The following is a 66,934-nucleotide window of genomic DNA, read 5'->3' on the forward strand; positions in this document are numbered from 1 at the left end:
CTTTTCCTTTTTGCTAGATATTTTCAAAACTAATTTGTAAGTTTTAGAAATGTTTGAAGCTTCAAGCGTTTTGTCTCTGGCAGCATCCCTTGCTTTTCAGAGTGAGCAAGCTGTCCTGCCTAGTTTTACCTGCATAGTACTTGAAACTCCTTGGTGGCACAGGTCGGCAGCTCGAGCCCACTCTGACATGCCCGCTTCTCTCCCCACTAGTATCTAAAGTTTTAAATTCCTGCCAAACTCCAGCACTCTATCATACATTAAGCAATTCACGGAGCACAGAACAAATTAACAACACACAACAATCAGAACTCCTCACTCGCTTCGCAGGGATGCTGCGTCTCAAACACACAGCCATTCGTTTCAGGGCCAGCCCAACTCACATAGTGTTAGTTACGACCAGTCAAAATGGATCCACAATTTACGACGTCATGGATATCCAAACCACACACGGTACCGGGCACATACAACATTTAAAATACAATGATAGCTATCCCCAGCCTCAGACGCCTTCCAAGGTCTTGGCAAGCTATAGGACCCCTCACAGCTCACCTCACTACGCGTCCCGTTGGACCCAACAATTCCAGGGGCGAGCAATCTAGCTCCTCGCCATCGTGTGTCCCATACACAACTTACAGACTCATCCCCTACCTCCCCTGCAGGCATCCGTATCCGCAAGTCACATACCTTGTCTGCCCACTGATGGGCCGTCTCTCTCCCCACGGCAACCGGATGGGGATGGGAGATTCTCCAGAGAAATAGTCCGGTGGTGCCTAGAACATCCCGCTCCCCACCGGTCCTGCAGCCGGATAGAGAGGGTGTCCCACCTGGGTCGCCAAATTGTTTTGAGGAATCCAACTCTATAACTCCATTAAGGGTTATAAAGTAGGTATGTGTTTACTCGCCAGCAGGTGCGAGGGGGTAATCCTCCTAACTCGCACACAGTATGGTCTAACAAGCAGATAGTTATAGTATAAAGACATGCCTATTCATAAACGCCTATTACATATTCATGACCTTTCCCTGTTTCTTATTATAATTAGATTCGAGAAGCTTCTCCCATACTCGTGCAGGCGCGGTGTCGTGGTCGGGGGCTCAGGGCTGAAGTAGCCTTCATCTTCCTCATGAATTGTCCCTGAACCCGATCTGTGCACAGGCGCAGACTGCAGAGACGGATGCAGTCAGCTTTCTGCTGTTGTCCACATTCCAGCTTTCCCTTATCAGTGAACGTCTGCGAATGAGCTCCTCCCTTATCAACATCCAGTGTCTTCAAGACCTTTTCTAGCAGACAGTGCATATTTCAGTGAGCTAAGCCTTCTAAGTTTTTCTAACTTTTTCCCCTATATCATATGCCTGCACATCACAGCTTCTATTCTACTATTCTTTAAATGTCAGTTGCTTCAGCTAAATTATTACTATTCTGTTTACCCTTAAGTGTTAGTCCTTTCTTTGTGTTTATCTTGAGCTGCTAAACAATGGTTATCCTGTTAGTACTTCACATAGCCCAGTATCAATCCCCCCTTTTCTAGAAAGTTAGTAAATTCTTTTACTTCTTAACATGAAGATTCCTTTTCTAACATCTTCTCAAAATATTTATTTGATTCCAACTTCTGGCAAAGTTGATGTTTCTTCCAAGTACTATGTGTCTCCAGTACTTGGAAGACAGCACATAAAATTCATCCCCAGATGTAAAACGATGTACAGATTGATCTAAACCTCTAGCCCATGCAGCTTGGTTTTGGTTTATTTTGGTTTGGTTTTTCGTTTTGTTTGTTTGTTTTCCTTTTTTTTTTTTGTTGGGTTTTTCTGGTTTTGTTAGCCAATTAGACAAATTCACCCAATTCTGTGAGATCTTCTCCTGTATACTGCAATTATATATACAGGGCTAATGCTTTCCTTGGACCTTGGGTTGATTCCTAAACAAGGCCAAAGGAAGTGCTTGATACCAATATAAATCGGCTTCTTGCATTTTCTCCCCCTGGCCACTAGCCTGTGGTCAGTATGGAGGATGTAACTGCCAATCAGTTCTTAAAATTGTTACCACTTTAGCACAAATATGTACCCCTACCTGATGACATTACTGCAGGCACTCCAAAACAAGGTATAATTTCATTCAATAATACAATTGTGACTTCTGCTTTATTTGTCCTGCAAGGAAAAGCTTCTGGCCAACCTGAGAAAGTATCTGTTAATACTAATAAATACCAATACCCCCCCCTTTTCTATTGGGAGTTCAGAGGGATATATTTGCATTCCTATTTTTTATACAGAACATCTGTGCCCCAATGTGTTTGTTTTGGTATTCTCTGAGTTTTTTGTTGCTTCATTTTTAGCTCCTCTAAGCCCAATTTCCATAGCACTCCTGATGGCATTATTTGTCCATCTGGAACATAAAACCACCCATTAACTACTTACCTTCCTGCCATATTGATAATCAAGTTTCTATCTTCCCTTGAATATTTCTCCAATTTTAAATGTGAATCAGGGATTTGAAGGTTACCGTCTGGAATCAAAGCAGATATTACTTCTGCCTTTTTCTGCAGCCCTTCTGGCCTCAGAATTTCCTTCCAATTTGTTACCAGTTTTCCAGTCAGTATTACCTCTCTGGTGACCTTTGTAGTCCACTCCAATACTCCAGTTAGGATGATCATCACTGCTTTCTGGGCTGATGTTCCTGGGGGCAATGGTTTTGCCTTGATCACTTCCCTAGTGGTGGTCACAGCATACCCAGTCCTGTGATGTCCTTATTTCACAAAGCTGCTTCCATCTGTGTACCAGGAATCTTCCGCATCCATAAGTAGGTCTTCTTTTAAATCTGGACCGCTGGAGTATCATGTATTACTGGTTCCAAAGTGACTCCGCTAAGGAAAGATGCTGGATTCACAATATTACACCAACCTGTCATTCCCAGAAAGATTCTGAGCTCTTTTACCATTCCTGGCATGAGTGTGCAGCAAATAGCTTCCTTCCGGGCTGTTCCGAACTCTCTATGTCCTCTGGAGATCTCGAATCTAAGGTAAGTAACTTGTCTTTGCATAGATTGAGCCTTCTGTTGAGAGACCTGATACCCACTCAATCCAAAAGTTCAATAGACTTACGGTCCATTGCTCACAGTCCTCCAGTCCCATGTTTCCAGTACTGAGGGGATTAATCACACAGACTTCAATCTGATGGATCGTAGACATTTTATTGAGCTTAAGTGTTTCTTTATAAACCCTTTTTAGTTACATAACTGGGTGCCTATGAGGGTACCTACAGTGTATTATTGGCTAAAGGTAACTGTCCATAAAGCTATTACTAACATATTATTGGCTAAACTACCGTGCATGTTAAAAAAACAAGTTACACTAAAATTAACTATGTTGATAGTTCTCTTTAATTGTTTTTCTTTCAGTTGGTACTCGTTCCCACCAAACTAGCTCTTGTATTCCTTTCAGCTGGCCTTTGCTTATCAGAAAGCTGTCTTTTCTCCTCACCGAAGTGGCCCTTGTTTATCTTTCAGTTCTCTGTTTCAAGGCCTTGTTAGAATTGCTCAGTATTAATCAGTCCCACAGCATCCAGGCCTTCTTCTCTGTAAAATGTCTCCACACAGTACGGTAAACCACAACTGATCTTTTAATTGGTCGGCAAAGTATAGGGATTTGCCACCACTGGATGTAGTTCTTCTTACAATTTTATTCTTGGCCCTTAAATCTTACACCAACCTATAACCTTTTATCTAGTTTCTTTACAGGCAATATTGGAGTATTATATTCTGATTTACATTCTTTTAGTAATCTCAGTTGTAAAAATCGCCAATAATCATTTCTATCCCCTTGCAATCTTCTAATCGCAGAGGGTATTACCTGACATTCACAAGGGCCAATTTTACATTCACATGCTCCACATTTCTGGCCTTGCCAGATATCTCAGAAGCCGACATGCCTGGATAAACCTGTTCCAAAATCTCTGCTCTTACTGGTGTTTCTTTTCCACCTGTTTTAAAGACAAACTCAATACTTGGATTAGTTGATGATCTCTCACTTTAAATTTTCTACCTCCTGCTCCAAATATTATTTCTGTCTCTAACTGCTTTAATAAGTCTCCTCTCAATAATGGTCTAGGGGGTCCTGACAAAAATCATATATAGCTACTTGTTTTCCCAATTCATATTTAGCAGACAGCATAGAGGATGCTTTTTCAGTTTGGCCAGTAGCTCCTATTACAATCACAATATTTTATTTTTATCTGCAGGAATCAATTGCTAGTTTACACAGAGGCTCCTGTATCTATCAAAATATAACCTCTTTACCTGTATTCCCCAGCTTTATTTTAACCACTGGATCCTCTAGGGTAATTTCCCCAGGTCCCTGCCATTCAAGCTCAGCTGCAACACCCAGTCCTGATTCCTCTACAGTATGCGCATTGATTATTTCTTAATCCTGGAACCCATTCTCTTGCCGCGTTCTCTTGCCACTCCAGGTGATTTTGCAAACTGGAAAACATATCTGCACACATTACTTCTCCCAATTCTCCTCACACCTCAAGAACAACATTATTTACAACAAGGTGTTATGGCCACTTTTCCCCATAATCGAGCTTATACACCAGCCACCACTGATTACCAAAAGTTTTTGTCAGGGTTTTTCTGTTTGTCCACCATTCAGTGGACTACCGATCCCCTTATAATCTGAGATCTTAATGATCTAAAATATATCCCAGCTGGCTTTTCTTTAAAGTGCAGCCACTCTGCCAGCCTCCCATCTCATGGGTTCTGTATTCTGTCTCCCAGCCGCAAATCACTTGCACTGCATAGGTGGATCTTTCCTTGTTGTCCTGGATCTTACATTCAGGACAACTCAAACCCAACAATTCCCCCGTTTTCTTTTTGAGCGACCCAAGCACCATTAAAAGCATCAAAACACTTAAAACTACAATAATGGCAATCAAGATAAACAATCCTTGCTTTAAGACTCCAACAAGCCATTTTCTTGACTTGTGACACAGCTTCAAGAGTTGCAACTCCTGGGGCTAATAAACTGGCAAAAAAATTTTCCTCAAAACTCCAAAAACGTATTGTATACTTGGTGTAAACAACGTTAACTTTCCCAAATAACAAGGTCCACCAACTGGATTGCTGGGTATTCTGCCCCATGCTCTGTCACCACAGATTAGAAAATATCCGGGTGGAAGAGCCTTTTCAGAACCGTTATTCCAAATTCCCTTTTCTGTCAAAAGACCACCCCAGTTTCTTCTTCCGATGTGAGGTCCTCTTGCTCCGTCGTCTTCCTTTCTTTCCAGGGCTTGATCCACTTTTGTGGCACCCAGCGAGGTCCAGTATCTGTTAGGACACAAGCATAACCTCTTCCTGTCATTTTTAGTTCAACAGGTCCTTTCCATTCACCTGAGTCCCAGTCTTTCTATTGTACCTTGATACCTTGCTGGTCCTGGTTATTCAATCCTGATTCCAGTGATCGATGATGAATTACGATTGGAGGGCTATTCCTAGTTCCAGTGAGGCGCAAAAAATTTAACACACAAGTCGCTTTTGCAATTCTTTCACTAGGGGGTAATACATCTCCTCCCCCTTTTTGTTTTTGCAAAAGGGACTTCAAGGTTGCATGAGAATGCTCATTGATTGCCTGACCCGTTGGAGAATGTGGGATACCCGTATTATGACGGATTCCCCATTGAACACAAAAATGTTAAAATTTTTGAGAGACATAAGCTGGCCCATTATCTGTTTTTATCATTTGAGGTATCCCTAATGCCATTATAGCAGCATACATGTGTTTAATTACGTGTTTTGCAGATTCCCCGGTCTGTGCCGTGGCCCATATGGCCATAGAAAAAGTATCTACTGAGACATGCACATATTTCAATCGCCCAAACTCTGGAATATGGGTCACATCCATTTGCCATAATTGTAAGGCTTGAAGCCCTCTGGGGTTTATTCCAAATCCTAATCCCATACCTTGGTTTTGACAATATGGACAAGAATTGATTATACCTTGTGCATCAAACAGAGGAATATTAAATTGTCGTTTAAGTACTTTAGCACTTTGGTGAGGCTTTGGCTTGTAAAAAGAGATTTGTTCGAGGATCATTCCAAACTGCAGCAACAAGGCGATTGGCACGATTATTCCCAATTGCCAGGCCAAAATCAGGTTGATGGCTTCGTATATGAGTAATAAAATACTTATGCTCTCGTTGCTCCAACAGGTACAGCAATTGTAACAATAAGGCATACAAAACTGCATTTTTAACTTCTTTTATCATAGCCCGTTCTATTCTACAAACAGTACCTACAACATATAATGAATCAGAAACTATATTAATAGGCTGTGATGTATATTGTTGAAATACCCAAACCACTGCTCGTAGCTCCATAGTTTGTAATGAATCACCTGGCTGTGTAAATATTAACTTCTGGTTCCATTGTCCTCGCTTTTGCCAGGTAATAGCAGCCCTACCAGATTTCTTTCCTGCATCTGTAAAAAATGTAATGCCTTTCACTGGCGTTTCAGATCGCATCGGTATCTGTTCAAAGGTTTGGTTTTGTATCAAAGGAATCAATTTGCTAATCGGATACGTGTTGCTAATTTCTCCCATAAAATCTGCTAATGCAATCCCAATAGGTTCTGAATGTTCCATAAGCCAATCCAAATATCCCTTATTAATTGGCAGGTAAATTCGTGAAGGTTCAGTCCCAGATAATTCCAAACATCTTTTCCTGCCTTTCATTATTAATTGACCAAAAAGTTCCAGTCTAGTGGCCTCAGTATTTTTCGGCTGATACGGTAAAAATATCCATTCTATGATTCGAAATTTCTTAAGTGTCTGTCCTAAAAGACCTAATGGGTGTTTCCGTTCCTGGCCAGAATTGATCAAAATTAATTCTAAAGGTTTATCTGCTATATAACAGACAACATTAGCTGTTAAGATTTTTTCCACTATTTTATCCAATGCTATTTTCTGATTACTATTTAAATGCCGTTTATCATTTGTTGAACAAGTGGTTCCCAATAAATCCATTAATGGTTGAAGATCATCATTTGCAATCTCTGTCAGCGATCGAACCCACTGGATATCTCCCATTAATTTTTGGACATCAGTTAATGTTTTTATGTTAGTATGTATAGTCACTTTCTGGGGTCTCACTACATTATTGGTTATCTGCCACATAATGAGTTACATTAGCTTCTAAAATTTTTTTCCTATGATTTTGTCCAGCTGCCCATCAGTGGTCACTCCCCAAAATTTGATACCAATCGTGCCCCCATTTGAGACAACACGTCTTGTCCTAATAATGCTACCAATCCACCGTGTATTTATTTTGTAGTCCTTTTCATGGGCATCGGTGGCTACCCATGCATATAGATTAAGTGGGGTTTGTTTTTTTATGTTGGTTTGTTTTTTGTTGTTTTTTTTTTTAAAGTAAGGGATGCCTCTCTGAATTTGGGAGGGTCCCCTGGACAGGCTGTCCTGGGCAGTATCTTGATTTGCTGAGGGAGAAAGTAGCCAATAAATCCCCTCGTTTGTTTTTTTTGTGAGCAGCGCAAAGTAAGCCCAGTGGCTGCTTTTTGGCTAGGCTAACGATAGCTCCACTGGTTTTCTCAGCCTGGGGGGGCTGGTCCTCTTTCCAACAGGGGCTATAGTAGTGGCTATTAGTTCCTTTGTCAAAGCAGCTGCTTTTGTCTGGGGGCTGCCGATTTTGCCAACCAACGTAGGTCAGATAGGGGCAGGTCAGGCATTAAATATTGGAGAAACCCCTCTCCTATTCCAGGAATAGGGATTTCAATCTCATCATTCTGCTCCCTATTTCCTCTACCCCAGCAGAATCCTGCTTTAATCACAAAGCACAGTGCTCCCTCAAGCTCCTGCAATCCAGCCAGCTCCCTTAGGGCACATGCATTTGCTTTCCCTACAGCAGAGGTTTCAGACTTCTCCCCCTTATCAATAACAATTGGGGGTTGGAGTTTGAAATCAGGATCTGCATCAAGAGCAAGATCAGATTCTGCCACCCCATCATTAATAATGATCAGGGGTTGGAGTTCGGGATCAGAATCGGGAATAGGATCCGATTTCATCACCCCCTCCTCCCAAAAACAATGAGCCTCATGCTGCGAACTAGAAAAACCCATCTGACAACACCCCCCACTGCCGTTCAAAAGCAGTGATGTGATGCCTTCTGTTTCACCAATAGGACCTGCTCGAGCCACCCGCTCGGACTCTGGGGCTGCATCCGATGAACTGTAAGTTCCCTCAAGTTCTTGCTGAGAAACTCTAATCCTGTCCTCTCCCTCATAAGCAACTTCTGTTTCAAACAGGGGTCGGAGCTCAGAGGCACGATGAGGCCGCACCCTCTCATCCCAACAATAAGTGGCCGCTTCCTGATCACACAAATGTTCCCAAGCTTGATAAAAGGCAAGGCGCTGAGATGGGGATAATATTAACATAACTAATTGCCGAATATCTGCAGGACAAAGGGTATGACCCGTAAATATAAAATCTAATAAACCCTGTGTAAATGGTGATTGCAAACCATATTGTGTACAAGCAGCCTTGACTTCTTTTAGTAATTTCCAATCGAATGGTTCCCATTCACTTGCCCCGTCTGTGTATTTAACAATACAGGATACTCTTCCACAGTTACCCCTTCTAAAACCGTGTCCCTAATTACCCCCTGCCAACGCGCTCCCGGTCCCCGCCACCTGGTCCCCCCAGTCCCGGTGTCAAACCCCATCGATGGTCGTGACTGCATTCCTGGGTAATCGGGCAGAGGTGGTTCAGGTGGACGGCTCTCCTTTTCCTGGCGAATTCGAATTTCTTCTAGCTTTGCCAGCAGTTTATCAAATTCTTGTCTGAAATTGAAACACTCAGGAGAGGGCGACACAGGACGTTCAGAGTCCTCACTAAACGAATCCTCTAAGGAATTAATTGAAGGACTTTCTGGAGGAGGAGGACAAGGAGGACCTTTATGTCCTTCACCTTTGGTAGCGTGAACCTCCTCATGTTCTTCCACTGGGGGAAATGGGGGAGAAGGCCAGTCTTTGGAAGGTGGTGGTGGTGGTGCTTGCCTGGGTAAATTACTTTCACTGAATGATAATGCAGATGCAAATGAACCACCACTGTTCTCTTGATTCCTATGCACAGCAGCATAAGCCGATGCCGCAACTTCTTGCTGGACTTTCATATCACACAATGTCTCTTTAACTAATCGCCAAAGAGTAAGATACTGCCAAAGGCTCTTATTTCCTTTCGAGCATTCATCAAACAGTCTTTGTCCCATTTTCTCCCAAGTTTCTTCCTCGAATAGGGCAGTGGTCGTTGTAACAACGCCGCTTTGATAAGCCCATGTTAACATAGACTGCAACGCAGCTTTTTCGTAAGTAATTCCTCTCACTGAGAGCATATGTTGGAGGAGCTTCTGCGCAGATTCTATCCGAGCCTTATCCTCGGAAGAAAGCGCCTGCCCCATCTCCTCCCCGACCGCTCGCCTGGCCAGTGGCGAGTTTCCTCAATTCTTTAAGCTGCGCAGCCCTTGAAAATTTTTTCCCGAGTGCCGGGGACCGCACTCACCTACGGTCGGCTTTTCCGTACCCTCTGCCGCGTCTTCAGTCGTTCAAGGCAACTTCGGCACGCAATCTGAGGGTCCCTCATTGGGTGCCATTTGACGGAAGAAACGGGACAACACGCAATGACCAATGTGATCCAAGTGAAGCCGTTTTATTTTGGATTCATTCTGCTTTTATAGAATTGTTTAACTTTAGCCCACCTTCAACAGTTAGCTTCCTAATTTGCATAACACAACAGAGTCGTTATAACCTTTTATAACCTTGAGGACCCTGGCTATGGCTTCCCAACTCCTCCCAGCCACAGTGCTTGGGCTGCTCATTGTATGCTGCCACCCAACAATTCTCCTCTTACAATTAAGACCTAAACGACTTCAGTGTATGCCTATAAGACACTAGCAGTCTGTCAAATGCTCACCCTGCCTTATACAGTAATGACTTATGAAGAGCCAAACCAAACAGACTGGTCCTCAAACTGAAAAAAAAAAAATTAAAGCATACCTTTTTATCTGATGGTCCTTGTCTGCCCCTGCAGAGATCCAGTTGAGGAGTCTCTCTGGAGAAATCCCCAGGGGTACCCAAGAGAGTCCTGTTCTCAATGGGTCCTGCAGCCGGGCAGAGAGGGTCCCATCTGGGTCACCAAATCGGAAACAAAGAAACTTACGCTCAACTGTTCAATTTAACCATTAAAGCAGGTACACTTTATTCAGCGCTGGAGAAGATTCAGGATTTGTCCTCAGAGTGCTTCTGCCGATCAGTGATTTCAGAGAACTTTATATATACAGAATCGTTTCCATATCCGTATTTTCCCTGAAATGACAAGTACACTTCATTCCTGGAACCTCATTGCATATCCAGGGTGAGATGAGATCAAACCCACCCAAAGTCATTAAGGTGTGGACATATCCAAGTGGTCAATCTCAGCGACTCTATCTGACAAGACCATAAGGGTCGTCGTCAGTATCCTAGCTGTTAATCTTGTTTCTAATACATTGCAGTTGACATTCCATCCCACCATTTACAAATCATCATTTCATATTTCTACAATATTTAATAAGGGTCTTCTTATTCTCTGTGCCCCCAGTTCCAGCAATATCCCTTCAATGCGCCAGTATGCAACCAAGGGGACTCTTCCTTAAAATTTCTTTATTCTGAGTGTTACCCATTTTTGACTCCTTAAGTTGTTTCTTACTCTTTATTGCTCTCTTTCTTAGCTTCTACTCAAATCTCCTCTTACACTGTTTTAAGACTCACTCCCAATCTTCCTCCCAAATGTCACCAAATATCCCTTTCCGCAGATAAACTTTACTATTTCACATTTTCAAATTGTCCTTTTTACTGCACCAATGCCAATACTGTCTCTTTAACCCTTTTTTTCTCCACACATCAACTACAGAACTGTAATCCCCCTTCTCTCTATCCCAGTCCCGGATCCTTATCTCAGGCAAACACTTGCTGAAAGCTTTTAACACTTAACTCCTGCAGACCAAAAGGCGAAAATCTCACAATGAAGGAGGAGAAGCCAGTGGAAGGGCTACCAACAGCTGCAGGCTTGGAGTTTTTCCCATTTTTTTGGGGGGGTGGGGGGTTTTTTTTTGTCCCTAGGATGTCCGCTCCACAGTCGGTCCCGCAGCAGGCAGAAAAGTCTCCTGCCTGGCTCGCCAAAACTGACACGTGGAATCAAGACTCTATAACTTATAAAGTTATAAAGTAGGTATGTTTATTCAGTGCTGAGACACACGGGAGAATTATTTCTCCAAAACAACATGCATGCCCATTGTGGCAACTTGTCTTGGCTTTATACAGTAAACTGTTACATATGCAAAAAACGCCTATACATATTCATAACCTTTCCCTGCTTCTTATTATAATGAGTTTGAGAAGAGTCTTCTTCCTGTTTGTGCCTGTGCAGTGTCTTCTCAGGGATGAAGTCGATTGTCTTAACTCCCTTTAACTTCAACCTGTGCACGTGTTCTCTGGATCCTTGCCATCCTTATCAGTGTTGCTTTCCACTCTTATCACAGGTCCAGATCACTTGTCCTGCTTATCAGAAATCTTCTAGCAACAGGCCCCCTTCCTACATAAAGGCTTATAGAAATATGTTCCTTTAGCTAAACAACTGTCATCCTGTGTATTCTTTAAGGGTGAGCAGCTTCTATTCCGCTATTCTTTAAGTGTCAGTTGCTTTGGCTAAATTATTACTATTCTGTTTTCCCCTAAGGGGTTAGTCCTTTCTTTGTGTTTATCCTGAGCTGCTAAACAATGGTTATCCTGTAAGTACTTCACCTAGCCCAGTATCAGTATTTATTTCTGGCTCTGGCAAACATAAGCACACCAAGATACTGGGGCACATAGCTGAGGCATGGGGGTGCAACTACCAAAAGTTACAGAAACAAATTTCTGAACACAACCCAGGTCCCTCGGATCTGATCCAACATGCACACCATAAGGTAACAGGAGGGAGACAGAGAAAAAGAGAGTGAAGAGGAAGGAAAGAAATCACCACATCGACGGCAGCAGCAGATCTTGGGAACACGTGGTGACAGGCTGCGTGGTCCAGGCTGGTCCAATCAAAGTGTGGGAGTGAAAGTGAGCATGGGAGTGAGAGAGAGCGACCGATCGAACGCCCCACCTGGTTCCTTGTGAGTCCTTTTATAAGGCCCGTCTGACCCCCATCTGCACGTGTCTTTTTGGCGGGTCAGGCCGGGCCATCTGGCCGGTTGAGGAAGGGGGAGAGTGGGGTGGGGGGCAGCAACCGTCGCTGCATCACCTCCCCCCACTGCAGCCAGCCCTGGGTCCCAAGCTCAGCAAAGCAAGGGAGTGTGGGGGCCACTCCTGCACTGCCCTTCTGCTGAACCTGGCACACAAGCAAGCAGTCTTCAGACAAAATGTTTAAGGCAAAGAGAGAAACAGTCTGACTTAACACCAGACCACTATGAAAGGGATGTGAGCTCATTGCACTTTTATTGACAGTATGTGATTTTTACTTAGTATCAAGATTTATATTTCTAAAATAGTAAACCTTACTACAAATGAAAAGCTTAAGTATATTGTTATAAGTTGTGGCGTATTAACAGGCACGGACTCAGCTTTCATTTCAAGCTAAGACAAAGTTTATTGTTACAAGCTCATATTTATACCTTACTGAAAATGTCAACAACGGTCCCACAAGTCCTTCATAAAAATTTCCACAGCATGTTTTCCTCCTTCCAAGCTCCTCATGACCACTGTTATTGTTTTCATGCCTTCTTGGTTTTGCCACTGATATTGATTCTTCTCAGGCCAGCAGCTCGCTGTATATCAAACATTCTGTACTTCTGCTCCAGAGGCCCAACAACACTCGTGGTCATTTCTTGCTCACCATCTCTTCTGACATCTCCCCCTCTTTTGTTTTCGTGAACTACTAATATTTGCCTTAACACTCTATCAATCAAGCTTTGCGGTAATTTGATTAAGCAGGGCACACAAATCAATATGCTAGAAAACAGCCAAGTAAAATCATAAAACCTATCATGACTAACTTTATAATCCAAGGTCCAAATCCAGCAAAAAGTCCTGCAAATGTATTCCATTCATTCTATATTTGCAATTTTTCTGTTAAATCTTCTAACGTGTTAATACTTTTATGTATAAATTCTGAATGGTCTGATAAATTCATCAAAAGGCTAGATAAAGCTGCCAATGTGGCATTTGTTTGATGATGGTGAGCCAAAGTGTGGATTAAAATCATAGAAATATTTGGAGTTAATAATGTAAATTTGCCTAACATACATGGGCCTCCTGAAATATAGGAAGGAATACCTGCCCATGCTCTATCTCCTCAAATAAAATACAGTTCTCTTGGTAATTGCAGGGAGAGGTTGTTGGATTTGGATGTATTTGCAGATGTGTAATTATATCATATAAAATCATTTCTACACACACTAAGTAAGGAATTAACATTTTATATAAGTGTTACTTTTTTGCTTATATAACTAAAATATTTACTAAAATCTACTTTTATCACACCTAATAAAGAACATCATCTATCAGCAAACCTACTAAACAGGTGCTAAATGGATTGTTCGATGTTGCTACCGACAAACACAATGAATCTTGCTGTGCTGCATTGGCTAGGATTACCCAGATGTTTTCTTGGGATTGTGTAGGGATCCATGGAATGGTGGTTGCACAACATGAAATTCCCACAATTACTGCAATGCAGGTCATATACATCTTGCTGGCATCCACCGTGGTCCACGATCTGTAGAGACACAAGCATACCCTCGTCTACATCTTATTAATGGCCATGGACCTTCCCATTGTCTTGTTTCTAAGTTACGTATCATTACTTTAGCTTCACTCATGTTACCATTTGATTTTGCAATAAAATATCACTCTATCGGGAGAATGTTGTCTTGGCAATGATTTAAAAAATTTAGAACATACATAGCTTTTAATAGTCTCTCATGAGGGGAGTATCCCAGGCTCCCCCTTTTTTGTTTTAACAACATATTTTTTAATGTACCATGAGCTCGTTCAACTATGGCTTGCCCTGTCAGTGAGTGAGGAATACCCGTGAGATGTGTGATTCCCTCTTGTTGAAAAAAGGATTTTGTTATATTAGAAATATATCCCTGGCCATTATCCATTTTTACTGGTTTTGGCACCCCCAAAAGAGCAATTGCATATAATAAATGCTTTTTACATCTTTTGCCCACTCTCCCATGTATGCGGAAGCAACAATACAGGTAGGAAAGGTGTCAATTGATACATGTACATATTTTAGATGTCCAAGCTCGGGGATGTGTGTTACATCAGTTTGCCATATTTCAGGTGGACCTATTCCACAAGGATTTACACCGTCAAAAGTAGTGTTTGGGATTAATTGACAATCAGGGCACATCTGTACAATTTGCCGAGCTTGGTCCTGAGTTAACTGAAACATTTTCCTAAGGGCTGTACTACCTTGGTGATAGAAATCATGTGACATACGTGCTTGTTGTAATGTATCTGGAATGATTACAGGGGCTGCCAGAGCATCAGCTTAGCGATTGCCTTCAACCAAATATCCTGGTAAATTTGTATGAGAACTGTCACAACCCGGACCCATGAGCCACACGCTCGTGTCTGGCCCTGACAGGGTGGGGAAGTGCATTCGTTTGTCTGTGTGGCGATCCAGAGGCCAATAAGGTCACTCCCAGGGTGAATATCAAAAGCAGTATTTATTTCTGGCTCCGGCAAGCATAAACACACCAAGATACCGTGGTGCACAACAAAGACACAGGGGGGTGCAACCACGCAAAGTTACAGAAATGAATCCCCGAAAACAACCTAGGTCCCTCGGATCCGATCCAACACGCACACCATAAAGTAATGGGAGAAATACAGAGAGAGAGGAGGGCGGGGGGGAAGGAAAGAAATCACCACATTGAAGGCAGCAGATGATCTTGGGAACACGTGGTCCAGGCCGTGTGGTCCAGGCTGGTCTGATCGAAGTGTGTGAGTGAAAGCGAGCATGGAGGTGAGAGTGTTATAATTGTGCTTTCTTACCAAACAAGATGTTCCTGTGCTTGATCAGCAAATTACTTTCTGTTACTCATTACAATCCCCCCTTTTCTTTTATTTATCCGTAATTTGCTGATCAAACCTGGATAGCACTTCACCAGCGGCAGCCAGTTCATGATCTTCGTTGGGTAAAATTTTCATCTCGAGTTCCGACTGCTTCATCACCATTAACTGTACCTTTTCCAACCTGCTTTTAACAAAGGTTACAAGTTTATTAATAATTAGTAACAATAAATTCTGGAGCACCTGCAGTGATATTCGTTTTTATCACTTCCGAATCCTCCAGTCGAACTAAGATCCACTTGAAAGGTTGGTGAGGATAGTGGCCTTGCGCTAAGCCCACTGTCACCGTACAGGCCATGACAACCAGTGTTATTAATAGAGTCATGTTCCCACTATATGATACCTCTCCGTCTTCCTCATCTACTCTTTTGCAGAGAGCAACGGGATAATACTATCTTCTCGACGGCAGTAGGTAATCTTCAGGGAAGTCTTAGGTTGTCTCTTTAATCCTCCTGTATTTACGGTGCCGTGTGGACTCAACGCAATCCTCCCCCTTGACCTGCTTAAAGGATCCCTGGTTCTTATTGAATTATTTCAAAATTCATTTGTTTCGCTACGAAGCCTTTTCCAAGCAAACCTCACAGCACACTTTTTTACACTTTCTGCCAATCCACCTCATATACTTCCCAAAGTTCAGATATCAACTGTTCCCACCTACAAAATATTTTACAGATCTCTGCCTTGCCGGGACGGGAGGGACCAAGCAATCGAAACAATATGATTGATAAAGCAAGGCCGTCTTTATTGAGAAAGAATCAGGTTATATACTTTTCTTCTACTTGATTACATCATTGTATTATAATTTCATTGGTTGATCAAACACATAATTATATGTTCCATGGTTACAAGCATATTGAATATCCATCCCCCTTTATACTAATATATCACTACTTGTCACACGCTATTTGACTCTTAACATCTTGTGCGACCACTATGACCAAGAACGCAGCATACTGTTACGGTTTCTGCATCCATGAACACACTACCTTATCTATAGCTAAACTTAATGTTCTACCAGGGAATTGCTTGTACAGCCAACCGCTCCCAACTATTGTTCAGCTAGGAGCCTGCTTGTACAATTCCTCCAAAGGAATATGTCCTTGCTCGTTTAACCATTTCTCAACAATTTCCCCTTTTTCTTCTTGTGCAAGCAATACCCTATCCGACAACTTAGACATTTGTTTCATTATACACCCATATACCAAGCGAACTATGATTATGATTAACAATATGATCCCAAGCCAGCGTAAAGCCTCTTTTAAACATGACACTAGCCATGGAGAAAGATTGCCAAACGTTGATGTTAACCACTTGTCGAATGGACTAGAAGACAATGTCACATTCTGTGTGTGAGCCTGTAACCACTGTAACTTCTTATGAACAGACTCACTATGATCAGAAAGGTTAAAGCAGCACATTCCCTCAAAATCTTCACAACCATGGCCTTGTGCTAACAATAAAAAATCTATAGCAGCTCGATTTTGCAATACAGCATGTCGCTGACTATCCATATCTTGAGATAATTGAGCAATGATTTCAGTGGTTTCATTAGACTGCTTAACTGTCCAGCAAGCAAGGCGTTCTAGTGTCTTTAAAGCATGTGCAGTTCCTATGCCTGGAATCAATGATGCAGTGATTCTCAAAGCTAATCCCCGTAACTGAACATTATCATTGCAATTTGAGGGCACTTGTTGAATTGATTGTTTAGCACAACTTAAACCTTGAATTGTGGATCGATTTAATGCCAACATAGTTAATTTTCCAAGATAGCAAGGACCTCCATATGCATTTTTAGGAATACCTTGCCATGCTCTGTCACCACAAATCAAAAAGACATTTGGAGGCAATGCCTTAGCAGTATTGTTTGCCCAAATACGAATTTGATTAGGTGCCCATCCATAGGCATTTAATGGCTCATTTTCATTTTTATAACCACAATACGAGCCAATATTGTACAAAGTATCCTTAGGGGTTAACCAAGTGGCTGACTGATTTTTCAAAAAGGAATAAAAGCCAAACAGGAAACACGTTTGTGTATAATTTTGTGTAACATTTCCAACAACCATGGATCCGGCTATATCAATTTCTTGTGGGTCCCATGGTAGGGTTCGATTCAACCCATTGATCAGGTTAGCACTACACTCACTAACGCTGGTGGTGTTATTACAGGTGCCAACACTGAAACCATTAAACACTTTGCTATCATAACCTGGAAAGCCAAACAAACAGGTACGAAAGGGATCCGTAGCTGTAGCAAGGGCCAAACAAAAGGCAGGATTGCCAGTTTGATTAGCCCAAGTTACCCATAAGTTTTCCCTTGGATCAACGTGTAAAGAGAAAAGCTGAATATTAGTCGTCACAATGACCAAGACGTATATCTGGATGCTCTTCATCATTTAATCTCCTCAAAGTTGGGTCATCGTCAGAAGGCACTGCTGCCTTTGTCCAACGGCTAGGCACCCAAACTGGTCCTGTAGGGGTAAGAACACACATATAACCTCTGCCCGTATAGCGAACTTCGGCAGGCCCCTTCCATTCCCCTGTCTTTGAGTTTCTATACATTACATAAAAAGGCTTTTCTGTTGTCTTTTGTGAAGTATTGCGTTCACTTTGAATATAGGCAGGTGGGACATCATGATTGCCTAAAACACAAAGATAATTCAACACAAACAGCACTTTAGACAACCGTTCTTGTATATCTCTGATCTCACTATGTTTCTGAATATACTGCTTTAAAGTTTGGTGTGCTCGTTCTACTATAGCTTGGCCAGTAGGGGAGTGAGGGATTCCAGTAATATGGTGAACTCCCCATAACTGGCAAAAGCGTCTCATTTTTTCACTAGTATAAGCTGGACCATTATCTGTCTTAATTTGTTCAGGAACCCCCATTACAGCAAAACACAATGTCAAATGTCGTATAACGTGCAAAGCCTTTTCGCCAGACTGTGCAGAGGCCCATAAAAAACCACTATAAGTATCTATAGTAACATGAACATATTTAAGTTTCCCAAACTCAGATACATGGGTTATGTCCATTTGCCAAATGACGTTCGGGCTCAGTCCACGAGGATTCACTCCCATTCCTAGGCCAGGCCCATGATGACTGCACATAGGGCATGCTCGCACGATTCCTCCAGCTTCTTCCATGGTGATACGGAATTGTTTGTGCAGTCCACGAGCATTTTGATGAAAAGTGGTATGAGCCTCTCTTGCTTTGTTGAATTCACTCAATGGCACTGATAAAGTCACTAATTGATCAGCACGAGCATTTCCTTCACCTAAACCTTCAGTCCACTTGTGGCTTCTTATATGTAGGATAGCGTACTCCAAGAGTCTTTGTTTTATTGCTGACTGCAATTGATGCAGCAAGTCAAACAGACGGTCATTAGAAATTTCTCTGATTCTTGCTGTTTCAATGCGCTGCACAATTCCAACCACATATAATGAGTCCGATATTACCTTTAGCTTGCTGTGTGGCCATTGTTTAAAAGCCCAAACCACTGCAGACAGTTCTAAGGTCTGTAAGGAATCTCCTCTGCCTTTAGGATGATTTGTTGCCATTGTTGATCAGCATACCATACAGCTGCAGCTCGACGTGATTTTCGGCCGGCATCTGTAAAAACTGTAACAGCATTTGCCAGTGGCTTTTCACTTCGCTTTGGAATTGGAATCCATTCATGCTGGGCCATCCATTTCAAGACAGGCATTTTTACTGAACACACTTTGATGGCTTGCGGGCTATTTAGTAAACTACTTTGCAATGCTTCAGAGTGTTGCAAATACCAATCTAATTCGTCTTTTTTCAGTGGCAAGTATATAACACCCAGTTCTTGTCCTATGATCTGAATAATTCGTGTCCGTCCCTTTTGAATTAATTCTGCCAAGTTTTCAATCTTTTGCTGTAACGTTGTTTTCGGTTGTATCTTAGTAAACAACCATTCTAAGACTTTCCATTCCTCACCAGAATTCCCGCTTTTCTTTTTGCACTGTGTAAGTGCACTGACGAGTTGAGTAGATCCAGTCAAAATGGTCAGATCAATGGGTAGAGCTGGATCAATACGGTCGACTACTCGATGTGCAATCACAGAGGCAATTCGTTGGATTATCTCATGCTGAGTCGGTGAGAGATGAACTGGAGTGGCTGGATCATGTCCTCTTAAAAGAGGGCGCAATTTGTCCAACTCATCATTGGATATACCAACGATAGGATGAAGCCATTGCAAATCCCCCATTAGTTTCTGGGCATCGTGAAGCGTCTTGAGGTTCACTGAAATCTGCAGTTTTTGTGGCTGTATTTGTGAATCAGAAATTTGCCACCCCAAATACTTCCATGGAGAGGTACCTTGGACCTTTTCTGGGGCTACACATAGTCCATGCGTATGCAGCTGTGAGATTAAACGAAGTTCTTGATCTTTAGAAAAAGGTTGCTCTTGAGCCAAAAGAATATCATCCATGTACTGGTAAATTAATACCTTGGGCCACACCACACGAATTGGTTGTAATGCAGAGTCCACAAAGAGCTGACACAATGTGGGTGAATTCTTCATTCCCTGCGGCAAAACCACCCACTCAAAGCGTTGTGCAGGTGCCACTTTATTAATAGATGGAAGAGTAAAGGCAAAACGCTGAGTGTCATCAGGGTGAAGTTGAATAGTAAAGAAGCAATCTTTTAGGTCAATTATTAAAAGATTCCATTGCTCTGGCAGCATGGCAGGATTTGGGACACCAGGCTGCAATGCCCCCATTGCTTGCATTTGATCATTGACTGCCCGAAGATCATGTAACAATCGGTATTTTCCAGATTTCTTCTTAATGACGAAAATAGGAGTATTCCATGGGCTTGTAGACAGTTTTAAGTGTCCTTGTTGCAGTTGCTCAGAAACAAGAGCATGCGCTTGTTGTAGACTTTCCTGCTTGAGCGGCCACTGCTCGATCCATACAGGTTTATCAGTTAACCATCATAGAGGAATCGGGAAAGTCCATGCAGTGACCGCTGCTAAAAATGTCCATCTGTTGTGAGTAGAATACCAAGTTGCCCAAGAACGTCTCGGCCAATTAAGGCATTGACTTTATGGGGCAGTGGCATAACTGTGACAAAAATAGATGCTTTCTTGTCATCGACTTCAATGTCTATTTTATCTATACTTCGTTGAACAGTGACAGATCCTCCCACTCCTTCCACGCTTTCAGCAATCTGTCGGACGGGCCAATGTGTAGGCCATACTAGGGACGAAACAATGGTGATGTCTGCTCCAGTGTCCAAAAGTACTGAAAGTTCTTTTACTTCTTGTCCATTGCGAAATGTTGCTTGAACAATGGGTCGTTGGGACATCGGTAGTGTCAACAGGGCAAGCTCCCCAGTAGATCCAAAGCTTCCAGACCCACGAGCTGGTAGGGAAGCAGTTGATGCCGCTGCAATCAAATGTGGTATTGGCACCAATTGAGCAATTCTGCTGCCTTTAGGAATATACATAGGTGGAAAATGAGTTTGTACTACTATTGAAATTTCACCGTCATAGTCTTTATCGATTAAACCAGGAAATATCCAAAGTCCTTTTAATCCAGATGATGAGCGGCCTATGAGTAAGGCTCCTTGTGCTTGCCCATTTATTGTCACTGGACCTTTAACCCCTGTTGGAAGTCGCTGGGGTTTGTTGTCTATTAAAGTAGCTTCTACTGCTGTTGCCAATTAAAGTAGCTTCTACTGCTGTTGCCAAGTCCAGGCCGAGGCTCCCTCTGGTTGCAGGTTGCAATTGGCTGGCAGGACACAAGGGGGCACCGCTGCTATGTGAGCCGCTGTTGGTGTCCGCGCGCCGCGACTCTGAGCGCTCTGCTTCCCATTTCCCGATCGGCGACGACAAGTCTCAGGATTGTGGTTACTCAGTTGACAATCTGGACACCATAGATTTCGAGTGCGACACAGCTGTCTAATGTGTCCTCGGCGACCGCAACAATAACAGGTTGGAACCTTCAAATTATTGCTAGGAGCACTTTGTGCCTGGGCTTGTAGTGGAGCGAGGGTGGTGAAGGCTTGATTTTGAGCTTGCACCAATTCTTTTCCTAACTCCCGTACTGCCTCCACTAACATAGCCTGATGCCTCACTGGCACACGACTCATACGTTCTATCATATCCTCAACTGTGGCATCACCGGGCAATGTCACAATAATAGCTTTAGTTGCCAAATTAGAATTTTCCATTAAACATTGTCTAAGGAGTGCACCCTTCATCCACTCATGCACATCAGACTGATTAATAGCGTCAGTCACTCTATCGACAAATTTAGCAAATGGTTCATCTCTGCCCTGTTTTAAAGACATATACGACGGCGCAGGAGGAGTCGTCTTAACCCTGTTTAAGGCATGCCTTGCTAGTTTCATCATTTCTTTTAAAACATCAGGTCCAAGACGCGCCTGCTCCTCCACAGTTGCATATGGTCCGACACCCAATAGTTGGTGCAAATTTAAACCAGGGAAACGATTCAATGGACTATTCAAAAATCTATCAGAAGCCTCTTCCCAACGCCTTTGAAACAACAATATTTGTGATTGAGTTAAAATCAATCTCATCAAAGCCTTAATATCTTCTTGACACAATAGACCTGTACTCCAAATATAATTTAACATTTGCTTCGCGGGCTCACCATGCAAGCCCGATTCAGTAATTGTATTTCGCAACTGAGTTAATAATTTCCAGTCAAGAGGATGGTATACCACCGTAGCATTTCCTTGGTTGTCAAAGTTATAAACGACTGGAAAAGCTTGGCAACCATCCAAATCCTCCAAAATTTTAAAATCATTTTGATCGATAGCCGATTTCATAATTGCACGCCAATTTATCCCAAGAATAGCAGATGACTGAGCACTCCTTGATACATTTTGTTTTACCGAAACCGCTGCCAGCAATTTTTCAAGAGGTTGGTAACTAGGGGGACCCCCCGCATGATACCTTGCTGCTTCTTCCTCTAATTCACTCTCCTCACTATCAGATAACTGATCATTTTCTTCTGCTGGAGGGGCTGAGGGCTTAGGGATTTGATCTTTTTCCTCAGGAGGATGTGAGGGTCCCAATAAAATTGTGGAGCCAATAGGTGGCTCTGAAATATAATCATTACCCAAAACAAATCACCCTGGCTCTGTTTGGACGCCTTCCAACTGAGTAGTAGCTATGGCTGCAACTTTCTTTTCTGCCTGGTACTGTTTAAGACAATTAATAACTGCTCGCCACTGTTTCATACACTTTTTTGCAGTTTTATAATCATCTATAAATTTATCCCATAGCTTATCTCCAAACTCTCGCCAGGCGGTTTCACTAAACAACAACCCAGGATCCTGAAAACACCCAAGACTCACTCCATATGCTACCAATCCTGCCAAATCTTTTTTAGGACTAATATCCTCTACTTTTCGCTTTTCTAAAAAGCGTTGCAATAAATCGAGGGCTACTTGCTTTTCCATGGTTACCGGTAACTCTTAACAACAACTTGGTGCAGCCTTACACTTTTTTCTCCCGCAGTAGCCCTCCCCGGATGGCGAACCCCTCTCTCTGAGGTCAGTTCAGGCACGATCGGCGTACTTCTGTTCCAGCCAGGCGTCGATTTTTGCCCTCCGGTCGCTGCCCACTGGTGCTCTCCCGAGCTCCCGCCGTTTTTCCGGTCTTACCAAAATGCCTTTTTTATCCTTGTCCTGGTCCCTGTTCGGGCGCCAAAATGCCGGGACGGGAGGGACCAAGCGATCAAATCAATATGATTGATAAAGCAAGGCCATCTTTATTGAGAAAGAATCAGGTTATATACTTTTCTTCTACTTGATTACATCATTGTATTATAATTTCATTGGTTGATCAAACACATAATTATATGTTCCATGGTTACAAGCATATTGAATATCCATCCCCCTTTATACTAATATATCACTACTTGTCACACGCTATTTGACTCTTAACATCTTGTGCGACCACTATGACCAAGAACGCAGCATACTGTTACGGTTTCTGCATCCATGAACACGCTACCTTATCTATAGCTAAACTTAATGTTCTACCAGGGAATTGCTTGTACAGCCAACCGCTCCCAACTATTGTTCAGCTAGGAGCCTGCTTGTACAATTCCTCCAAAGGAATATGTCCTTGCTCGTTTAACCATTTCTCAACACTGCCTGTATTCCTTCTTCAACATATATGGTATTACTGCGACATTTCATGCAATAAGTCTGCCTTTTAAATGAGACACAGAGCCACTTCTTATCACACCTTAGACATTTGCAAATCACCCAAGCCCAATGTCCCGAGAGGGGGAGTTTCAGACACGGTATTCCAAAAAGGTTCTCAATCCTAGGAGTCTCGGGTATTTCAATTTTTTCGTGAGGAGTTTTGAGGAGACACCTGGAACCACCGATAGAGGCTGTATCTTACTACTCCCTGGAGTAACTCATTCATATCCCCTGGTTCGGATGTCACAGTCCATTTTTCTGGGTACACAGGTCCCTTGATTCTACTGGCATGCGTCCATCCTTTTTCTGCGGTCCGTACGGCAGTATCTGTAGTGAGTAAAACAACGAAAGGCCCTTCCCACTGGGGTGTTAGGGAGGTTTCTTTCCAAGTTTTAATTAAAACCTGATCTCCAGGCTTTATTCGGTGTATGAAAATGTCCAAAGGAGGTCTCTGTGCTACCAGACCCTTTCTTCTAAGCTTGTGTCTTCTTTTTGAAAGTTCCAAAGTATATTCTGTTAAAATTTTATCTTCAACTTTTGGATGTTCTATTAAAATTCCAAAGTCATAAGGCATTCCATATAACATCTCAAAAGGGGATATGCCAGTATCAGTTCTTGGTTGAGTTCTAATATGGAGTAAGGCTAGTGGTAAGCACTTAACCCAATTCATTTTTGCCTCTACCATTAATTTAGTTAAATGCTTTTTAATTTCTCCATTCATCCTTTCTACTTTTCCAGAATTTTGTGGATGCCAGTGTGTGTGGTATTCCCATTTCATGCCGAATAATTCAGTTGTTTCTTTTATTATTTTGGAAATAAAATGTGGGCCTCGGTCTGAGTCAATAACAGAATAATTTCTTCAAGGAGTATTTTAATCACTGGTTTTGCCGTAGCCCTAATTACGGGGAAGGCTTCCACAAAATAAGTAAGGTGATCCACCAGAACCAATAAATACTGGTATCTCCCGACCTTTGGTAGTTCAGTAAAATCTATTTGTACTTTTTCAAAGGGCCTTTTAGCCAATTCACGCCCTCCTTGAAGTTTCTCTCTGAGTTGTCGTTTATTTACTTTATGACACGTTAGTCATCCTTCTAAAATCTTTTTAGCCACACCGTATAGTCCGATACAAGTATAATGTGTTTCAAATTGGTCTACCAAGGCTTGGACTCCCCATGAGTTTTAAGATGTAGTTTGTGTAATATTCCTCTTGCTAGTCCCTTTGGAAGGACCTCTCGGCCGTCAGGTAATAGCCATTTATCACCATTTCTTTTGGCCCCAATTAGTTTCAATTTCTCTAGTTCCTGGAGAGTAAATGTCTTACCTACTCTTAGCTTCTCAGGTTCTTCTCCTACAGTTTGTATCTGTACCACTAATAGTGCAGCCTGTTTAGCTTCTGCGTCTGCTATGTTATTTCCCCTGACGGTAGGGCTTAATCCCCTTCGGTGTCCTTTTACATGGACTACTGCCATCTTGAGGGGCTTCCTTAATGCTTTTAAAACTTCTAAAATCAGTTTTTCATGAACTAGTTCTTTTCCCTGGGTGTTAATCAAACCCCTCTCTTCCCAGGTTTTCCCAAAAGTATGTACCACCCCAAAGGTATATTTTGAATCTGTGTATATAGTTCCGATCTTGTTTAGCAATCGGCTGTCAGTAAGCCATTTATCGGCTCGTTGTTGCAGTACTCCGCGAATGTTATGGGGTGTATATACCTTTAATTCACCTCCCAGGGTGACTTTCCCGACTTCTCCTACTAATAATGCTGTGGCCACTATTGCTTGTAAACAGGTGGGCCATCCTCGGCTAACAGGGTCCAATATTTTTGAATAATATCCTACAGGTTTTCTCTGCCCTGCCCACTCTTGGGTTAAAACCCTGTACGCTGTCCCATTATCTACACTGATAAAAAGTTGAAAGGGTTTACGAATATCGGGTAAGCTAAGGACAGGTGCCTCTATTAAATTTCTTTGTATCGTTTCCCAATGACTCTCATCTTCAGGAGTCCATTTCACCAACCCATCTTTGGTCAGTTTTTCATATAAAAATTCTACCTTGCTACTATAGTTCTCTATCCACTGTTGACAATACCCCAGTAATCCTAATAATTGTCTTATCTGTCTCTTGTTACTGGGTGTAGTTAGAGATAATATTTCTTTTATTCTTTCGGGATCCAGTTTCTTGTATCCCTTCGTAAGCCAGTGTCCCAAATATTTTACCTCTTCTTCTGTGAATTGTAATTTAGATTTTGAAACTTTCAACCCCTTAAGGCCTAAAAAGTTCAACAATTTGATACTTTCACCTCTAACCTCTTCTTGGGCCTTCCCGGCAACCAACAAGTCATCTACATACTGGATCAAAATCAGGCCTTCAGTTAATTCATAAGATTCTAATAGTTGTTCCAAGGCTTGCGCAAACAAGTTTGGGGATTCCGTAAATCCCTGGGGCAATACGGTCCATCGTAATTGTTGTTTTCTATGTGGTTTAGGGTCCTCCCATTCGAATGCAAAATAATCTCTACATTTTTCTTCAAAGGGACAAGCCCAAAAGGCATCCTTTAAATCTATAACACTATACCATTTATAGTCTGGACTTAATTGGTTTAGTATAGTGTGGGGGTTTGCCACTACAGGAAACCGGGCAATCGTTCGCTCATTTACAGCTCTCAAATCTTGTACTAAGTGATAGGACCCGTCCGGTTTCTTTACCGGTAATATGGGAGTATTATGAGGAGACATACATGGTTCCAAGAGCCCTTGGACCAGAAGTCTCTCAATTATTGGCTGTAACCCTTTTCTTCCATCTCTAGAAATGGGGTATTGTCTAATCCTAATTGGTTGGTCCAGATCCTTTATAGAGATCGTGATCGGTTTGATATTTAATCTTCCCACCGATCCTGGACTATACCAAGTGTCCGGATTAATTTTGGCTTCATCTTCCGCGGTCAAAAAACATAATTTTACTTTCAATTTCTCTTGGTCTGCTTCTAAACTGATTCCCAATTCTACCATTAAATCTCGTCCCAAAAGGTTGTATTCAGCTTCCGGGACCAAGAGGAATGTTCCCACCCCATATTTATTGGGAGTTTCTATAATTACATTCCTTATCAGGGGTACCTTGAAAGGTTCCCCCTTTGCACCAATTACTTGGAGTTTGTCTTTAGATTCGACACATCCAGAGGGCAACCTCTGAACAGTTGATCTTTCGGCACCCGAGTCCACAAGGAACTCGAACACCTCATGCTGAGGACCCAATTTCAATTTTATCAAGGGCTCTGAAACTTTAGGGGTCCCCAGCAAATAGAGCCCCTGACCCCTCTAATATTCTTTAAAGATTTCCTCATCCTGCAGCCTCTTAAGACAATTTTTCTGCAGGTGTCCTTTGTTGTGGCAATAGAAACATTCTATTGCCGAGGGGGGGCCATTTTATATCTCCAGCAGGACCGTATTGGTGTCTCTGGTCCCAGTGCCTCATACCTGCGGTTCTGATCATTCCCCGCTCTTCGTTAGTAAACAGAATCTTTAAGATGGACTCCATCTCGCCCAGGTATAAATATTGAGACTGAGAAATTGGTCAAAACGTTCAGCGACCCTTAGTGGGTCTTCTAATAAGCGCCCCATTTCCTTTTCTCTTTTAATGGGAACAAATTTGCTGTCTGAGTTGTACTCAAGATCCATAAAAAGGCATATTCACTCTCCTCTTTATTAAAGAGTTGTTTGCTGTTAACGTATATATTTAATTGCTGACATATCCAATCCTCAGAGGATCCATAAATTGGCCAATATAAGCCTGTTCTTATCTGCTTACCTCCCCATACTTCCATACAATAATGAATCATTTTCCCTTTGGACTTCTGTTGCAAGGAAAGCAGCCGTAGTCAAGACCACACCCAATGTGAGTTTAGAATCTTGCTCAGTTTATTGCGAACCCGCCACCAACTTTTATACACCACGTTACAGACTACGCGTAAAGTGCTTATTGGTCTGTGTCCACTACTCACACACTGATTGGTCAGCAGTTACTACGTGCTACGTGCCTATTGGTGGTGATTGCCAAGCATGCTCTGTTCTTGTTCCGCCTTGCGTTCAGCTGTACTACTTACTACATTACCCACCTTGCCTTGCTACAAACCAACTTCCTCTAAATGTCAAGGTTATTCTGAGATTGAGGCCCTGCCAAAATATCAAGCCTTAAAGAGCCAGCGTCCTGATGCCCTTTCCTTCTTAACCAATCCTCTACAGACTTCCCTCTTTGAGAGGGGAAACTATCCCAATGTTTAATCATTAATCCTAATGGGCTATCTAGGGGTATATCAGGGAGCCCACCCCCACCCCTTTTCTCCTGCATGGAACCAGAAACTTTACTCTTCTTCTGGTCCATCTTCCGAAAGTGCCTTCTCTCATGCAATCCTCTCACTTCCCTCCGTTTGTGGCCCACGTCCTCGCGGACAATGGGAACCACACTATTTGGAGGTCCACACTCACTTTGTCTGGTGGACTCCTAAGTCCGTTGGACGTCTCACTCACTCACACTTCGGGTACCCAAAATCCCCGACCAAGCGGTATCCAAATATACTCACCCTATCCTGGGTCTTCACCTGGTTCAACCAGGCGGTATCCACTTACTCTTTTCCCGAGTCTTTGCCTGGCTCGACCAAACGGTATCCCAATATATTTACTCTTTCTCGAGTCTTCGCTTGGCTCATCGTGCACAAAAATTATAGGGAACTGCAGTATTTCTTCTTTCTTTTTGCTTTCCTATCTCAGTTCGGAAAATCCAGGTAAGTTAGAACTCTCCTTCGGGACCATCCGAAGAGGGGCACCCTCCCAGAGTCGAGGTCCGAGTCAACTGTCTGGATCCGAGTCACGGCACCAAATTGTTATAATTGTGTTGACAACACAAAGTCCAAACGTGGATCAATTTACTATTTATTTAGATAGGAAAGCAAAAGCAGCACTAGGCAGCCGGGGAGTCGCAGCTCCACCAAGGCTCGCAAAGTCAGGTAAGCTGAGCAACCCCTTTTATCCTCCCAGAGTTCGTTTCAACATCTTTGAAGACGCCCCTTGGTTCCTTCCCGGTACATGCAGTTTCCATAAGGTCAGATAATAAATCAGCTAAGTTTACAGAGTTGTCTTAGTTCAGCAATCTTCAAGTTTGCAGTCCTGCTCTTTGTCAAACAGTTTCTAAATCCCCCTCTTCCTCCCTTCTTCCTTATCTCTGGGCAACTTGTTCCTTACTTGCACAAGGCTGCATTCTTTGAGCTGGCTAATCTCGTCTGCTGGGGCCCGAGGTGATTTGTTACTTTTGACGCTTGCTTCAGGCGGTTTCAAAAGGCTTAGTTGTAAAATTCAGTAGATACTATCTATATACAAAACGTATATTGTCATGGTAACCTTTAGCTTTTAATTAAGATAGCATTGTGGCTTTCTTACCAAACAAGATGTTCCTGTGCTTTGGAACAGAAAGACCGCTGCTGGTTTAGTTGGCTTGATCAGCAAATTACTTTCTGTTACTCATTACAAGAGGGGGACTGCCCCCCTGCTTCCTTGAGAGTCCTTTATAAGGCCAACCCAAACCCCCTTTTCCACTGGAGGGGGGGGTGGGGTATAGGGGCAGCAGCCACGGCTGCATCCCCTCCCACCACCGAAGCCAGCTCTGGGGCCCGACTTCACCCCAGCGAGGGAGAGCTGTGCCTGCTCCTGCACTGCCCCCCGCTGAACCTCGGCACTACAGACAAGCTGGTGCCACAAGTGGGTAGTCCTCAGGCAAAATGTTTAAGGCAAATAGATAAACATAGTCTGACTTTATATTTCACCCCGTGACTTAAACATTTGTCACAAAAGTCAGATCGAAAACTCAGGTCCATGCTGTCCATAGTGGTGACACTTGAGGGTGCAACTTGCTCAGTCGAACCCGCCGCTGCGTCACCTCCACCCAACCGCAGCCAGCTCTGGGTCCGGAGCCCAGCCAAGCAAGAGAGAGGGGTGCCTGCTCCTACATTGCCCTTCTGTTGAACCCGACACACAAGCAGGCAGTCTTCAGGTGAAATGGTTAAGGCAGAGAGCTGACTTTACAAGAACATACATGCATTATAAAATAAGGTTCATGTCGATTGTCTAAAAGATATTTCAGTTCCTTCAGAAAAGTATATAGCTGTCTATAATACCCGTAAAATATTGTTCTCTGTTGCTCTGTGAATGTCGCACTTTGCAGGTTAATGTCAGTCATGATGTTTGTAATTTCTGCGTCCATAGAATCATGGGCTGGTCAGTCGAGCCAAAGCCTGCATCTCCCCGTATGCGATTTGCTGCATGGGGTACAATTGCTTGAAAACAAATCAGCTGAGCAATTCTAGTGCCCTTTGGCATAAAGCATGGAGGCATAGGGGTCCAAACCATTACTTGTATTGTTCTCGTAAAATCGGCATCAATCAGTCCCAGTAAAACAAACAATCCTTGCTTTGTGACAGATGATCATCCAATTAACAGTGCACTAAGTCCGCTTCCCAAGGGGCCCTTAACTGCCCTAGGGACTAGCTGAACTGCAGTGTGATGGGTTTCTGTTCTTTGAAGGCAGCTAAACTTTCTGATTGTTGCAGCCCTTCGGTCCTCAAGGACTATCCTGTGGGCGCTACCAGTGGCTTTAAATTGGAAGGGGGAAGATTTAGACTAGACATTAGGAAGAAATTCTTCACAATGAGAGTGGTGAGGCACTGGCACAGGTTGCCCAGAGAAGAAACTAACTCCATACTGAATAATTAAAATTCAGAGTGAATGAAACCATTCATAGCCATTCTCCATCTTCTCTTGGCAGAGGCTATTGTGAACCGATGGCTTATTATTTATGATGTTTCATTTCTATCACAGAATCTTTTTTTAAGATATTACCTTCTGGCACATTTTTGTTGTCAGGTTTCTTAAGATGACCTTTCACGAAAAACATTTCTTTGCTCTTTTTGATTGCTCTTCTTCTTAACTACTTAAGTTGCAGTATTATTCAATTCGACTCCCGCAATGTTGCTTTTTCCTTGGCAGGTATTTGAAATGGAGTTAGTTGGCTTCTTGTTTTCCCAAAGCTGGAGTATATGAGAGATAGCACTTAGATGCCTTTTCCATTATGTTAGTGGTGTTCTATTGCTGGCTAATGTTTACAGCACTGGAAATTCTGGAAGTAGCAATGGAAACAGCACAAGTGCTGGAGCTTTGGGAGCATTTGGTGGGTCATCTCAGACCAGTATCTCAGGAGATGTGGTAGAATCCTGCTGCAGTGTGCTGTCTATGGTCTGTGCTGACCCTGCCTACAGAGTGTATGTTGCTGCTTTAGTAAGTAGCTGTTTACTCGTATTCCTCTAACTTCCAAGTGACTTCATTTTTGAAAGGGAGGAGAATCCTAAAAATTGTGGTTGAGCACCACTAATGAGTCGACTTTTTTAACCGTCATCTTAAAGTGAGTTGAAAAAAATCCTTAGCAAAAGTGAAATGGCATGATTTCACTGGTCAAATAAAAGGAAATGCTTGCTACGGTGCTAAGTTTTAACAGTACTTGTATGACCAAATTCTTTCCAATCTCAAAGAATACATAACTAATTCTAACAGTGAATACATAGTAAGCTGTTTATCCTTTAGACATTTCACTGATATTTTGAATGCTATTTATATAGAGCTATTTACAACTCTTAACAAAATAAATATATAGCTAATTTCTTTTCATGTATTGTTTTTTTCTTTCTCTTAGAAAACCTTAAGAGCCATGGTGGTATATACTCCTTGTCATACTTCAGCAGAGAGGAATAGACTACAGCAACTTCTCAAGCCAGCTGTAGAGACAATATTAGTTAAATGTGCAGATGCAAACAGGTATGGTGTCTTGTAAACTTCAAATTCATTTTGGATTGTTACTGAAAAGTCTCAAAGCTTCACTTGTTGCTATTTTATATGGAACTAGGAGACCATTTATAGGTGATAGTGAAATAAAATGTGTGGATCATACGTATAAATGTTTTTGTAACAGTATAGTTGCTACCAACCAACTTCTGTCTTTAAAGATGTAGGTTTTGAAGGCACCTTTTTAATGTTCTCCAGCACGTCTGGATTTTAAATGATGCTTTGCTTGCATAAGGCCTTTTTTTCCCCCTTAAAGTAAAGTAAGATGTGTTTGGTGCAGTCATCAACCATCCTCCTCATCTCAGTTGATATTGCTTTGGTCTCATGGGTCTCATTTAAGCAGTCAGAAAATACCCTTCAGCAATTAACAATCATCAAATTTTGTACATATAATATACATGGTCCAACACATAAAAAATGAGATTGATCCTGTAACTCTTTATTTAACAAATTAGGAAAATCAACTACGATCACCTTCAAAATAGTTCCCTTCTGAGTTGACACATGGCTGCATACAATGCTGCCAACGTTCAAATCTGTTTCCGTTCATTTTCTGAAAGGTTGTTGAGGATCTCCGTCAGTTTTGCTTTCATATCTTCTTCCGATAAAAAAATGGGTTCCTTTGAGTACTGACTCGATCTTTGGGAAGAGGTAGAAATTGCAGGGAGTCAGGTTTGGTGAATAGGGTGGGTGCTCAAACACAGTGACATTGACAAAGTGTTGTAGGCTGGAACGTTGTCTTGATGTGAACTTGCTGTTCACTCTTGCACACTGACATTTTCCAACCAAGGGTAAGAAAACATTGATATTTGAACATGCATCCACTTGTACTGAGTGAAGCGATCAAGCTGAGCCTTGCCTCACTGCGACATGTTCTATATCCATCTCTGTCTCTCATCTCCCACTCTTGGTTCCTGAGCTATAGCGTTAGTCTCATTTCTTTTGCATTGGACCTTGTAAAACTGTTCCTTGTGGTGCTGGATTCCTGGATTTGGCCTGTTTCTGCAAGAGAATGAGATCCTAATGTGTAGTTGAATTAATTTATTTTAATAAAGAGAATATTGCCTGAAAGTCTCAAAGAATTTGAGAAATGGGGAAGCATATTTCTACTTGGATTTTTTCTTTATTACTGATAGACATTATGTTTCTGCAAGTGTCCTTGTAAAAAGTAAAAACTATCGGTAGCTTACAGATAGAGGATTATAAAAGTGTATTGCAATAAAGTGATGTGAAATATTTTTCCAAGCACATATCCAGGCTAAGAGTTATTGAAATGTTATGATTAAAATGGTTTTTCTTGAAAGCATCTGCTAAAAGTTGTTTGGGTTTTTTTAAGTTCTTAGTTGAACAAGTCAACTTTCAGTCTTGACACTATTGGAGGTGTGTAAAGGCCAAGCGGGAGAGCTGGCAGTTGGGAGAGAAATACTTAAATCTGGTAATAATAGCTCTTCATATAAAATTGTATTATAATTACAAGCAAATATACTGAAGTGTGTTGAATGTAATACAGGATTTATCCTGTGTTTGCCAGCATGGCAAAGAGAAGAGTGCTGCTCTTGGCAGAGGGTGGTGGGGAAGAGGGTGGTGTTAATTTGGGCACACATTGTGTATTTCTGTATGATATTATTCTGATCTTTATTTAGATCAGAATTTAGATTGTGAACATATCTAATCCCTATTTTATTGACTTTTTTTATAGGATATGTTGGTACCAGTGGTGTTGATTATGTCTTAAACTGTATTCTTGGAACCCAAACCAAGTCAAGCAACTGGCAAACACTACTAGGGTGATTTTGTCTAATAGACAGACTTCTGTTGGAATTTCATGGTGAATTTTATCCCCACGTTGTCTGTGGAGGTGTTTTACAGGCTGATACTGTATTAGACAGGTACGTACTTACACTATGTGACTATTACTCTTTGTAGTTAAATGTGGTGTTGGCGATTTCTTCAAAAATTGATTGGTTTAATTCCTGTAAACAAATAGTGTATATTTATATGAAGAATGTGCCTGTAAATGGTTGCTTTTTTAAATTCTGACCTGTGAAACAATTCTGAAGCATCACTGTAGCATAAAGTCTCTTTTCTACTGCAGAACTGACAGCGAATTATTTTTAAATGGCTTTCTCAACACTAGTTAACTAGAGCATATCAATTTATAAGACTTTTTCTCTCCTCTTCTCTTTTTTTTTCTTTTTTCTTTTTTCCTCTTTTCTTTTTTTTCTCTTTTATCTTTTCCTCTTTTCTCTTTTTCCTTTTTCTCTTTTTAACTTTCAGGTATAAGAAACTTCTCTCCCTCTTAAATTTCACCTTGCAGTTAATTGACAATTCCCACTCAGTGGTTGGAAAACTATTGCAGAGAGTATTTTTGAGTGCAGCAAGAATGGTGGCAAGAGTGCCTCATGTTTTTGTAAAGCTGTTAGAAATGTTGAGTGTGACAAGCTCAATTCATTACACAAGGATGCATCGATGTCTGATGGCAATAGCAGATTAAATGGAAATTGCAGATGCCATCCAGTTAGGCACGGAAGAAATGCACTGTGGGGAATGTCAACATGAAGGCTTCTTGCAGCTACCTGTACCAGATGCTAACTCTATGGAAGCTACAGAAAGTAATAGACCTAACAATACTGTCCAGTTATCAAGGAAAAGAGAAAAAAGTTTAAGTGATAAAAACTGAGTGCCCGTCCAGAGGGTACTTCTGAGACACTGACTAGCCTTACTGTGGGGCTTCACGTTTCATCAGTAACCACTGAGCAACCAAAGCCAGCCATTCAAACAAAAGGAAAACTCTCCAGTCAGTGTTTGAACTCTTCTCCCTCATCCAGTCATTCTCAGTCACTGTTCCTAATGCTTCTGTCTCCTTCAAACCCGTCTATACTAGGCAGCACCATAACAGATGTCTCTAAACTCAGACCTCAGAGATCTGTTACCTGCAAAATCCCTTCACCTTCTCCTCAAACACAGCAGAAAATTTATATTTGGTTTCAGAGAAACTGTTCTGAAAATAAAGAACCAGAGAAACTTTCTCCACTTTTTACCCAAACCAGGCCATTGCCATCCAGTCACATACATGGGCCAAAGCCCTTACAATCCATTCCAAATGATGTAAACAAACAGGAAGAAACCTCAAAAAACACTATGACACTTGGCCTTAATGGTATTTTGCAGTGTAATGGCAATAGTAGTGCAGTGCAGTTATACCAAGAGAAGAGACAGTGTTTGCACCAGTAGATGAGAAATGTCAATTGGATGTTAATGCAGAGGTTGATTCCAGTATTGAGGACTTACTCAAGAGCTCAATGCCAATGAGTGATGGCACAATTACATTCAAGTCCGAAGATGCAGTTCTTTCTCCTGAGCAGGCAGAAAATTATGATACCTACAAAGATGATGTAAATCATAATCAGAAATGCAAGGAAAAGATGGAAGCTGAAGAAGAGGAAGCTTTAGCTATTGCTATGGCAATGTCAGCATCTCAAGATGCCCTGCCAATAATTCCCCAACTACAAGCTGAAAATGGTGAAGATAATCGTAATAGTTCAGCAGGATCATCGAATCATAGAATAGTTTGGGCTGGAAGGGACCTTAAACATCATCTAGTTCCAATCCCCCAGCCATGGCCAGGGACACGCACCATTAAATCAGGCTGCCCAAGGCCCCATGCAACCTGGCCTTGAACACCTCCAGGGATGGGGCATCCATAACTTCCCTGAGCAACCTGTTCCAGTGCCTCACCACTCTCAGTGAAGAAATTCTTCCTTATGTCTAGTCTAAATCTGCCCCTCTCCAATTTATACCCATTGCCCCTAGTCCTATCACTACAAGTCCTTGTGCACAGTCCCTCCCCAGCTTTCTTGTAGGCCCCCTTCAGGTACTGGAAGGTCGCTATAAGGTCTCCTCAGAGCCTTTTCTTCTCCAGGCTGAATGACCCCAACTTTCTCAGCCTGTCCTCGTATGGGAGGTACTCCAGTCTTCTAATCATCCTTATAGCCCTCCTCTGGACCTCTTTCAACAGTTCTGTATCCTTCTTATGTTAAGGATCTCAGAACTGGACACAATACTCCAGATGAGATCTCACAGGAGAGAAATAGATGAGCAGAATCACCTCCCTCGACCTGCTGGCCATGCTTCTTTTGATGCAACATAGGATACGGTTGGCCTTCTGGGCTGCGAGCACACATTGCCGGCTCATGTTGAGCTTCTCGTCAACCAGCACCCCCAAGTCCTTCTCTGCAGGGCAGCTCTCAATCCCATCATCCCCCATCCTGTACTGAAATCGGGGATTGCCCTGACCCAGGTGTAGAACCTTGCACTTGGCCTGGTTGAACCTCATGAAGTTTGCACAGGCCCACTTCTCCAGCTTGTCCAGATCCCTCTGGATGACATCCCATCCTTCCGCTGTGGCAACTGCACCACTCAGCTTGGTGTCATCTACAAACTTGCTGAGGATGTACGGACCCTTGAGGGACACCACTTGTCACAGATCTCCATCTGGACATCGAGCCGTTGACCACTACTCTCTGAATACAACCATCCAACCAGTTTCTTATCCACCGAACAGTACACCCATCAAATCCATATCTCTCCAGTTTAGAGAGAAGGGTGTTGTGGGGGACTGTGTCAAAGGCTTTACAGAAGTCCAGATAGATTACATCCATTGGTTTTCTCGTGTCCACTGCTGCGGTTACCCCATCATAGAAAGCCACTAGGTTGGTCATACACGACTTGCCCCTGGTGAAGCCATGCTGGCTGCCACTGATCCACCTCCCTGTCCTCCATGTGCTTTAGCAGAGCTTTTAGGAGGGTCTGTTCTGTGATCTTCCCAGGCACAGAGGTGAGGCTGACAGGTCAGTAGTTCCCAGGGTTGTCTTTTCTACCATTTTTAAAAATGGGCACAATGTTGCCCTTCTTCCAGTCACCAGGGACTTATCCTGATTGCCATGACGTTTGAAATATTGTGGAGAGTGTCCCTTGGGACACTGGGATGCAGCTTATCAAGTCCCATAGACTTATATATGTTCAGGTTCCTCAGGTGGTCATGAACCTGATCCTCCCCTACAGTGGAGGGGCTTTACCCCTCTGGTCCCCATCTTGTTCTCCATTGACCCAGGAGGGGTGAGGAGAGCAGTTGTCAGTGAAGATTGAGGCAAAAAATTGTTGAGTACCTCAGCCTTCTCCTTGTCTGTTGATACGAGATCACCATTTTCAACTGTCATTGGGCTACATTCTCTTTGAGCTTCTTTTTCTGACTGACATACCTGTAGAAGCCCTTCTTATTGGTCTTCACTTCCTTTGCCAAGTTCAGCTCCAGCTGTGCCATGGCCTTCCTGACTTCATCCCTATACAACCGGATAGTGTCCCTAGACTCTTCCCAGGTTCCCTGCCCCTGCTTGCACTGCCTGGGCAGTTCCCTCTTGTTCTTGAGTTTGACCAGCAGGTCTCAGCTCAGCCATGCTGGTCTCTTCCCTTCCCTGCCCGATTCCCTACATCTGGGGACTGAGCGCTCTTGTGCTTTATGGAAAGCATCCTTAAATATTTGCCAGCTCTGTTCTGCTCCCTTGTCCCGGAGGACTGTGTGTCACACACCGAGGTACACAGAAATGTATTTAAACATTTAGTTTATTAACTATAATGTTACAATTCTAAGTCAAGATTATAAGCTTACTTCTAGGCCAATATTAGTGTTCTATAAGGGTTGAAAAAGACTATATGACCTGTATGGAGTTCGGTGCTGGAGTCCTTAGATGTTTCCTCGAAGCTGCTGAGAGTGAAGTTTCTGCAAATGCTCTGACGTGGTGTCCGTGGGTTGTGGACAATGTCGGTGGGGGGAGTCTCAGGCCAGCTGAGAGGGAGCTCTGATTTGTGCTTGCTTCTCTCGTTATTTATAGTTCGTTCTGGAGTGATAATATCTGGGGTGCCAATCGGCCCAATCTTCTTTACCTTTTGTCGGTGGTTCCGATGATGGGGGGGACAATGGATTGTAGTGCAACCTCCACCCATGTGTAGGAATCCATAGAACTCCCGGGTTGTATATCAGGATGCTTCCGTCACAAAAACTCATACAAATCTTATTAGTACTTTTGATTGTTTTGAGGACCACCTCTGAGTCTTTGTTCCAAATTTTTGTAACAACCCCACAACCCATCCAATAGGGCCATCGGTTCCAGGTTGTGTTCTCAGGAACAATTCACTAGTCTGGGCTCCAATAGTTGCTAAAGCCTTTTGAGCTTCTTCCACTGTGGATGATACATTTGGTATAGCAATGCAACACTCATCAATAGAATAATTCAATAAACCACATACACCCTTTTCCTTTAACAAAATCATAACTAATGCTAATCGGTTTTGTAAAGCCATTTTAGAAACAGCCTGTATTTGACAGTTCATGGCCCCAAAGGTTACCTGTGACCAGTTACTTAATAGTGACACCTGCCAAGTGATGTTCTCAATGGCAAACTGATGCACCCGGGCCAAACTCCCTGGCATAAAGATTGATCTAAAGGCCAAAGAAATTTTCTGTCCAAATGAGTAATAATTGGGCATTGCTCATGAATCCAAATAAGAGAATCCTACCTCTTGTTTGTGTCTTTTTGACAGGGGTGATGGTAGATGCGATAACATTCTAGAGGGACTCAGTGTTGGGAGCCAAACTCCGCAACGGAGTCCAGAGTGCTCATTGGGGTTTATGTGGGACTACAGATTTCCATCAGAACAAACCCACAATGTGCCCTTTGGGCTTGGGAAAAGAGCTGTGTCACAATTAGATTCATCTGTTCCAGTGGATCGTCGATGGATGGTCCCATCTGGATTTGTCATAAAAGGCTTCTGAGGGATCTTACACATATCTGTCAGATTATTCCACTCAAATACATTTTTATTCATTCCTGCAGGACCTAAAGTCATGTTACATAGGGACAAGTTATCCAGCTTCTTGGGTAATGGTATGGTATAGTTATAACATAAACAAGCTTGTCGGAACACAGTGACTAATGCACTTGTTTTCCATATGGGTTTAAGGTAGTTCCCAAAATTGGAACAGTTTAGAACAGTCTGACAAGCAAACAATGGATTCAATACATTAACCCCCATTGGTTTAGGGTTGAGAGGGTCAAAAGGATGATGTCCTTGTTGTGGTTGTAACCCTGCCCAAGAATATAATGACCAGACACAATCAGCTGACACATTATAACTGTACCGATGACTCCTACCTGGTCAGCTACAATCCTTTCCCAATGTACGTGGAAAATGAAAACACCAGGTCAAGTTAGTCTGTACGGTGAACAGATGTATAAGTGGTGTAAACTCCTCACTGGGAGGCCACCAAGGAAAAACTTCACATATTTCCGTGCTATTTTCCCCCACTGTTATTGACGTGCCATTGTGAAGGTGTCTGGTATATATATCCTCTTTGACACACTGTAAATTGCCTGATAAATTGGCTACCCTGGCTCGAATAATCCATTCTGAGCTCTGTTGCTGTGGATTCATTCCATAAGTTTTCCAAGTCTCCCACAACATTTGGGTGTTGCTTGTCAGTCTAAATGAATCATATATTGATCTTAAGTCTATATCGAATGCTCCAAATGGTATTCCCTTGCCTGCACTCTCAGGCAACTCTATGCACAACCCACCACCAGTCAAATATGTGATCAGCAGGTTGAGGGAGGTGATGCTGCCCCTCTCTGCTCTCGTGAGGCCTCACCTGGAGCCCTGTGTTCAGTTCTGAAGTCCTCAGCACAGGAAGGACATGGATCTGTTAGAGCAAGTCCAGAGGAGGCCACAAAGATGATCCAAGGGCTGGAGCACCTCCCATAGGAGGACAGGCTGCAAGAGTTGGGCTTGTTCAGTGTGGAGAAGACAAGGCTCTGGGGAGACCTTATAACAGCTTCCAGTACTGAAAGGGACTACAGGAAAGCTGGGGAGGGGGTCTTTATCAGGGAGTGCAGGGATAGGACATGTGGTAAGGGATTTAAGCTGAAAGAAGGGAGATTTAAATGGGATCTTAGGAAGAAACGTTTTCCTGTGAGGGTAGGGAGGCACTGGAACAGGTTGCCCAGAGAAGTCATGGATGCCCCATCCCTGGAGGTGTTCAAGGCCAGGTGGAATGAGGCTTTGAACAGCCTGATCCAGTGGGAGGTGTCCCTGACCATGGCAGGGGGGGTTGAAACTGGATGATCTTTAAGGTCCCTTCCAACCCAAACCATTCTATGACTATGATATCAAGCGACCAGCAAAACTTGGCAGCAGCGATATTCAATTAAATTCTAATATTTATAAAATTTCTAAAATCAGAAAAATATATTAACTGAAATGTCAAGGAGAACATATGATGAGGCTTAAATAAAAGATAAATTGTGTAAGGTATTTTTCCTTCATTTTATTTACTGAATTTTACAGTACTGTGTGGTAGTTATAATGTTGCAGTCTCCTTTTTAGGAATAAGGGATGGCATAGATAACCTGTCTCCAGAAGCTGACAGTAAATGTCCAAGACACCTACTTATGGAACCATATGCCTTCATTTGGAAAGGGCATAGTCAGTCTTTCCACAGGCAAATAGTAAGTCCATTTTTATTTCTCTGGTTGGAATAATCATAGAATCATAGAATAACCAGGTTGGAAGAGACCCACCGGATCATCGAGTCCAACCATTCCTAACAAACACTAAACCATGCATTATTACATTGTGTTCTACGTGACTGTCATAGGTTGACCTCTGACAGTGCTTCATCTTTGCAAGTTCTCATTGAAAGACAATGATTGCTTTGAGAGCATGTTGGAATGTCATGAGGATCGTGTATTTCCTCTTCATCATCTGAGTGGGTAAACTCATGCATGGCTGTTCTGCCCTGACTGTTCCTATCTCCTGAGACACTATTTCCCTTATCAACTTTTTCTCTCGTTGTTTACTGTTCCTTGTTGAGTTGAATCATTAATGTGACACTCATGCTTAAGAGCCACAATATACATACACTGTGACAAACATGCATGTTGTTCTCTCATTAAAGCACACAGATGCTGAAATTCAGAATTTCAGTTGTGAATTACCTTTCTTCCGTATCATTACCAACAAAGCCCAGAAGATGGCAGTAAAGCACTTTAAGTGTTTTTCAGGCAGTTGTAGACAGTGATAAGGTCTCCCCGCAGCCTCCTTTCCCCTAAACTCCAGTTCCCTCAGCCGCTCCTCTTAAGACTTGTTCTCCAGCCCCTTCACCAGCTTCGTTTCTCTTCTCTGGACACGCTCCAGGACCTCAATGTCCTTCTTGTAATGAGGGGCCCAAAACTGAACACAGGATTTGAGGTGTGACCTCACCAATGCCAAGTACAGGGGCACAATCACTTCCCTGGTCCTGCTGGCTATGCTGTTTCTGATACAAGCCAAGATGCTATTGGCTTTTTTGGACACCCGGGCACACTGATGGCTCATGTTCAGTCGATACCGCGGGAGATTTAAACGCGGAGAAGCCATTAACACTGCTTCTTCGGCAGCACCCGGCAGCAGGACGGTGAGTTCTGTGGTGGGGTGGACTTTTTGAGGCGGTGGGAGCTTCCCTGAGCCGGGAAAATCCCAGAAAAACCCAGGCGGGGGCGGGGGGTCCTGACAGCCCCCACACGCTGGTCCCACGCGGTGCCTGACAGGAGGGGGCGGTCCCGGCGGATACCGCGGGAGATTTAAACAGTCCCCCTGGGAGCACTGCCAAGAGGAGTGGGGTAGTTTGAGTGGGCAGGGTGCAGAGAGGACCTAGAGACTAGACAGAAGACACCGAGGACCATGGTGGCCACCCAGCAGAAGATTAAAGCTGCTCTGTGTGCTGCAGCAGGCAGGGTGGATGCTGCCACCCAGACAGAGCCTCAGTGGGTGCATGCAGCTACCCAGACCCTGGGCTGCAGGCAGTGCCCCCTCCCACACCAGCTCGTGCCTCTGGTACTGGCTCCACTTGTGAAAGCTGCGCTCGTGTAGGGGAACTCCTTCACATGGTGGAGGAGTTAAGGGAGGAGGTAAAGAGGCTGAGGACCATCAGGGAGTGTGAGAGGGAGATAGACCAGTGGAGCAGTGCCCTCTCACTAACTCAGTGGGCTGCTGGAGCTGGTGTGTCCAAACACCATCCACCTGCAAATTGCAAGGTTGGGGTTACAAGAGATGGGGAATGGCAGCAAGTTCCTGCCAGAGAAAGGAAGCCTGCTCCCCTCAACCATACAACAAAACCCCAGATCCCCCTGGTGAACAAATATGAAGTGCTGCAGGTGGAATCCAACCCTGAGGATGAGGATGATGGCTCCCACAGCCTAGAATCCTTCCCTAGGCCGCACCATCCTCAGAAAAAGATAAAAACATCCTCCATCAAGAAGAAGAGGAGGGTGATTGTTGTAGGGGACTCCCTCCTAAAAGGAACGGAGGGACCCATTTGCAGACCGGACCCGCTCCACAGACAGGTCTGCTGCTTACCGGGGGCATCAGGGAAGGAGGTAGCTAGAAAACTTCCTTTCCTGGTCCACGAGACAGACTACTATCCTCTGATAGTAGTCCAAACTGGCAACAATGGTCTAGTAAACAAAAAGACCAAAGCCATCAAGAATGACTTCAGGGCCATTGGGAAAATGATGGAGGGCTCTGGGGCACAAATAGTATTCTGCTCCATCCCAAGGCTAAATAGAGAGAAGCAGGAAGTCAGGAAGAAGAATTCGATTAATGCCAGGCTCCGAGCCTGGTGTGAGGAGAGGGGCTTTGGCTTCTTTGATCATGGGGTGGCTCACGCACCCCCAGGCTTTCTTGCTACGGATGGGACACGTGTGTCTCCTAGGGGGACTAAAGCCCTTGCTAGAAACCTAGCTAAGCTCATAAATCGAGCTTTAAACTAGATGTGAAGGGGGAGGGGGTTGAGCCCAGGCTAGACAGGAACGAGCCTGGACGTGGGGCAATGGTGATTCAGAGAGGATGTGCTGGTGAGGACCACCAGTACCTCACCACACAGAAAGTGGGGGAGAACACACCTCGGGGTGCTAAGGGAGATGCAGGCACTCTGGTGTTAGCTACTCCAGTTACCAGGCAATTGGGAACGAACTCTGTTCCCTCTATGAGGGCTGAAGGCTCGGCAGCTCAGCTGAAGTGCATTTACACCAATGCACACAGCATGGGGAATAAGAAGGAAGAGCTGGAAGCTGTCCTAGGGCAAGGAGCCTATGATGTCGTTGCCATCACGGAAACGTGGTGGGATGACTCATATAACTGGAGTGCAGCTATGGTGGGGTACAAACTCTTCAGGCGGGACAGGAAGGGTAGGAGAGGAGGTGGGGTAGTCCTCTTTGTAAGGGAGGACTTGGACACTGTTGATATGGATTGTGGCGATGAGGAGATTGAGGGCCTGTGGGTTAAAATCAGAGGAGCCCACCAGAAGGTAGATTTTGTGATGGGAGTCTGCTACAGACCACCCAGCCAAGGAGAAGCAGCTGATGAGCTCTTCTATAAACAGCTGGGGTTAATCTCTAGATCAATGCCTCTCATTCTTGTGGGAGACTTCAATCTTCCTGATATCTGCTGGAAGTACAATACAGCAGAAAGGAAGCAGTCCAGGAGGTTCCTGGAGTGCGTGGAAGACAACTTCCTTGCACAGTTGGTGAATGAACCGACAAGGGAAGGTGCCCTCCTAGACCTGCTGTTTGTGAACAGTGGAGGTCTTGTGGGGGATGTGGCAGTAGGTGGACGCCTAGGACTAAGTGATCATGAGATGATAGGGTTTTCTGTTCTAGGTGAAGTGAAGAGGGTGGTTAGTAGGACAGTAGCATTAAATTTCCAGAGGGCAGACTTTAGTCTGTTCAGAAGGCTGGTTGGCAAAGTCTCATGGGAGACAGTACTTAAGGGCAAGGGAGCCCATGAGGGCTGGGAGCTCTTCAAAAAGGAAATCCTAGCAGCTCAGGAGAAAGCCATGCCCATGTTCCGGAAAAAAAAGCCGGCAGGGGAGAAAACCAGCTTGGTTGAATAGAGAGATCTTGAGTGATATCAGGAAGAAGAGAAATGTTTATGGGCTCTGGAAGAGGGGACAGGCCTCTTGGGTGGACTACAGGAGGGAAGTGAGACTGTGTAGAGGCGTAGAGAAAAAATCAGAATGGCTAAGGCTCAACTAGAAATCAGATTGGCAAAGTCTGTGAAAGATAACAAAAATCCTTCTATAAATATATAAATAATAAAAGGAGGACTAGGGAGACCATACAGTCCCTATTGGACGCAGAAGGAACAGTGACAGGGGATGAGGAAAAGGCTGAGGTACTTAATGCCTCCTTTGCCTCAGTCTTTAATTGTAAAGAAAGTCATTCCGTCTGTGTACAAACCCAGGAACTAGAGGAGCAAAATGAGGCTCCCATGATCCAAGAGGAGTTGGTCAGAGCCTTGCTAGCCCGACTAGACACCCACAAGTCTATGGGGCCGGATGGGATTCACCCAAGGGTATTGAAGGAGCTGGCGGATGTGCTGGCCAAACCCCTTTCCATCATCTTCCAACAGTCCTGGAAGACTGGGGAAGTCCCACTGGACTGGAGGCTGGCTGATGTTGTGCCCATCTACAAGAAGGGTCGCAGGGAGGACCCAGGAAACTACAGGCCTGTCAGTCTGACCTCAGTGCCAGGGAAAGTCATGGAGCAGGTGATCTTGAGTGCTATCATGAAGCACATGCAAGAGAACCGGGTGATCAGGCCCAGTCAACACGGGTTCACAAAAGGCAGGTCTTGCCAGACTAACCTGATGGCCTTCTATGACAAAGTGACTCGCCTACTGGATGAGGGAAAGGCTGTGGATGTGGTCTTCCTGGACTTCAGTAAAGCCTTTGACACAGTTTCTCACAGCATTCTGCTTGAGAAACTGTCAGCCTCTGGGCTGGACAGGCGCACACTCTCCTGGGTGGAAAACTGGTTGGATGGCCGGGCCCAGAGAGTGGTGGTAAATGGCGTTAAATCCAGCTGGAGGCCAGTGACAAGTGGGGTTCCCCAGGGCTCAGTGCTGGGTCCAGCCCTGTTCAATGTCTTTATCAATGACCTGGATGAAGGCATTGAGTGCACCCTTAGCAAGTTTGCGGATGACACTAAGCTGGGTGGAAGTGTCGATCTGCTGGAGGGTAGGGAGGCTCTGCAAAGGGATCTGAACAGGCTGGACCGCTGGGCAGAGTCCAAAGGCATGAGGTTTAACAAGGCCAAATGCTGGGTCCTGCACTTGGGGCACAACAACCCTATGCAGTGCTACAGACTAGGAGAAGTCTGTCTAGAAAGCTGCCGGGAGGAGAAAGACCTGGGGGTGTTGGTTGACAGCCGACTGAACATGAGCCAGCAGTGTGCCCAGGGGGCCAAGAAGGCCAATGGCATCTTGGCTTGTATCAGAAATGGCATGGCCAGCAGGTCCAGGGAGGTTATTCTCCCTCTGTACTCGGCACTGGTGAGACCGCTCCTCGAATACTGTGTTCATTTCTGGGCCCCTCACCACAAGAAGGATGTTGAGGCTCTGGAGCGAGTCCAGAGAAGAGCAACAAAGCTGGTGAAGGGTCTGGAGAACAGGCCTTATGAGGAATGGCTGAGAGAGCTGGGGTTGTTTAGCCTGGAGAAGAGGAGGCTGAGGGGAGACCTCATTGCTCTCTATAACTACCTGAAAGGAGGTTGTAGAGAGGAGGGTGCTGGCTTCTTCTCCCAAGTGACAGGGGACAGGACGAGAGGGAATGGCCTCAAGCTCCGCCAGGGGAGATTTAGGCTGGACATTAGGAAAAAATTCTTCACAGAAAGGGTCATTGGGCACTGGAACAGGCTGCCCAGGGAGGTGGTTGATTCATCTTCCCTGGAGGTGTTTAAGGCACGGGTGGACAAGGTGCTAAGGGGCATTTTTTAGTGTTTGATAGGAATGGTTGGACTCGATGATCCAGTGGGTCTCTTCCAACCTGGTCATTCTATGATTATATGATTCTAATACCCCTAGGTCTTTCTCTGCCAGGCAGCTTTCCAGCCACTCTTCCCCAAACCTGTAGTGCTGCACGGGGTTGTTATGTCCCAAGGGCAGGGCTTGGCATTTGGCCTTGTTGAACCTCATCCCGTTGGCCTCAGCCCATTGATCCAGCCTGCTCAGATCCCTCTGTAGAGCCTCCCTACCCTCCAGCAGATCAACACTTCCTCCCAGTTTAGTGTCATCTGCAAACTTGATAAGGGTGCACTTGATCCCCTCACCCAGGTCGTTGATAAAGATATTGAGCAGAACTGGACTCAGCACTGAGCCCTGGGAAACACCACTGTTGACTGGCCTCCAGCTGAATTTAACTCCATTTATCATCACTCTTTTGGCCTGGCCATTTCGTATCATTTTTTATAAAAAATCTCTTTCTTAGAAGTTGATAAATGTTTTTATCATTCTTCCCAAATGTTACTCTGTTTGCATATGGGCTGACTTATGTAAATTTACACCTGGGTACCAATACAAAATGTACTTTGTTAAATTGTGAAGATCAGTTGCTGAATGATTGCTTGCTTTGCTAGATTTTTTTTGGTTCATTTTACAGACAATTGATAGTAGAGTGTGGCACCAAAAGAGTTTTTGCTCACACTTGAGTCCTAAATGATCATGATTTGTAACTATATTCCTTTTGGTTTGTTGTAAATGACATAGACTGCTTCACATGAGTAAGTGGGCTGTACATTTCAAGCTGCAGTTACTTATGATGCTACAAAGTAAAACTCATGGTTTCTTTTCACCAGGGTCAAATACTACTCAAAAGTGGGCAGAAATGTTAACGGATTTCAGTTCTTGGCTATTGATCAACTTCTTTGAAGTGTATCATCTAAGATACTAACAGTCTTCAGCAGCAGTAGATGCAGGCATAGTATAATTTTGCAAAGGTGAGGTGATGATAGTGTTTGGATTGCTCCTCAATGTAGAATTGTCAAGGAAATGGAGTTCAACTGCTGCTTCTAGCTCACTTTTTTTTAAACTCATTTTGGTATTAGATCTTGCCTTTTTTAATTGTTGAATAAAACACAGAAGGGGTATGTAATATCTTTTAGCTAGATAAGTGTGTGTATTTACATATTCAGCCAGGGGATACAGGTTTTCTTTTACAGTACCTGCAACTCTCCCTTTTTAGGTGCAAATATATCATGACTTTATACATAGTATCCTATGGTTAACTAGCTCTTCATATGATGTCAACTGCTGAAGAGTCCCAGCTGCACTTGGGTCCATGTTGGCATTAATAAGTTTCTCATTGGTCCTTGTGAGTTACCTTCTCCCTTTAGATGGGTGCTCCCTGCCCAGATGTTAGGCTGTGCAGGTGTTCTGGTTTGAGCTAAAGCAGAACCAATTTTCTAATGTTTCAGCTAAGCCTCTTCTAAGTAACTTCATTTTCTGAAAGTTAACTGCATGTTTTTCAGATAGTGTCTGCCTCTAGAAGTGATAACGCTTAATATTTATAGTTATCACCAAAGTAACGGGGCAATGGTATGCAGAAAGGCCAGTGCTTATACTTATTCCTATAGAAATAGTACCTAAGACAGAAAGAGGAGCAGCCACCGGAAAATAAAGAAAAAACCAAGATCAAGGGGATGTGAGTTATGTGAGTCGTCTCACCACGTTTCCATGATGGCAATTATATCATAGTCCTCCTGCCTTACAATAATTCCTAGCTCCTCTTGTTTGTTGCCCATGCTGCATGTATTGGTGTAGATGCACTTCAGTTGGGCTGTTGATCCTGTTATGCTCCTAAGGGGGTACAGTCTTAATTCCTAAGCAACTACTCACTGAATTATCTAACCCTTCTGCGGTGCCATTTGAGGTGCTATCCCTCACTTCCTGTGAGGTGGCAGACCAAGGGTCCTTGCCAGCACACTATCCCTCAGAATCTGGAGTGCCATTCCCAGACTTTTTTCAATCAAGCCTTGATATGTCCCCTTCCCTCTTCACATTTTACAGCAATCCTTTCTGAAAAATTTTGTCCATATCCCAAGATGGCTTCACTATTCATGAGACTTTTGCATTTGCACCTCCTCAACTGCAATACCACACTGATGCAAAAATATTGGTTCCAGATGTGAAATAAAGCTACTGAGCAATGGATACCCAGCTATCTCAGTAGACTTTGCTATATAAGTGGCAGGGAGATGATATAAAAGCTTATCCTTAAGAAGAAATAATCAGCAACAAGCGAGATGAATTTAGTCAAGCTTTAATCTGTATCAGTCACATCAAGAAATCTCATTCATAATCCCATGCTTCCTGGCATCAGATTTTTCTAATGTTAGCCTTTACCTATGTAAAGCAAAGCCTCAGCTACCTAGGATTGAAGGGAAAACCAAACTCAAAGATGCAATTCCTAAAAATACTTCTTTGGGGAAATAAAAACTAACTGGACAGAGTTCAGTTTTTCCTTCTCAAGTCTAAATGTTGTTGATGCCATAGCCTCATGCTAGCTCCATTCTGCATGGAATATGAGACACTTTGCCTTCCTCACCCCATTCTTCCTCTTAATCTCCATCCCTCTTATCTACTTTTCTCTTCAGCTGCTTTGTTGAGATATGGGAAGCAGTAAAAAGAGGGGACAGGGAGCAAGGGGGGCACAACATTTGAGACCCATCTTGTAGAGGAACGATAGGATAAGCCTTATCCCGTAAACTAGGAATTACTACACATTGGGTAGGACCAAAAAGACTTTTCAAGTGTTTAATATCCAAATGTGCTCTATATCACAGAATGCTGATTATTGAGGGAGGAAGTAACACAAGGAAATAAGCTGCATGTCAAACAATGAAGCACAAAGACTAGAATGGAGAAAGCATACAACTACAGGTTTTGGAAGAGATGAAAGAAAGTCTATCCAAACTCCTTAAGGCAAAGATTCATGGAAGAGAACAGGATCCACAACATAAGCTTGCAATGAAATTTCACACAATTCAGGAATGAGTTAACAAGTACAATCCACACCCCAGATATATTTGACTGGTACTGGGGTAGTGCTGGAACTTATTTTTATCCTGCTATATTGACACTTTAAGTATGCAGGTAAAGCTTTTCCAGCAGATTCTTGAAATATGTGGAGAAAGATTGCTTTGCAATTGTGACACCATATTACACTAAGCTCTGATTACTTTTCTGACTGAAAACGTATTCAAATTGGAAAAAGCAGATCAAGAGAGTTTAATATTTCAGAAATTAAGTAGAAAGAAAATAAACACATTGCTGGAACCATCCTGGAACAGACAGGCCTGATGTTCCCAGAAAAGCAATTGACAGTTGCTGACGAACTATACTAATCAAAGAAGCTAGCTAGATCAGTGTGGAAGAAAGATGAATAGAGCAATATAACAAATAAGTACATTCAAGGACCTGACTTAAAAAAAAATCATGCATGTATGTGTATAGACATATATAAGTAAAGCAATGGGTCAATGGGAACTCAACTAATGCTGACAGCTGACTGTGCATTTAACAACAGCAGAAGCCTATCTCCGTAAGTTTATAAAGACTAAACATTTTCCATGGACATAAAAGACAACAAGACACATATAAATGCATCAAAGCAAAAGCAATGTCACTCTCATAGCTGCATTCAAAAGACTGTAATGAAGACAACCGGTACTGCCTCTGCTTCGGCATTCACACAAATTGAGAAAGAGTACTAGGCCAGAAAAAAAAAGAAAAATTTATGACAGACATATTCATGACTTCCTAGAATACTTACAAATCCTAATGATTCAGAGATTGCTATTTCTTGTTTCCAAGCTGTCCCACTGTATAAAGTGAGTAACAGTAATCTTGATGAAAGAACCACAGTGAGAACGCACAATTATTTCAAAGCACTACACACTACCAGTAGCTGCAAGCATCCTGCCAGCAACCAAAGAGTGGTTTCAGACGGTCTATTTCAAAAGTATTTTTTTCATCACTTGGATGACAGAATAACACTTCTGTAAAATTTATAGGACAGAGCAAAATCAGAAGCAAGAACATTAAGCACATGCCTCTGTCTTACTACTTCTAGCACAAAAAAATATAATCCATTTTAATGTCCTGATAAAGGCAATCTTAATTCAACAACAGCGATGACAACTTTTCCAGGCACATGCTTCTCTAATAATGTGACTGCCTGTTCAAAAGAACAGCAAAGAACATACTTTTGTTGACGATGGCGGAGTAGGAAAATTAAGCCAGGCTGGAACAAAGTCATGCTGCGCCATTTAGATCCAGTCTCTCTGAATCAATGAAACAAGGCTTCAGCATCTCATGGCAAGTCCCTGTAACTGGAAAAAAAAAACCAAAACAAACCAAGAAATAATTACTTTTCAGATGCTTATCTTATAAGAGGATTATACTTGTGGTGTTTTGATCATTATTTCCCTTCTGTTTGCTGGTATTTTCTGACACGGATCCATTTTTAGAATCTAACTAGCCTTATCTCATTTAAAGCAGCATATCTGCATTTTTATTACCGAAGTGTCACACTAATCAAATATATCACAGGTATCATGAAAATACAACTGTAACATTCACTTCTTTATTTCCAGTTATAAATGGGATGAAGCATCTTGTGTAAGGTCTGTGCAGAAAGCTGTAACAAAATTAGCTTGTTGAAATGTTTTCCAGTACTATCTAGAATGGATTGTAGGAGCTATTTCATTAGTTTCCTAGAAGCAGCTGATTTTTCAAATTAGTCCCTAAAAATTAATCTTGGAGACCATATTAATAAAGAGACCTCCTTAATAAAGAACTAGATACTCAGGACCACCACAAGACCCATATTTTCTCTAGATTAAATGGAAACAGTGTTCACATGTTCAGAAATACTGTCAAAATCCAGTAAATTTCTCTAGTTTGAAAAGGGGTAAGAGGAGATAATGGCTTACGATAAAATGCAAGAGTACTTTTTCTACCCCATGCTGTCTCCACAAGTGGGAAAGCATCTCTCAGCAAGCAAGAGAATGCAAGATAAGTCAGTTGCTGAGGGGAGCTGCTCTGGAGCCAGCCTGATCCACAGTGGAGCAGCTGATCTCGGCACACAGGTTTTCCTGAGGCAGGGAAGCACCAGGGCAGCGGAGAGACTCACCAGGAGCCAGCAGCTCTCCAAAGAGACCAGGCATGGGCATTGCCAAAGAAATGGTGCCATGCCACACACAACCCCCGCCCCCACCCTTGCCGCCCCCCCCCCCCCCCCCCCCCCCGCCAAAGCAGCCTAGGGAGTGCTAACGGCCAAGAGTGCTGCAACTAGAGCAGGCAAACAGAGCACGGTGCATCAGCCAGTGTGGTGTGGCAGGGCAAACAGGAAGGGCATAGGAAACCTACCAGCCCAAGAGGCAAGTTCATTCAGAGATCACCGTCCTCTCAGAAGGAGCCCAGCAATGGTATCCATGCAGAAGAAAGCTCTGTCTTATACACTCACCAAAATGATTGTAGCAATCTAGACAGAGCTCCCACAAAAACATGAAGCTGTCCAACCCAGGTTTCAGGTTGCAGGGAGTGCCAGAGCCTTTCACTTGCAAAGTATGGCAGTAGTGAAAACAGCTGTGTGAGGTGTGACCAGGTGCATGATCTGCTCAGCATGGTGGCAAAGCTATGAGAAGAAGTAGAAAGGCTAAGGAGCATCAGGGAGGCTGAGAAAGAAGAGCCCTCCCCGAGGCAGAAAGAGGAGCAGCCACCAGAAAAAAAACCAACCAAGATCAAGGGGATATTGTATCCTTTCTCTAGCAGACTGAAAGAAATACCTCAAAGGAAAGGAGTGAATGGAGGCAAGTCCATGCTCAGGTTAGCAGGCAAACACCCTCCTTGCCCACCTCGCTTTCCCAGATGTCTCTGTGCAACAGGTATGAGGTTCTGGAGGTGGAAGGCCAGTCAACAGATGTGGATAACAGTCCACCTATACCAGAGATGCTGCCAAGGTCAGAAAGGCCTATCCCCCCATATCAAGATCACCTCCACGAGGAAGAAAAGACAGGTTATAGTTGTAGACTACTCCTTTCTGAGGGGAACAGAGGGTCCAATATGCCAGACAGACCCTCCCCTCTTAAGGAAGTCTGCTGCCTCCCTGGGGCCCGGGTTAAGGACATTGCTAGGAAACTTCTTAGCCTGGTATGGCCCTCGGACTATTACCCATTACTGCTCTTCCATGTGGGAGGTGATGAAGCTGCAAGGCGTAGTCCAAGGGCAATGAAAAGAGACTTCAGGGCCTTGGGACAACTGGTAAGGGAATCTGGAGCGCAGGTTATTTTCTCCTCTCTCCTTCCAGTTACAGACAGCAACACTGGAAGAAACAGACACACCCAGTATATGGGGGAGTCTAGCACATGACTCCATGGCTGGTGTTTATCAGCACAATTTTGGGCTCTTTGATAATGGAATGGCCTACACGGCACCAGACCTGCTGAGGTCTGATGGAATTCACCTTTCTCAAAGTGGGAATATGGTCTTTGCTCACAAGCTTGCAGGGCTCAGTGACAGAGCTTTAAACTAGACTTGAAGGGGGAGGGGGACAAGATCAGGCTTGCCCAAGACAAGCTGAGGGATGACACGCCAAGGTTAGAGGGACGGAGTGCTAAGTGAGGGCCCTCAGCCTGTGTCTCTGAGATGTACTGGGTGCACCAGAGCGCAGTTGAAGTTGTACAGAGATGAGCCAGAGGCTACTGAGGTAATAGGAGCCAAGAGGGAAACAACAGTGAAACACCTCAAAGGAATTGAGGGGTGTTCCTCTAAGAAAGCAACACGGCCAACAGCCCAGCTGAAGTGCCTCTACACCAATGCACACAGCATGGACAACAAACACGAGGAGCTAGAAGCAACTGTGCAGCAGGAAAACTATGATTTAATTGCAATCACGGAAACATGGCGGGATGACTCACAAAACTGGAGTGCTGCAATGGATAGCTATAAACTCTTCAGGAGGGATAAGGCAAGGAAGGAGAGCCGGTAGGGTAGTCCTGTATGTTAGGTGTAGCGATTAAGGCATGGACCCCATCAATGAGGCAACAAGCGAGATCACCTTTATTGAGTGGATGCAAACATTATATAGTGCTTCTGTATCCAGTCAGCAGCTACCCCAGTGAATTTCCACCTGTAAGAATCTCGCAGTTACAGCGATGGAGTGCAACCTACTATTTACCACAGATGTGCCCTTTATCTTCATTTTTTCCATCTAGTGCATTCTTTTCTTATTAACTCACGGGTCTTAGTAAAGATTCCAAGGTCTCAACAAGCTAGCAACCATGAGAAAACCAGCTTTTTTCTCTGTGCTTGCTGCTAATATCACAGGTATGCCAAGGCATCAGACGCTTGTCCCAGCATACACACCACAGTGAAATCTTTCGTGCCCGCAGTTAGGGAGTATTTTGACTGTCTAGAGCTTAGTGATGGTGATGATAGGGTTGAGCATCTATGAGTAAGAAACAGGGGGAAGGCCTACAATGCCGATATTGTGGTGGGAGTCTGTTACAGACCACCCAATCAGGATGAGGAGACAGACCTCACAATCTGGGAGAAACCTCACGATCGCTAGCCCATGTCCTTGCGGGGAACTTCAAACTACTGGATATCTACTGAAAATACAATACAGCAGAGAGGAAATAGACTAGGAAGTTCCTGGAGCATGTGGACTATATCCTCCTAATACAGATGCAGGAGCAGGCTGTCCCCATGTGAAGACCAGTCTGATTGAACAAAGCGCTTTGGCTGGAACTCGGGGGGGAAAAAAAGGAGAGTTCATGACCTCTGGAAGAAGGGGTAGGCAACTCAGGAGGAGTATGAAGATGTCATGAGGTTATGCAGGGAGAAAGTTAGAAGGGCCAAAGCTCAACTAGAACTTAATCTGGCTACTGTGATAAAGGACAATAGAAATCTTTCTATTAATATATTACCAGCAAAAAGAGGGTGAAGGAGAATCTCCATCCTTTAGTGGATGTGTGGGGGGAAATGTAGTGACAAAGGATGAGGAAAAGGCTGAGGTACTTGATGCCTTCTTCACCTCAGTCTGTAATAGCAATACCTGTAATAGCAAGTTCTCTGGATACCCAGCCCCCTAAGCTGGAAGACAGGGATGGGGAGCAGAACGGAGCCCCCATAATCCAATAGGAAATGGTTAGAGACCTGCTACGCACAAATCTATGGGACTGGATGGGATGCACCCCAGAGTAATGAGGGAACTGGCAGAAGTGCTCACCAAGCCACTCTCTGTCATTTATCAGCAGTCCTAGCTACCCAGGGAGGTCCCATCTGACTGGAGGTTAGCAAATGTGACATCCATCTACAAGAAGGGCTGGAAGGAGGATCCAGGGAACTACAGGCCTGTCAGCCTGACCTCTGTGCTGGGGAAGGTTATGGAGCAGGTCATCTTGAGTGCCATCACGCAACACATACAGGATAACCAGGTGATTGGGTCTAGTCACCATGGATTTAGGAAAGGTAGGTCCTGCCTGACTAACCTGATCTCCTCCTATGACAAGGTGACCCACCTAGTGGATGAGGGAAAGCCTGGGGATATTATCTACCTAGACTTTAGTAAAACCTTTCACACCATGTCCCACAGCCTTCTCCTGGAGGAACTGGCTGCTTACGGCTTGGACAGGCATGTTCTTTGCTGGGTGAAAAACTGGCTCAAGGGCTGGGCCCAAAGAGTTGTGGCAAATGGAGTTAAATCCAGTTGGTGGTTGGTCACAAGTGGTGTCCCCAGGGCTCAGTCTTGGGCCAATTCTGTTCAATATCTGGATGAGGGGATCGAGCACACCCTCAGTAAGTTTGCAGGCAACACCAAGCTGTGCAGGAGTGCTGATCTGCTTGAGGGAAGGAAGACTCTACAGAGAGATCTGGACAGGCTGGATCAATGGCCCAAGGCCAACTGCATGGGGTTCAACAGGGATAAGTGCTGGGTCCTGTACTTGAGCCACAACAACCCCATGCAACACTAAAGTCTTGAGGACAAACAGCTGGAAAGCTGCCTGCCAGAAAGGGACCTGGGGGTGTTGGTTGACAGCTGACATAAACGTAAGCCAGCTAAACATGAGCCAGCAGTGTGCCCAGGAGCATCCTGGCTTGGACCAGAAACAGCGTGGCCAGCAGGACCAGGGAAGTGATTGATACCCTGTACTTGGTATTGGTGAATTTGCACCTCAAATCTTGTGTTCAGTTTTGGGCCCCTCACTACAGGGAGGACACTGTGATGATGGAGCATACGCAAAGAAGGGCAACAAAAGCTGGTGAAAAAAACCAAACCAAAACAACAACTTGTCCCATTTCAAGTGAATAATATGAGCTGGCTCACAGCTCCCCTTCAAAACCCACTGGCGATGGGACAGTATTTCAACAGCTGCTCATGTGTTAAGTTGCCAGGTAAACTTTCCAGGCTTGAGTTTGTCTTTATGGATATAAATTATCTTGGAGGTGACAACAGAGAATCAGATACTGACCTTGGGAGGCAAAACTGCTGTTTAAAACAAGATAGGTTCTTACAGGATAGAGTTTCTGAAGCCTTTTGTGAGAGTAAAGTGTTAGAATCCTTCAGCATAGCAATGCTTCAAATATCCTTGTGCTTTTCTCACTGATTCCCCTGATATCTCCCTATTGGTATGTTGAATGAAAGGCACACATCTCAAAATGTGAGACTAGGGGGAAGGATATCTAACAAAGGACCACTGGACTGAGGCAGTGCACAGAATGGCAGACAGAGTTCCCCAGTGTGGTTCTAGCAGGCTTCATGAGAAAACCATGCACACAGAGACATGTACAGTAAGATTCTATCGCTGCTCATTTTAGACTATAATATGTTTTTAGATTTCCTTAACTTTGTGTGCAAAAGCTAGGAAACTGTTGGTATGATATAGCTGTTGGACATGAAGAGGAACTATTTATTTGTTCTGCCTCACAATATGTTTTACGTTTTGGGGGAATAAATAACTCATGGGAATGGTTGTGAGATACAGAAAGTTCAATTGCTACCATACTTAGCATCTCAGAACATGCATTACACTAAAGATATCCTGCCTCCAAGTAGCATCCAGAAAGGTGTTGCAAGGAGAGCAGCCGTAGTCAAGACCACACCCAATATGAGTTTAGAATCTTGCTCAGTTTATTACGAACCCTCCACCAACTTTTATACACCGTGTTACAGTCTACGCGTAAAGTGCCTATTGGTCTGTGTCCACTATTCACGCACTAATTGGTTAGCAGTTACTACGCACTAGGTGCCCATTGGTAGCAGTTGCCAAGCATGCTCTGTTCTTGTTCCTGCCTTGCGGTTAGCTGTACTACTTACTACATTACCCACTTCGCCTTGCTACAAGCCAACTTCCTCTAAATGTCAAGGTTATTCTGAGATTGAGGCCCTGCCAAAATATCAGGCCTTAAAGAGCCAGCGTCCTGATGCCCTTTCCTTCTTAACCAATCCTCTACAATTCCCCCTTTTTGTTTTTTGCACTATCAACACTTGATTTAACCACTTTCCTGCTGCTCTTTGTCAACAATGTAACAAGCAAGGTACAATTAACAATGTTACAATAACAATTATCACAATCAGAGTCATTCCCTTAACCGTCTCTGGGAGCCATCCAAAGAGTCCCAGGTTTCTAAGCCATTTATCCAATTCCAGGTTATCACTAATTTGTAATTTTCCGACTAGCTCTTGCAATTCGCTGAAGTGACAATATATTGACTTTGAACGATCAGACAAATTCATACAACACCTGCCTTCAAATTCTTCACAACCATGACCTTGCGCTACAACAAAAAATCTATAGCTGCCCGGTTCTCTAACGTGGCATGTCGTACGGAATCTACATCAAGCAACAATTCAGACAGCGTTTTGGATGTAGCATTTGCTTGTTTAGAGAGCCAGCATCCCAGTTGATTCAGTTGGGCCAAGGTTCCGGCAGCTGCTACTCCCGGAGCTAAAATTGAGACTACTATGATTGTTTCTGGGTTCCAAAACTTGACCGTATCTTTGCAGCTACTAGAAAACACATGGGTCATTCTCTTTGGCCTCGCCCGTTTATAATAATGTCGTGACACATTCCAAATCATGCTTGTATTTGGTGTTAGTAAAGTTAACCTCCCTTTTTGTTTTTCGACTAAAGTGTTCAGGTGAAACATATGATTGACTTGACGTTGTATACACTGTAACACACAGGATAATTGTCAAAGCAATTAACACCATTAAAAATAACATTCCTCCTTTGACCAACGGTTCTCATACCCATCTTGTTATCCACCCATTCTTTTGAGAATCGATCACCCAGGGACATCCTTCAACTACCACCTATAAGATTAAGAGCATCCATAATGTTAACGTCCTCCTCATTCTTGTTGACTGTTTTCGTGGCTGGGGCTTAACAGTTGTCACGCAGCAACATGGGCTTGATCCACCTCGCAGGTGCCCAAAGTGGTCCTTTATCTGTTAAAACACAAGCATAACCTCGTTCCCATGTTAGTAGCTTATACAGACCTGTCCATTGCCCATAATAACTGTTTTTCAATAGCACTTTCACATTGTCTTGTATTTGCTCTGATTTTGACGACATGGTTTGTACATGCTTCAACTTTAGCACAATTTGATCATCTCCTGCTAATTGCAAAAAATTCATTACATATTGCTCCTCTCCTGATTTCCCCCTTTTTTTTTTTTTTTTCTGCTTTGTTTTGCTAACAATGTTTTTACTGCTTGATGGGTACATTCAATAATGGCATGACTTGGTAAATGGATATCAATACTTTCTGGATAATCTATTAGATCTACTTGTAAATTCAAAATATTTGCCATGCACCACTTAGCATATTCTTTTGTCATTGGGATATAAATGATTGTCGAGTCTTGGCCTAATAACTGAACACTTCTTTTTTTTCTTCCCCCGGTGATTATCATTGTAATCAATTCAAATTTAGTGACTATGGTTTTTTGGGGTTAGTGTGGCAAAATATCCACTCAATAATTCGTAATGAATCTTTTGAATTTTCCTCTATCATTGCCTCAATTATCCCTAAAGGTTGTCTGCACTAGGACCCAGCAATTGCTGACTACTTCCAGTGAGACTGGAATGCACAGTGTTCTCACAACATTCCCCTAGAGAGATAACACTGTTAACTCCTCTGGACTTCTTCAAGGCTGAAAGAAAAAAAAAACTTAGAAAGGAAGGAGGGGGGGGGGCACTCACACATGTTTTACTAAGTATTTTAAAACTTTTCCTTCTGAAGCCCTTCATTCCAAAGATCCCCAGGTAAATCTACCTGTTTGCCGGCTTAGTGGACATTTGAGATTGAAAGGTCCCAGAGGTATATCTCCAAGATTAATCAAAACCAATTTCTAAGTCTTACAAACGTTTGAACCGCTTCAAACACACACACACATACACACGACCACTCATTTCTCAGCTAACCGAATACATTCATACAATGTTGGTTATCACTATTGGATCCACAATTTTTCCATGCTACGAATATTTAAACTACACATGGTACTGGAAACATACAACACTTAAAATACTTATCTATGCATTATCTAATAAGGCTTATATCGATTGTCTAACAAATATTTCACTTATGGTAGTCTTTTGTAGTTTCTGTATTGATAGAATCACAGACTGGTCAGTTGAACCACAGCCTCTGTCTCTTCATGGGGTACAATTGCTGAAAAACAAATCAGATGAGTGATTCTAGTGCCCTTTGATATAAAGTCAGGAGCCATAGGCATCCAAACTATTACTTGCATCGCTCTCATAAAGTCAGCATCAGTCAATTCTGGTAAAATAAACAATCTTTGTAACAGGTGATCATGCAATTAACAGTGCACTAAGTCCATCTTTGCATTCTTTAAGGCTAATTGTTTAAGCAACACTTATCTAGCGGCGATATTGTCTGCCTGCTTATTTAAGGCGTCTTGTAGTTTGTCTAGAAAAGTCATGTGAATAACGCCATTTTCCAGATTTCTTTTTTTTTATCACAAATACAGGTGCGTTGCAAGGACTATTAAATGGGACTGTATGCCCATGATCTATTTGCTCTTCCACTAAATTTTGCAATGTACCCAATTTTTCAGTCATTCTGGCTTTCCTCCTTTCATTTTTTTTTTTTTTTAAGAGGCTGAGTTTGTAGGGACTAAGCCAAATGTATTTCAGGGATTCTTATAGACTCAAATCCTTGTGAGCCATGCTCTACAGAGTCAGCTTGGAACACAGCTGCTTTGAACAAAATTAAATACACTATCCGGCTATCTGTTTGTATTAATACTAGTGGAAATGGTGTTCATAACACTAGTGGAGACAGCATCCATACCCTTGCCTGAATTATTCCAGTACAGCCTGCATCAATGACCCCAGGTAAAACAAAGATTCCCAATCGAGTTATTAATAATCATTCTAATTACAAGTTAGTAAAGCCACCCTCCAATGGTCCTTTTACGTTCCATGGTATTGTATGAAGTGCAGACGACTGCAGCACTACTGCGATGGTGGTGATCACGTCTATCTCTGTGCTGCCTCTGGTTCTTGCTCTGAGGTGAGAGCTGCTGCTCACTGCGGAGGCGTCTGTGTTGGTACGTGCCTCTGAACCATGCTTTGCTCCTGGTTTTCTGACAATACTGTCCCGTTCCTATCCCACCTTGATCCACACCAACTGGTAAAATGTTTGCCCTTTCCACACCGAGGGCAGACCCTAGGCCCTCTCTCCTGGCGTTGCGTGTGGCAGTCTCTTTTAAAATGTCTCTCTTTGCCGTGTCTCTGACAGAACGTATTTCTGTCCCAGATTACAGCCAGGGCAGCAGCTACGAGCTGTGCTTAATAGGTAAATGATCCCAGCTGTTGTTGTAGGAGTTTTCAGACCACACCATATCTTTCCATATTCGTCATTAGGATTTTTTGTCAGTGATTGCAAAATTAAGGCTTCTGTAACTGCTCGGTTGTCTTACTTGCTTGTCAAGCACATCCTTCAATCTATCTATAAACACCATATACAGGTCATGCCTGTTTCAACTTTCTAACATCCGGTATCTTTATAAATGCTTGACAAACCAAAAAGCCACATCTGTTGTAAAATTGCATTATTTAAACTGTCTTGACTCTTGAACTGCTACCAACGCCGTCCAACTGAGCCATTTCCTATCGCATCTGCCAACAGTCCCTTCTGCAATGCTGAAAACTGTTTGGGATTCCCAGCAGCAGCAGGTGGACCCCCCTTAGCCCAGGGCAGAGGCCCCCCCATGGCGAACTGCTCCACGGGAGCTGGAGGGGTGGGGGAGCGGCCCTCGGCCAGGTGGCTTGGTTCTCTTCTTACAGTTTTTTGGAATCTCCTTTATCGCTTCGTCACTAATTAGTTCCCAGCATAGACCGTCGTGCCGTGCACAGATCAAAGCTTGCAATATTTCAACTTCTCCCTGCTGCTGTGCCTCCCTCCTGACTTGCACCCGTTGGTCTGAGGGACAGTGAGGGGGTGGATCGGGCTTCTTGTTGGTGTCTATCGGACCCGGATCAAAGGGATTGTCAGCCCTCCCGTCGGGGGGTGCAGAGGCAAGCGCAGCCAGTTTAGGGAGGTGGGAGGTTAATACAGTTGTTGACGATCCTGCACTCAGTTTGAAATTATCGCTCTGCTTTTTAGAGCTGACATGCACCTTTAACGTTTCAAAAACTTTCTGCCAGGGAGCCCCTAGCTTTTTCACTCCTTTTTTTTTCCTCTATCGTAGCATCCCACAATTGATTGCCCACATTCCGCCATTCCACAGTGTCAAAATAAATCTTTGGGTCTTTAAAACAGCCCCATTTAAGTCCCCAGTCACAAAGCTCCAAAAGCTTTTTCTTGCTCACGCCTACTTCTCTCTTAGAGAGAATATCAACCAAAAGCGTGAGTGCCGCGTCTCTATCCATCTGCGCGGTCTTCCCGGTCCGAGGCTCTTCCCGGTGCACTCGGTAGAAGAGCTCCAGCTGTCTGCTTCCCTGCAGCAGATGCCTCCTCGCTCTGCTCTCCCCTTCTCCATCTGCTCCCCCGTTATTAGCAGATTTGAGAAGTCCTCCGTGATCCTTCCTTCCAGGACCCTGCCACGTCCCTGTTCGGGCGCCAATATGTTGCAAGGAGAGTCAGCCATAGTCAAGACCACACCCAATATGAGTTTAGAATCTTGCTCAGTTTATTACGAACCCTCCACCAACTTTTAAACACCGTGTTACAGTCTACACGTAAAGTGCCTATTGGTCTGTGTCCACTCTTCACGCACTAATTGGTTAGCAGTTACTACGCACTAGGTGCCCATTGGTAGCAGATGCCAAGCATGCTCTGTTCTTGTTCCTGCCTTGCGGTTAGCTGTACTACTTACTACATTACCCACTTCGCCTTGCTACAAGCCAACTTCCTCTAAATGTCAAGGTTATTCTGAGATTGAGGCCCTGCCAAAATATCAAGCCTTAAAGAGCCAGCGTCCTGATGCCCTTTCCTTCTTAACCAATCCTCTACAGAAAGGTTGCTGGAGTAGCGAACCAGGGATTGACTGGCACAGAGAGAAAGCTCTGGCCAATGAAACTGTTTCTTCCAGGTTCAATGTTTTTGGCCCCTCACTACAAGAAGGACATTGAGGTCCTGGAGCAAATCCAGAGAAGGGCAATGAAGCTGGTGAAGGGGCTGGACAACAGGTCTTATGAGAGCGACTGAGGGGCCTGGGGTTGTTTAGCCTGGAGAAGAGGAGGCTGAGGGGAGACCTTATTGCTCTCTACAACTACCTAAAAGGACATTGCAGAGAGGTCGGTGTTGGTCTTTTCTCTCAAGTAATAGATGATAGGACAAGAGGGAATGGCCTCAAGTTGCACCAGGGGAGGTTCAGATTGGCCATTAGGAAAAACTTCTTCACAGAAAGGGTTATCAAGCACTGGCACATGCTGCCCAGGGAGGTGGTAGAGTCCCCATCCCTGGAGGTATTTAAAAGACGGGTAGATGAAGTGCTGAGGGACATGATTTAGTGGTAGACAGGTATGGTTGGGCTTGATAATCTCAAGGGTCTTTTGCAACCTAGGGATTCTATGATAATCAGGTCACCCTGTTTAATGCAATAAGGATGCATTAAAGCTCCTATAGTTGGTTGTATATCTGTCTGTAAATTCAAAATAGGACTTCAGAGGATTAAGTAGCTCCTGACAGAGGAATGTTTTTTCCGGCTTGGTGAAGCATCTGGTCCTTTTGCAGCAGTACATTTAATATTCTTACACATCTCTAAACCCTATCAAAGAATTTCTCAGTATCACAGAGACTTGGGGTTTTTTTTATTTCTAGAAAAAGCAACCAATGTATGTTATCAGGAGTTTGATGTGCTGGGATATTTTTCAGTAGAAGTGAAACAGCTTCTATCAAACATCGTCTACAATTGCAACATAGAGAGATTAGCAGTGAATTAAAAATCATACTGTACGTGTAAAAAAGAAAAACATGGCTGAAGAAGAATATTACTCCATATGAAGATGAGTTAGACAAAAGTGTGCACCTGTGTAGAAGAATTAGCTTTTTGAATAGACCAGTATTAAGTAATTTACAAGACTATTTCTTTTTGTTACTTTTTCCGCGTCTTAGCAAATGAGCTCTGAAGAAGTGGTTGTACAAGCAGTGGTTACACTACAGTGTGGTAGCTTTGTTGTACTGGTAGTTTTGTTTGGAAATGTGGGAAATGTGACAATTAGATGAACATTTACAAGGAGCTGTCTGCAAGTGAGTGCCCTGTATAGGTATGTAGTCAAGAATAACTTTGAAGCTATGAGAAAGTCATAATGTTGGTACTGAATTTAACACACCAAAGAAATTGCACTTCTGGTCCAGTTGCTACCTTCAGGGATCAAATTAATCCTCTTTAATTAGAGGATGTATAAGGATTTTAGAGCAGATCATCTAGACTTGTGATGTAATTCTGGAGCTATTTTAAAACTCTGAAATTTGGTTGGAGAGAGCAATGGTGCATACTGCAGAAACAGCTTTTCTAATTAACCTTAGCCTTTGTTGAGGCAAGGTTAAGGATGCACTTATAAACTGGAGATAAATAAATAAATGCTTATAAAATAAGAGGTAAGCCTGAACTTTCAGGAAGCCTGGATGCAGTACACTTGAGGTGTGTACTGCTTGCTTTAGCTATGCCTGTCTTGTGGTAGCAGGAAAGATACTATATCTTGAGGCCCTGTCCGATCCTAGTTTTAGTGGTTCAGTGAAGGTTTCTTGGCATGTGGCAACTTTCACAGCTTTTATTATCAAAGAGAGTAAATTTCATGTTGCAGCATAGCTGGAGGAAATAATGCCAAGTGTGCTCTGTGGGGTTTTTTAATGAGTTACTGGCATAAACAGAGCCAGCCATTCCCATGTTAATTCTTGTTGCTGTCTGCAAATTGCCTTCAGAAAGTCTTTGGGTCTAGCCAAACAGCTTGATAAATTAAAATCAGCCCAGAATTGTTCTGCAAAAGTCCAAGCAAACCTCCCAAAGAATTTGTGGTTGTCTTAAGATCATTAGAAAGGAGGAGCCGCAAAATGGTTTGCTCTAACAAAGCTAGTAGTGATTGTGACAGCCAAGGTGCCCTGATTAGCTGCAGAAGCATCTAGTCTCCCTTTCAGAATTAAAAGCTTTTTGGTGTCTGTTATTTGGGCTCCTTTCAAGCCTGAACATTGTCTTTCATATTCATCTGGAAGTTCTCAGATTGAAGATTTAAACAGCAGAGCTGAAGATAGTGGCATGTGACTCCTCATGGGTTGTACAAGCTTTATGAAGATGCTGGGAACAACTTCTAGTGGCAGCTCTTGTTGTGTCTTCACTGTGGTAACAGATCAGGGCAGGCAGTGATCTCCAGCTTACTGAAGAGGATGCTCCTCCTCCATCACTCTGAGGATCCCTTCTTTCCTGAGCTGGACCTTATCCCCAGCTCTCTCTGGGAGGGGGTTATTTGGCATTTCTTGAACTTTGAAGAGAAGGCTAGTTGTCAGGGTGTCTGCAGTGTTGCTTAGCTCAATAGGTCAGGGTTTATGGGTAGATGGGGAATGCTAGTCTCAGCATGCCAGAAAAGGCAGGTGCTGTTCATGTTTCTCCAGGCTGACATGCTGTCTCATTATACACTTAATAATTATTAAATGACCACATTTGAAGTATATTCCTGTCTGGCAACTGTGGAAATTAGGTTTACAACTCATTTATTGAGAACGTTTTGCTTTATTGTACTTGCTGCCTCCTGAATGTGGATGTTGCACAGTAGTGGAGGATTGCAGTGCTGAAGTGCAGGTTGCATATCACCAACAGGACACATGAGACTGGTTTCTCCTTGCTGAAATACTGCAACCTGACAGTCTGTTTCAGGGACTGCTCATACATGAGGGAAAGCAAGACCTGGCCTGCAACTGGCAGCAGCAATTGATTTTTTTTGTTTTGTCTGATGGTGGCTATAGAAAACCAAAAACTAGCAGGAGGAGGAAGTGCAGTCGGGTAGTACTGATATTCTGTTATTATTTCAGATTCTGATATATTTATATTCTGATAATGCACTCTGATATTATTTCAGATGTAACATGAAATCTGATTAATATCCCAGTAAAATTCCCCATACAATCGATTTATTGTTTGTTAATAATATATTATTTATTACAGTAAGTACAATCTCTCTCTTGAAAGATGATTTGCCTGGGTAATTTGTATTGGAATTGTCTAAAAATAGGGATTTCATTGGCTAATTCTACCTCTATATGCCTGTACACTTAGTGGTAGAAGAAGGAAAAGACAATCAAACTAGGTAGTTTCAATTTATAGGTCTACTTATAGACCAGGTCTATAAAGTCCTCCCAGATACAGACCTATAGTCTGCACATGTTAAAATATTGTACTAATTCAGGACATAATTTGTATGTTTAAATCTGTTGCCAGTTGTGATGTACTGGCTTGGATCCTCAGTGAGGATCACCAACATAAGAGCAAAACCAGGAGTGTGGGGGTAAAAGGGAAAGGTTCACTACTGCATGGAGAGTTTTAGGCTTATTTTTCTTGGATTTGTCTGAAATCACTCCTCACCCCTGTGGTAAATGTCCTGGCAATCCTGGTGCTACCAGTGAGGGAGTCCCCTGATTGCAGGCTCAAATGCAACTTGCCAACTTGTGGGGGGTGTGAGAGGCTGAGACGCTTAGCAGGTTGGGCTGAGTCCATGTGCTTCCTCAGCAGGTGGATGGAGTCTTTGACACTACATTATTGATTTTGAAACTGTGAGGGCCTGCTGCTGCTGTTCAGATGGTGAAATCAGATTTTTTGAATAAATGAGATTGCATCAAGAGACACCCAGCTGCTCTCACCCGGCTCTTCTGAAGAAAATTGGTCTGCAAGTCTCTGACTTTTGACTTAACTCAAAAGGCAAAGCTGGTGGTAACAGTCAATTGTAATTCTCCAGAAGACTGTTAACTGGAATCCCTGTTGATTTGGGATGGCAGGAAAAGAGGTGCTTGAAAGATCAAGAGATGAGCTAAAAAAACTTTGCAGGGTTGCTGCAGATTCCCAGAAAGAACTGAGAGATGGCCCATAGTAGGAGAGGGACATGTCTGCTGGGGGAGGAAGCTGCAAGGGGTGGGTCAGCACAAGAATCAGAAACTCACTTGTTGATCAAGCTACTGAAGACAGTGAAGGGAGCAGTAGTATGACTGTCCTGTATTAAAAAGTTTACTTGGAACAGGTGTGACTGATGACTGCTTAGTTGGCTTGCTGAGAACAATGAGGCATACGGTGCACCATGTCTGAAAAGGCACCCCAGTTCCCAGAAGAGTTCAACCCTCATTGTGGAGGGGCAGAGCAGCTAAGAAACTTGCATAAGGTTATATGTTTGCAGTTTCTGTAACTCCATTTGCAGCCTCCTTAGGTGCAGGGATGAAACGATTGTTGGCAAAGTGAGAACAGGTATCAGTATGCAAGTTAACAGAAGTAGTTTACTTATGACATTGGATGAATTGCTGACAGAAAGGATGGTCATTTAAAGCAAGACAGAGCAGTAACTCTCAGCGTCTGAGGACAGTATCTCAGGGAGTTGGGAAGATGAGATGCTACTGGGAAGAGCCAGAGCAGAGAAGTATAGGTTGGCCTAGTAGTAGGACTATTGAATCAGGGCTGCAGAATGGTGGTGGGATTTTTGCTTGCTGATGCACAACCACAAGTATGATTTAGAGTAGCTGGACAGCTTTCCTAGCTAGCACACTTGTGTTTGAAATCCCTGTCTGCATAGGAGTCTGCCATGAAGGACTGGGCTGGGGGGTGATTGGTGGCAGCTGATAGGCAGCCACCCTTCCTTCAGGGATTTGTTCTCAGAGACATTTTATTTGTCACCATCACGTGTGGCCATGGAGAGTGTGATCAGGGCAAGCATCTCCCTGCTGTATCGCTTCAGATTTGGAAAGACTGAGAATGAATTTGTCAGGCACTGAAAAAAATAATCTGTTAAACTATTGAAGGGTATATATACATTCATATACATGTATATATATATAAATACACACAACTGTATTTTTATATAATTATACGCATATCTAACTGGGACTTGTCTAGCAGCTAACATTACCCAGGCAACTCCCATAGCACTCTGACAGTAGAAGAGGAGTGGAAGGTGTGAGTATGTGTAAATGCTGCTGCCCATCTTTCCTTCCTCCCTTGTTCTCAAAGCCATTATTCCTTCCTGGCCACTACACATCAGACCCTACTGTGAGCTGGTCTGACTTGATAAACGTGGAAACAACAACAAAAACCCTAGGCTTTCTCAGTTGTTTTCTGCAGTGAATTGAAAATATAAGTAACTAAAGTAACTACCGAGTTGAGGGGAAGAAGATTACATTGTATATACATATGCTCAATATACTAAACCCATTTTTATGTCTAGCATTGCATGGCTAACAATTAGTTGCATCAAAACAAGAAAGGACAGGATGGAGTTGGCCATTATTATTTGTTTTGTCTAAAAACATTGATCTTTATGTTAAACAACTGGAAAAACAAAGGTGTGGCTTTTCACCACAGATATTTTTGATAGGAATTCTGGTTTGCACTTTGTTAAAAGCCTGTAGTGTTGCATGGCGTGGTTGTGGCCCAAGTGCAGGACCCAGCACTTATCCCTGTTGAACCCCATGCAGTTGGCCTCGGGCCATTGATCCAGCCTGTCCAGATCTCTCTGTAGAGTCTTCCTTCCCTCAAGCAGATCAGCACTCCCACACAGCTTGGTGTTGCCTACAAACTTACTGAGGGTGTGCTCAATCCCCTCATCCAGATCATCAATAAAGATATTAAATAGAACCTGCCCCAAGACTGAGCCCTGGGGACACCACTTGTGACCAACCACCAACTGGATTTAACCCCATTTGCCACAACTCTTTGGGCCAAGCCCTCGAGAGCCAGTTTTTCACCCAGCAAAGAATATGCCTGTCTAAGCCATAAGCAGCCAGTTCCTCCAGGAGAATGCTGTGGGACACTGTGCCTAGGTAGATGACATCCACAGATGATCATTCACTAGGTGGGTCACCTTGTCATAAAAGGAGATTAGGCTGGTTAAGCAGGACCTTCCTTTCTGAAACCTATGCTGACTGGGTGGCTGAAAGTGGCTTGCTGAGCACTTCTGCCAGCTCCCTTAGTACCCTTGGGTGGATCCCATAGACTTGTGTGTAGCAGGTCTTTAACCCTTTCCTCTTGATGGGGACTCCATTATGCTCCCTGTCCCTGTCTTTCAGCTCAGGGTGCTGAGTACCCA

General features: G+C 43.5%; 1 pseudogene; it reads left to right on the forward strand.

Annotated features, from left to right (window-relative positions):
- Positions 1–30,377: 30,377 nt before the first annotated feature.
- Positions 30,378–60,373, forward strand: LOC138733772 (mitogen-activated protein kinase kinase kinase 1-like; annotated as a pseudogene).
- Positions 60,374–66,934: the final 6,561 nt, after the last annotated feature.

Source organism: Phaenicophaeus curvirostris (assembly GCF_032191515.1).
Source record: "Phaenicophaeus curvirostris isolate KB17595 chromosome W unlocalized genomic scaffold, BPBGC_Pcur_1.0 scaffold_34, whole genome shotgun sequence".
In the NCBI taxonomy this organism is placed as follows: Eukaryota; Metazoa; Chordata; class Aves; order Cuculiformes; family Cuculidae; genus Phaenicophaeus; species Phaenicophaeus curvirostris.